Raw genomic sequence first — 72,089 nt, 5'->3', positions numbered from 1 at the left:
CGCGTATTCTTTTTTTGCCATAGACAACAACCTTCTTTCTCCAGTGCTCTCTATCACTATTGACAACACATGACGATGAAATCGATCTCAGTCTTGATTTCTTCTTTTTCGTTTTTTGGTCTAAATCTCAGTGTCGATTTTTAGACGAAGAGTTTCTTCTCAATTCATTTGTCAGTCTCGATCAATTCAATCCTAAAGAACCCTTCACCTTTATACTAAAAATCGATTAAAATTGAAGAAGAAACTCATTGGTCAAATCGAAGAAAAGGAACAGGTGCTAACACACGTGACTTTGTAGGACAAGAGCTCAACTACCGGAGAAGAGAATTGGGTTGAAGTCGGCGTGGTCTTAGGCAGAGAGGATAGTTGAAGACAGAGGATGCTAGACGGAGAGAGATCGACAATCCATAGATAATAGACAATTGTGGAAGTTACAAAAATATAGGGGGGCAATGAAGAGGGAAAAATATATGGGGGTGAATTGTAAATTGCCAAACAAAAAGAGAAAACCTAAAATTTTTAAATGACATTTTTCTCCCTAATAGTAATAGCTAAATTTAACCGACTGATAAATATTTAAGTTTTCGAAAGTTAGCAGATGAGAGTTTGGCTTTGGACCAAATATTGAGTGGGAATAAGTCTTTTGGCCCTTTTTAATTGACAATCTGAGCATTTTATCCTATAAATTTTGTATATTTAGCAGTGCATTTTATTTTACTAAAGCAAAAACTATTTGTTTGACTCTATTTTAATATAAATGAAATAATCCTTTTTTCAGAGAAAAAAACAAACAGTGGCACTTTAAATAAAAATAATTTGAGGAAAAATTGAAATTTCTCAATAGACAGAGTCTCAATTTGCACAAATAGAGTTTAATGATTTTACTAAAATATATATACTTAATTTTAAATATTTAATTAAATGATAATATATTACTATATATAATTAAATGTTCAAAATTATCACACATAAAATTGTTAAATAAATTATTAAAATGTCAAATCGTGTGAGATTAATTTTATTACACCCCACTAATGCATTGTAATTCGTAAGTTTCTAATTGCCCAAATTTATTCATATATATATATATATATATATATATATATATATATATATATATATATATATATATATATATATATATATTTCATATTATATTCTTCTAAAAATTAAAAAAAAAAGGTAATATTTTACATGTCAATCTTAAATCAATAACTTTTTTTTCCAATACATGAAAAAAATACTGTTAATGTGATTAAGTGGGAAAGATATGAGTAATATGTCCAAAAAAATCATATAAAAGGTCTTGCTTATTAAATCATTAAATTTTGTTTTTTAAGGGAAATTATAAAAAAGAGGCGAAAGTAAAGGGATTTAAGCAAAATTGCCCAAAAAATTCAGATTAAAGTAAAAATGTCCAACTTTTGTGAAATGTCGAAACTGCCCATATATAAGCACAGCAAATTTCCCTTGCTCCCACTGTAAGTTTACTGTTCAAAAACAGGGAAAAATTTATTAAAGTAAAAATGTTCAACTTTTGTGAAATGTCGAAACTGCCCATATATAAACACCACAAATTTTCCCTGTTCCCACTGTAAGTTTACTGTTCAAAAACAGGGGAAAATTTGAAATTTTCCCCTGTCCCACGGTCATCCCACTGTCAGCCAGATTTTCGTGGTTTTCATCCACCGAAAATGGCACAAAACATTAGCATATCTTCTATCATCTTGTTTGAATCAAGTTATTGTTCATATTATTGAGATTTGAGTGAGATTTTACGGTTTGAAACTTTAGAGTTTCGATTTTGAACAATGCTTAAATGTTTTAATTCTTGGTTGATTTCGGTGAATTGGTTGAGGGGTTTTATATTATAGCCTATGTAGATTTGATTTGTGTTGAAATTGGAAGCTGAAACGACGAATTTTTTGTTGGAAATCCCTTCTGAAACGTTCGGCAGTCCGATAGTGGGAACAATGTTTCCCACTGTCGAACGATTTCTCCCATTGTCGACAGTGGGTTAGGGGGCTTAATTAGTGTTTTCAAAATATTAGGGAGCTGTGTGGGAATCCTCAGTCCACTGTGGGCTTTTTGGAAATTTGCCATGTGACAGTGGGCTGTTGTCGACGCTACTGTGGGATGGGGGGGAAATTTAACGTTTTCAAAATTTTAAGGGGAGGGGGAACAGGGGGAGATCTACGGGGGTCCATGTGAAATTTTACACTAAATAGTGGGCAGGCCGTGAAAATCGTGGGTTGGGTGAAAATTAACTTTTTTAAAACTATAAGATTTATATGAGACAAACTTTGAACGACCATAATTTTTAATCTGAGAAGAGTTACGAAGCTTGTAATATATCAACAACATAAATAAAGAAAATTTTTTCTTTGTAAAGTAATAGTGCTCCTCATACTTCTGCTAAAAGTATTAATGAGAAAATGTATTACATAGAGAAAAGATGACAAACTAATATTAAAAAAAACATAAATAAAGAAAAATTAATTAAACCAAGTTTTAAGAGGGTTATACAAAAACCCTCTTTTTTACCTATACCCATACAACAAGTACTCTCCATTTTAACAAAATTGTCTTCATATATGAACTGAATCTTCATTCATTTTTTACTATTTTCAAATAAGTAATATTATATATATTTATTTTTAGAACATTAATAAATATATATTTATATATATTATTAAATAATTAAATATTATTTTATTTTTAATTTAAAATTATTTAATTATATAATGATATATATAAATATATACATATTTATATACTCAAAATAAGTATATATAATTTTATTATTTTTGAATATCAATCTCTTATTGTCGGATTTGAATTCTAACCAAAATTTAATCATATCAAATTTCCAATTTAGGCTTTAAATAATTAGATAACATTTCCTTTTTTATTTGTTATTCTTCATCATAGTTTGCCTTAAAACTGTTTTGAATGCAACTCTTTTAGGCTATGAAGTTTTTTTTTAAAATGGGGTGGTGGGTTTACTGGTTGATTTTGATGGATTTTGTAGTGTTTTGAAGGTGTTGACATTGAATAAAAAAGAAGAGTTTTTGGTTGTGACCGCTTTACTTTTTAAGCAAACAAGGCGGTTTACATAAAGCAATTACGCAAAACTCTTGTTCTCTTTTTCTGTTACACTATTATAGTATTTTTTTTGAGCCAATAAAATTCACAATTGGTGCTTTTTTTAATGGCCAAAGGACTTATTCCCACCCTACGTTTGCTGCATTTCAATCTCTCACTCTCAACTTTTTAAAAATCTAAATACTCATCTATCAATAGTTAAAATTAATTGAGTACATTAATTTAATTATAAATTACTAATTTACCCTTATTAATATCTATTATTCGTACGTTTGGAAAACTAAAATTTCTGAAAGAGTGCATTTTTTAGAAAAATGACATTTTCTCCCATACCTAGATTTCCCAGACTCAACTTTCAATCTTCTTAAAATTTTCATCTTAGCCACCCCCTAAGTTTAGATATATCACACTTGCATCCCCCATCTTCCACCATTTTCTCCTTTTATCTCCGACAGTTTTCCTTTTATCTCCAACTGACGAAGAAGTCTAAGGCACAATTGGTATTGTTAACTAAGAAATCCAATGAAGAAAGTCAGTGTTGTCGGCGAAAATCCAAGAAATCGAGGTGAGGACAAACCCAGCTCTCTTTCACACATTCCTATGGATGAATCGAAAAAGGAGATGGGAGAGGAACCAACCCTCTCCTTCCTCCTTCGATACGATGTCATCGACCATCGAAAGAAGGTTGATGATGTTGGAAAAATGAGCAAGACATCCATATCTCTCGTTCATTTTTTTATCAAAAAATCTTGATAGGAGTGCTAAAAATACCACTAGGGAGGGAGAGAAAGTGCCAACAAAAGTTTAGGGTGAGAAAAGAGAGTCGTTGGAGATAGAGACGGTGGTCAGAGAAGATAAAAAAGAAAACCACAGGGATTTGAGGGGAAAAAGTTATTTTTTAAAATTGAAAAAGTTAAGTCTAGAATGAAATTATTAGTGTTCAAAACCTAGGAGAAATAAGATAAAATAATTATTTTTTTAATATTACTAATAAAATGATATTTTTGTCCTTATAATTAACTTATAAATGTAATAGAAGATGGATGATGGGTATGTATTTAGGTTTTTGAAAAGTTAAGGGTGGGAGTCTGAGAATGCATCAAACCTTAGGTAGGAACAAGTGCTTTGGCCTTTTTAAACACAAACTCAAGTATAGACTTGAGATATATGCCAATAACGTGTTTTTTCTTTTTACACAAACTCATTAACAATTTTTTTCGATCTTTTTGTTTATAGAACATAACATTGGGCAACAAATGAAAACTAAAATGCTCAACGAGACAACCTTTCAAGTTATTGAGAAGCTCTCGCTTTATCAAGGGGAAAATGTGAGGGCAAGATTTAGAGAATGGTGAACCACAAGAAAAGAGGTAATTCAAATAAATCTGTTTAAGCCCTTCCTTGAGTTAGACTCATCAAAATTAAAAGATATACTGACACATTTAGTACTACTACGATAGAACAATATGAGCAACCTTATTAATGTGCTTCAGTTATGTTTACACAGTATGGATGTGTAGTTTAGCCATTACAAATTCATCTTAGAGACCAGTTTGAGACTTAATCATTTCGTTGACCTCTCAAATATGCTCCCTCAACAATACAATAAAGAATACACGAGACATAATTTTCAAATAAGAGCTTGGTAACAAATAGTAATATGATCTTAGTTTTTTACAAGAACACATAGGAGGATAATGAGGGAGAGACAATAAGCTTGTAGTGTTATATTTTTTGTACATTGAATTACTAAGTGCAAACTTATGGAAGGTGATCAAGGCAAAGATATTGCAACTTATGGATGATATGTCTATATTTAATAAATACCCATGATGTATATGGGTTTGGAATCTTATGGGAAATGCATGAGAAAGGTGATTCTTCAATTGTATGAGGACTTAGAGGCCAACAGAAATAAGAAGAGAAAGTAGCCTATGATGAAGTCTTACAATTTTATGTGTTTCCCACAAACATTCCAATATAATCTTTTTGTTTTGATTCTTGTTTTGTATTTAACTTTTATGTTCAACCTCATATGATGGAAATAACACCTATGATGTGCATTTGAGAAAATCGTTCATACCTTAATTATAATACTAAGATGCCAACATTGATATGAAATAATTTCCAATTGTTTGACATCTCTAATGCAATCCCTTATGTTTCTCATTAATCAAGTTTAAAAATCAGTGTTTTCCTTGGCTCCTACAGCAAAAACCAATGGATAAATTGAATTATTACTGTTTTTGGCTATAGTTACAAAGAGTGTTTTGAGGTACCTCTATTTAAAGAATGTACTATTTATACAAATCATAGGATGAATATAAGCCTTGAAGGCCTTTATAGAATACCTTGACATCATTAAAATATCAATTAATTGCATGTATGCATCTATCTAAATTTGTGTAATAATCCCTCGATTATGAAAATCTAAATTATAGCAAAATGTGGGAAATATCATGAAAGAATACTGAAGTAAACTTCTTCATGCATTTAGTGCCCAATTTTTAACCTACCACTTTTGTGTATAAGAAATATCCATCTCTTACTTTTGCATTGATTATGATTCGTTTGCCTTGTAAATCCGATTCGTCATGGCAAACATCATTTTCTAGATTTGTCTCAATAGAAATGTACAAACATGTCTATGATAGGACATAACTTGATCTCTATGATAGTCTAGCAATAAAGTTGAAAATACTTACAACTTGCCAACCTTGTTGTCCTAGTACAACCCTATCAATAATAGACATCATTGGTCAATTATAGAATGGAGTTAGATGGTGCATTGCCTTTTGTTTGTGTTATCAGTTGGTGGTACTTCATTCACACACAAGCTTAAGATGTCATATGTAATGTAATCAAACTTGGCTATTGAAAGTATTTGCTACTATCTACATGTTGATTAACATTTATTGTCTCTTTAAACTTAAATGCTCATGCAAAATATTATCTATTTCATCACCACAATTGAAGCGATTCCATTTTAGTGCATTTTTCTTTCGGTCATTAGCACAATCCTTTCTAGTTTCTAATAAGTCTAAACTCCAAACTAGATACATCTTTGAGATTCAAATAGTAAGCATATATTAGAATTACCTTCTTCTTGCTTAAGGATTCATTACCATCATATGCATTACTTTAACGAGTTCAACTTCAACATTGTTCCTTAAGGAAAATTGATATTGTCTCCAATACCTTGGACTAAAAGGTTCATCGGTCATATGTATTGAGTCATTAGATAAGTACATAGATGATCACTTCACAAGTTAACCAATCTACCTTACATCATATCATGATGTATTTTAACAAATTTTTAAACATAATTTATTATTACATTATCCTTCACGTTGTTTACTATCCTTTATACCTAAGCAAGATTATCATATATGTCATTTTGATTAATCTTATTATAGTAATGAATAAAAATATAAGAACATTTAAATATTATGTAAAAACTGTGAAATCCCTCGGTTTGACATAACTTTTCATGCAAATTAGATTACCCATATAAAAAATATGCTAATAGCTTAAAAATGCAAGTAAATAAAGGAGTTCACTTAAAAACAAAATATATGAACATAAAAGTTCATATAATTTTTTACATGAATTAAGGTTTTGCATAAGAAAATATGTGAAATAAGGTTAGCCTAAAAATTTACGCAAACCTCATGTTTGCATAATTTTTGTTTTCGTGAACCACCTTTTTAACTTATTTTCATCAATTAACATTTAAAATCGCATGAAATTAAATTAAAATTTTCACATCAATTTTATATTTAAGTTGTGAAACATTACAAATAAAAGTAAAAAATGAATAGAGTTTAAGGTTTTGTTATACGGTGAAGGACAAGCTGCACATACCCACGGGGATTGTGTGGGTTCAATAAATCCTTTTTGTTGGGGCTAAGATAATTCTTCTTTTGCTTGTTTTAATAGGTCGAGATTAAGACCTTGATGGTAGGCCTTGGTAGGATTGATGTCTTTATTTTGCTTAAATGATAAAATTACATAAAATTTAGGTTTAGTCTATAGTGGGGATTTGCATTTGTGAAGGAACTCTATGTGGGATTGGGTGCATGATTCATCGATAATTTGTTATTAGAGTGCCTAGAGAGGTAAAATTACAAAATAACTTGGGATGTGGCTCTATGGAAGAAAATGTTGTAAGAACTATAATCCATCAACTTTTAGATATACTTTTTTCTCTCAAAACTTTTGGATGAGATCGAAGCTGATAATAGCATCTTTTCTAAGAAGAGTGGAGGCTAAGAACTTGTGTCTTACAAAAACAGTTGGAAACATCTAGAGCTAGACCAATTTATTGATAGTATCAGTAGAGAATACTTCATTATTTGCAACCCAAAAAATCTTTCCATGGGGTTTCCAGTATGTATTTGGTAAAACATCTAGTTTTAGAATGGAAGAGATGGTACCAATATCAAATGAGGGTAATTATCTTAATTGGGCAATCATACTTATTGGTGAACAACTTCAATTCAACCATTGGCTAAACTGGTTGTGTACTCTAAATTAGAGAACTGAAACTTTATAAACATCAGAAACGTCATATTCTGATTTAGAATCTTAAAGGATGAAATTTATGTTAGGGTGTTTAGATTCTGTTTTAGAATAAACTGACTATAAATTAAAATGCTTCAGATTTCCAATTTGGGAGATTTGGTTTGTGACCTTTCTCCTTTTTCGTTATGAGTAATCTTTGGAGAAATGGCCATTTTTGTTACATATGAAACAACAGTCATACTTTCATGATGACATTTTCCTTCTAAAAAGTTGTCTCTGAGTTGAGTAGGATTTTTAAAGTCTGAAGTTTCTTTTGCCATGATATCGGTGATTGTATCTTGTGTGACATTTCTTTTTACATGTTGGACAATCACAATGAGAATCTAGATGAGAACATTTGATTCAAAGATTAGGATAATCATATGTTTTTCCTAGGGTTTTTCCTAATTTGACAACATTGGATAAAACCTTTGACTTGTTCCATAGTAGCTGTAACTGACCGAGAACTGTCTAGTACAAGTTACCAAAGAAAGTTTATGCTAAAGTTCTCCTCTAGTACTCAAGATATTTAAAAATCTCATATCCTAATGGCTTAGGAAGTTGATTCAAATATGCTTGCTTGAGATTTGGGTCATCTATCCTTTTAAATAGGTAAAACCGAGCACAAACCTTCTTGAAATGCTTTCCCAAAGATTCAATATAATTATGGTACATAAATTGATCAACATTTGGGAGTTGGAGCATCTGTAATTGATGATACTGATAAAGAGAAAGCTACAATTCTTTCAAATCTCTAGTGAAATGAGTAACAAAATTTTGTAGGACTCGAAATAATGTTGTATTTGGTTTGAGCATTTCTACATTTAGTCATCCCATCATTTTATGAATTTGATTCCTGTGTTGAGACATATGGGCATCATTAAAGGTAAAATATTGGAACTTGTTGTTAGTTCCAACAAGAGTGGATCTAGTATATTATTGATTATATTAGGGATCTTGATCCATGGTGCATTCAAGATCTTCTTCAAAGGGCTTATGATAAGGATCTTGAGGAATTTGATTAGATCTTTTGCCAATCTGGAAATCGCCAATAAAGAATTGGGGAGGAACATCTTCTGAGTCATTAGAGAAATAATCAATAGAGGTGTGTTGTTGACTACTTGAGTCTGATACTCTTTCTTCAAATTCTTGGTCTGTATCAATGTCTGATGATTGATTATCTTAGATTTGGGAGACAAGATAATCACTGATAGGATTAATAGCATGTTGGGAGGTGAATTACTTTATTAGTGGACTTTGGACTGGTGTCATAACAAGAGTTATGGAGACAATTACAACTTTTCCTTTATCCATTTATGAAGGAATTAGGTTTTGTGGCTTTGGTGGAACAGGTTGGGGTTGAAAAAGAAAAAGAAGAGTTTCTAACAAGCTATTTGTAGGCTTCAAATCCTAGTAAGGGGAATTATTGTGGTTCTTTAGGCAAGAGTGATAGAGTTGTGGATGAATACGAGCTAAATGGAATGTTTGGTATTGGAACTAGGGAATGAGTGTTTTGGACCATGTATTCCAAATGGGTTAATTGCACTTGAGAGATTTCATTTCTTGTTGCAATGAGGAAAAATGGGTGTTTATAGCAAGACAAGACATTATTTCATGATGGACTTGTTGGATTCAAATTTATAATGCATTAATAGGCTAGACATAAGACTGAGTCTGGGCCTCAAGCTTTTACTCGATGTATTTCGTAATTTGTCTTATGTTCAAAAGGACTTGATTCTACGTAACAACATTTTGAGATTACCAATTTAGGACTAATTCTGTAGTGCTGATAGTCTTTGGAAAGTCAAAAGGTTGAAACATAGCAATACTTGGGATTCTCATAAGCACTGGTTTTGGTTTCCAGCACTTCTTACATCTTTTAGGTTACCTAATAAGGATTTTCTTCTTGAAAAGGAGAAAGTAAAAGATCATCATCCAAACTAGAACAATCATTAAGCTATTCTGATGGTCATAAGGATGGTAGGTCCTTGAGTTGATCTTATTTGCCATAATAGACAACAAAATCATATTTGTCATAGGGGTTTTCAAAGAGATCCTATCTAGGTATACGTACTTTATACCTTTCATAGAAAAGGTCTCAGTGTTGGATTTCTTCTTTTCAGGTTTATGATTTATCTAACCCTATTCTAGGAATTACTAAGATGGAAAAGATCAGATTGTTTAGAGTAAGAAACACATATATAGAGATACTTGTTTAGATCATATAGTTGCAGAAGATAAATAGTCTAGCCTTTAGGGGTAAACCTATAGATTTTTTTCTTAAAGGAGATTATCAGCTGGAGCAATGGTATATTGAGTAGGAAAACATAGGAAAATAGATGCATCACTAGTGGAAGAAGGATATGAGATTAACAGTTGACCATTGGATATCCTCAAAAATTAAGGATTTATAGATTGGATTAATTAAGTAGAAGAAAAGGAGGAAGCCTTCTGATGTAGTTACTCATAAGTAATGTACCATTTTTATGAAATCGATTCTTGCAATTTTTCTTTGGGCATTTTTTTGGGGACCAAAGTGTAGTTTGGAGTTTGGTTTGTTTCACCATTTACGAAGATAGCATTATGAGTGCTTTTTAGGGTAACTATGCCCAATAAGTGATTATGAACTTGATATGCAAGCTAATAATGGATTATTGTCATAAGAGTTTGTCTTTAAGGGACTACTCCAAAAACTTGGACTTGAAACTTTAAGGCAATGCACAATTAGGGATCTTGTAAAGACATGCAAAAGTTTGGGAATAAAGTTACCACAATGGTTCTTGCATTTAACGTGGTTTGGATAGTGCCAAGGTTTGCATGCTCAAAGTTAGGAAATTTGGTATCCAAAAGAGTAATTTGTGAAGTTGTGGGCAACACTCTTTGTCCATAGAAAGTTAGAGCAAATCTGATTGCTCTAAAGTGGAGATGAGTGTAGCCTTTTACGATTTGTTCTTATGTAAAATGAGTGGGGTAAACCAAAGTGACATATTATTCTGTAGTGGGGATTGGAAGCTAATATCTACTAAAAGAAGTGTTTTGGATGTACTCTTTGATTTTCAAAGAATATGGTTGGATAATAGTGTTAATAATTTTCCTAAAAGAGGTCAAGGTTCTAAGGTAATTATTAGAGGGGTTAAGGAAAGTAAGCTTGGTTTGAGGTAGCCAAGAGTTATCATCTAAGTATTTAACTTCATAAAAACTATTTATTTTGTAAGAAAAATGACGTTTAAGTGAATAAGTAAGGATTATGGAAGTTTTAGATTATGGTTGAGAAGTTTGACAAGATATAACAAGAAAATAGTTTTAGTTGTATAACCCATTATTCTAACTTCTAAAAAGATTTAACATATCTCTGTTTGGTATTTTAGAAAGAGATAAACAGTAATATGGCTCTAATACCAATTCGGGTCGATCTTCAAATATTTCAGGGATAGACTAGTTAACAAGGTATGTTTGAGAGTAAGGATAGACTAAACAAACCAAGGTATGACCAAAAATGCCTTTTTTTTCTTTTCTTTCAATGAGGTGAGGAGGTCTTGTTATGGATAGGTTTAAATCCTTCAACTATGGCTCAGCCTAACCTTTTATGGCTAGCTAGGTTAACCCTGAATGGTTTTTGATATGTAGGATCTTGTTTAAGCAAGTACAAAGCATACTTTTATTTATAAAGTTGGGCATAAATGGTTAGTTACTAGGAATGAGTTATATTGCCAAAAACTATAAATTTACTCTAGGAATGAAAACATTTTAAGATAAGAGATTTTTAGGTTTTTCTGATGATATGGTGCTTTCTAAAAGAAGGGGAATACTAATTTATAGATACCAAAAGTAACATTATAACACAACATAGTATAGTTACAGCTAGAGCACATGGCTCTGTTTTTTAAAAGAGTGAAGCTTGAAGGCTCGTACATCACACTTCACACTACACATATTACAACATGACTTTTTGTATAATAATATAGTTTCCTTTGAGTTATGTTATAGACTTGCACAAGATTCCCTTAGGTGTAATGGACATTTGTTCTATGGTGTGGATAAAGGAGATGGGCTTCCATTCAAGTAGGTCTAGTTCATTTGGGTATTGGGAATCCTAAAAGAAATTGTATAGATGTGGAGTTTGTGGTGACTCATGTATACAAAAGGTAGGGAAATTAGAATCTTCAATAGGAGGATTTTCCTGCTAGCTAGTTGATGCTTGAGATATCTTTATGGAAAAACTTATCTTGTTTTGAGGCATGACATCCTTATCTTCATTGGTTTGAAATACTTTTCCTTTAGGTATGTTTTGCGAATTGAATTTTTCAAAAAAGTTGTTTTTGGCAACACTGATGCTTTGACTATAGTCAGGTGGACAAGTTTCCCATAAGGTGTCATCTTCTAGGGAAAGTCAAATTTGAGGAAGAATAATAACATTGGTGTAATACCCTCAGGTACATTTCAAGGGCATTTATGTCTTTTAACCCTATTTTGAGATACTTCTCATTTTTTTAAATATATATATATATATATATATATATATATATATATGTTATGCATGGGTGTGTTTATATAAATATATATATGTATATAAATACAAAAAGAAAAAGAAAAAAGATAAAGAGATAAAGAGCTAAAGATCACATATATATGGAGAGAAAGTCAAAAAAGGCAACTCATACCCTTTTTTCCATCATTCTCCTGTCTCTTCCATAAGGAGGTAGTTTTCCTCTTGCTTTTGCTAGAAATTTGAAAAAAAGTTGGTGATTTGGAAGGCTTTTGTAAGATAAATAAGGAAGGAAAATAAGAGGAAGCACTTTGGGAGCTTTGGTAACCAAAATATCTCTTCCTTTTCTCTTTACCTATGTATATATATATATTGGATGCATGTTATATGAATATGTTAGTATGTTTTGGTGTTGATTTAAAGGTGATTTTGGTGTTAAAGGAAACAAAACAAAGAAAAGGAAGCCAACTTGCAAAGATTTGGGTTGAAACAAGGTAAGGGGTATTATCCTTGATATGTTGCATATTTTAGGCTTTTGGTTCATTGGATCTATGTTATAAATGATGATTTTGAAGTTGAGAAATGTTGTTTTGCCATTTGAGATGTCTATGCGTGGGATTTTGTTCATGGCAGAAAGTTGCATAAAATTTATAGTTTTGCCACTGATTTTGTCCCTCGTTTTGGCTGCCTTACCTGATGAATTATGAGTTCTATTATATCTTGTTGGAAAGCTCTCTGAATCCTCTTTCCAATGATATATAGCTTGTATGAATTAGAGATCATTTGGACTGTTAAATATTGTATGAACCACAAGGACTATTTTACCAAATAAACAGAGGAGTCCGTTTTTTGTCATTGATTTCATCTCATGTTTTGACTATCTTATCTAATGAATTATGAGTGCTATTATAGCTTGTTGGAAAGCTCTTTGAATCCTCTTTTCAATGATATATAGCTTGTATGAATTAGAAACCGTCTGGACTATGAAATTGTATGAAACAGAAGGCTGCCCTGTCAAATGAACAAGGCTGTGAACAATATTTCACAGTTTTGGAAAGGAAAAGAAAGAAAAGAAAGGAAAGGAAAGGAAAGAAAGGAGAGAAAAAAAAAAGAAAGAAAAACAAGAAAAGAAATTTGGACATCAAGATTCAAGGGTCATCCCAAGAATATGATTTGGTGAAATTTAGATGGAAGCAAGATTAGTAAGATATAAGACACGCATGCATGCTATGAACTATAAGGGGGCACTTTACACTACACCGCCCACAGTAGGGCACGTCCGTAGTAGGACATAGACCCCCAGTAGGGTTCGCTCGCAGTAGTGCATGTTAGCAGTAGAGCTCAATTTAGATTCATAAATGGTGTAGTGAAAGAAAAAAATAGAGCTCAAGCTTAGAAAAGTGTCAAATCCCTATAGTTAGTTTTCAGAAAGTATCAAATAGACACTAGATGGGACAAAGTATGACCCAAATAGTAAAGAATAAACTAGATTACCCCCTCAATCTCTTATAGAGGTTAGGATGTGAGGTTGAGTCTTGAGAGTGAGTTAGAACAAGAAAAGAGATAGTTTACTTGATTCTTTCCCCTTACTGAGTGTTCTTATCACTCACTTCCTTTTCTTTCCTGATTGCAAGTACAAGTGATCAAGGTAGCTGTGAGGCAAGGGTCAGGTCAGTGTGAGTAGATCCGACTGGAGCAGGTTATCTCTGGTTTATATTACATGCATATAGTGGCATGTTCGTATTGATTTTTGACTTTTTAAGATGATGGTACAGTTGTATGTGATTACTCCACGTTTTCAGATGCTTTTAAATAAGTTTTCACATGAATATATACATCTTTTGTTCGCTTCCAAATTTTCAGTTTTCTTCGAATGCTTTCTAAACACTTTTAGTGATGCGTTTATTTTAAAATATTTTAAAAGAAAAAAAATAGACACTCCGTATATTAATTCGTAACATTTCTCCTTAGGTGGATAGTAATTCTAGGAAGGGATGTTACAATTGGCTTCTAAGATTTTTCTTTCAAAATTTTGATATTCTTGGGAATAAGTTGCTCTGGCCTTTTGGATACTATAAGGGAGATAGGCATACCTTTACATATTGGTTTCAAACAAGATTTTTTCATGAGATAGAAGAACTTATGCTTTCTTAGTAAAGAACATAATTGAGTATTGTTCTCTATGAGACTTTTAAAGGTATTGATGCTCTATCTAGCACTGGTAAAGTGTACAAATCCACTAGGGAAGTGGATAGGACCATTTCATAAATATCTAAAGCAAAAGTGACTATAGGGAGTATGGTCTTGCTTTTATCTGTTTGAGCCATTTAATCATGTTTGGGATTGGAAATTCTATGGCAATGGTAAATTTCATCAGTACATACCATAAAAACCATAAGATATTCCATGTAAATTCCTTGTGGATATTAGTGATGGAGAATAGGGTCAGATATGAGAAATTAGGATGAATTCCTAATTCTCCTAAAGTGCAAGGTCCTGTTTTTTCAATAGCTTTTTCTCGGTATTGAAGCATTAGATGATAGAAGATGGCCACAGATGAAATTCAAATTTTCAAATGCCACGTTCTACTACAAGAATTTCCTTGAAAGTAGAATGGTAATTTTGCTCAAATGGTTTAAATTAGCCACTCTTATAACCACATATTTTTTTGTTGCCTAGAATTTCTTTAAGAAGGACAACAGAGTAGAATTCATTATTGGTGTTACTCTACAGAATTCACCTTCCTTTAGAAGGGATTTGTAATAGGGCCAGATTTGGAATTATTGCCTTAAGCTGTTGAACGGCTCGGGTTTGGATGTCGAAACAAATCGAAGGTTTTTTCTTTAGTATCTGGTAAAAGGGCTTTATAATCTCATTGAGATTTGGGACAAATTCAGAAACATAATTAATGATTCCCAAAAACTGTTGGATTTTCTTGTAAGATAAGTTCTGGAAACTCATGGAGGTAGATTGCCATGTGTGGTAGAGGAACATAGGTGCCTTTAGAGATTTTCATCCCTAGAAAATCAATTTCACTTGTTCCAAGTATCATTTTTTTTTTTTCCAGAAAGCATGATACCATGGTCTTTGACAATTTGATGAAACTATTGAAGAAGCTTCACATGCTTTGCTTCAGTTTCTAAAAAGATAAGGATATCATCAATATACACCAAAGCATTGTTGAAGAGTGGTTGAAAAACTCTTGTAATGGCTTTTTGAAATAAAGACGGAGCCGTTTTGAGACCGAATGACATTACTATCCATTGGTAGTGATGTCTAGGGATGCTAAAGGCTATTTTGTATCAGTCTTTTGGATGTACTCTGAGTTGCCAAAAACTTACCTTTAGATCAAATTTAGACAATATCTTAGCATTAGCAAGATTGGCAAAAAACAACTATTTATTAGATAGGGGAAACTTATCATCTTGGAGGAAAAAAAATCAATGGCTTATAATTTATGACCAATTGCATTTTTTCTTGGACTTGCTCTGGTCTCTTATTAACATTAAAAGCTGCACATGTCTACAAGGACTGTGTGGATTCAAACCATCAAAAGGATTCGATTACTTTCCAAAGTTTAGATAGAAAAAAATTATTAATTTTTAAATTTAGAGAGAGACATAATAAATTTTTAATTTTTAAAATTTTTTTCAAATAAAAATATTACTTTTGATTTTAATAATAAATTTTAATATATAAATAAATATTAAATTTTTTAAAATTTATAAGTGAGAATTTATCAATTTATTATACTATGGGTAGGATATAGTCCTTCGGCCGCAATTTTATTCATTAAAATTATTTATAATGATTTTGATCTTGGGAAATAATTACATAATGGAAAGTATTTTCTAAGATTCTTGTTAAAAAATATTATTAAATAATTATTTTATTTATATTATATACATATAATGTGATTAACATTTTAAATAATTACATCTGTTGAATTCTTACTATAATTTTCATAGTCATTTAATTCATCTTAAATAAATATTGAATGACGGCGTGAAAGACCGCATCCGCATGCCAGTTATGCCTAATTCAAAACACGCTATTTGACAGCGCGTGGAATATGACAGCCTACTAGCACATATACAACGCGAAGGTAACCAGAAACACAAGGCAAAGGAAAGAAACAGCCAGCTGACAACATCCTTAACAACAACAGCTCTTTAATTTAAACAAATACGCAACCCTATTTGACTCTTTCCATATTATCACAGCACACAACTCCACCACATTGCCTCTTTCTTTCACAGCCCGACTCCTTCAGCCACCTTTAACATTTCCCACATTTACATACATATGTAGACTCTTAGTTTTTATGCCAAACTTCGTGCTCTCTCTTCCTCGATAACTTAGCCGAACCCCTCTCTCTTTCTCTCGTCTTCTGCGTTTCTAAGCTGTCCCAACAAAAGCTGCTCTTTATTATTGTTTTTTTATTGGTAAAAAAGCTCAGAAGAAAGGTGGGATTTTTATTTTAAATTTTTTTGGAAAAAGTAATATGGGAAAGTACCAGCGGTATCCTAAGTTAAAGAAAGCTGAAGATGTACAAGTAGTTAAGCACTATGTGCCTGTTGAAGATGACGATGACGATGAAGAGTCTCGTGAGCTTGATTTCGTTTTTACACAAAGCAGTGGTTACTTCAACAAGAGAACCAGGCCTAAGCTTTTGTCTCTTCTCTTTATTTCTCTTCTTTCTTGCTGCTTTATTTTGGCTCCTCATCTCTTTAGCTCTTCCTCTCTCCTCTGTAAGTTGTTCCCTTTCTTCCACTTGAGTTTTCTTTTATTTTTGCTCTGTATTTTGTTTTATAATAAAAATTATTTATTTTCATAGAAACTTGTTTCTGCAGATTCATTTGTTGGGGATAACGAAAACCTTGTTCCTAATGTAAATGCTCCTTTTTGTGCTTCTACCTCCGATGGTTAGTTCTTTGTTCTCTATCTATCTTGTTTCTTCATCTCTATTTTTTCCTTCGTACTTTTTAATGGTTTAATGGACCACCATTTATTTACGGGAAAAAAGGATTGCTATAAGGCCATGTAAAATTTTGAGGTTCCATCTGGCTGCTGAGAACAAAGTTCTGAATGAGAATATGTCGAAAATGTTGGATTTTCATCTTACTATATTGTGGGAGGCCAAAAGCAACACAATATCTTAAACTAAAAAGTCCTTTTTGGTGTTATATTTAAATATATATTGGGCATTTAATCCCACAATAAAATTAATTGTGAAGGCCTTAACGTTTGATTATAGATAATCTTTTTTTTTTTTTTAATATATCCATTGTCTGATTGTTATTTTTTGGGATTGATTGCAGGAAATATTTGCTGTGACAGAAGTGGTTTTCGTTCTGATGTATGTATCATGAAAGGGGATGTGAGAACAGGCTCTGCTTCCTCTTCAGTCTTTCTCTACAAGTCAGGAAACTCCAATGGCTTAATCAATTATGTTTCAAGCATAGTTGAAGTGGAAGAGGAAATCCAACACGAAAAGATTAAGCCTTATACCCGGAAATGGGAAACAAATGTAATGGACACCATTGATGAATTAGACCTTATTTCCAAGAGAGAAAGTGCTGCAATTAACCATCATTGTGATGTTCAACATGATGTCCCAGCTGTGTTTTTCTCTACTGGAGGATATACCGGGAATGTGTATCATGAATTCAATGATGGGATTTTGCCATTGTATATCACTTCTCAACATTTGAAGAAGAAGGTCGTGTTTGTCATCCTTGAATACCATGAGTGGTGGATTTTGAAGTATGGTGATATTCTTTCACATCTTTCGGATTATCCTGCAATAGATTTTACTGGAGACAAGAGGACTCATTGCTTCCCTGAGGCAATTGTTGGTCTCAGAATACATGATGAGCTTACTGTGGATCCTTCGTTGATGCAAGGAAACAAGACCATAGTTGATTTTAGAAATATTTTAGGCAGAGCTTACTGGCCGAGAATCAAAGGATTGATTCAGGATGAGAAACGAAAAGCTGAAGAAAAACTAAGGGAGAAACTTGCTTTGTCTCCGTCATTAAAAGCCTCATCAGAGATTATAAGAAATGTGAGAAAAAATCTATTGAAGAAACCAAACTTGGTTGTTTTATCTAGAAATGGGTCTCGAGCAATAACTAATGAGAATTTGATGGTCAAAACGGCTGAGGAAATTGGCTTTCGTGTTGAAGTTGTGAGGCCTGGTCGGACTACAGAATTGGCAAAAATTTATCGGGCACTTAACTCAAGTGATGTGATGGTTGGAGTCCATGGTGCAGCCATGACACATTTTCTATTCATGAGGCCTGGCTCTGTGTTTATTCAGGTCATTCCCCTTGGAACTGATTGGGCAGCCGAGGCATATTATGGTGAACCAGCAAGGAAACTTGGTTTGAAGTATATCGGCTACCCCATTCTTCCCATAGAAAGCTCATTGTATGACAAATATGATAAAAATGATCCTGTTCTTCGAGAGCCAATGAGTGTAAACAGTAAGGGCTGGCAATACACCAAGGCAATCTATCTTGACGGCCAAAATGTGAGACTAAACCTCAACAGATTCCGGAAGCGGTTGGTTCGTGCTTATGATTATTCCATCAAAAGAATCAACCGAGACGTTCATCGTCAGTCCCAGTAAACCCGAATGTTCTTGCTAGCATTTCTTTGTTAATTTAATTGATAACAATATATATATATATATATATTTTTTGTGAAAAATTAGTGAATTCATTCTGTGTTTTGTACATTGAGCAGGAAAAAGAAAGGTTTTCATTTTGGTAAATACTAGGAATGTTCGGAGCAGCCACAGTCTGTAACTTGTAAAAATTTCACATGTAATGAATAAAGAAACCTTTTTCAAGTGTCCACAATAGATGCTTCATGCAATTTTGTATGTGTATTTGTTAAACTAGAGATTAATATCTTTGTCTGTGACATAATGAGGTATCATTGATAAGTATGTTAATGAAAATTCAGAAATGGGGTTGATAGTCCTCTAGTTTTCCTTGTTTTCTCTTCATTGATTCAGCATTTTCTCAATTTAATTCAAGAATAGGTTGCTGAAGTTCTATGTTTACAATGTTAGCGTTTATAGAAGTAAAACTTGTCATTCATTCTTCTGAATTGTGGAATTATATGTTGAAATCATTTCATTGTTTGAATTGTTTTGCCTTCTATAGGTAAATCCTTCTTCCACTCTGGAGAAGATTTTAAAATACAATTCTCTGACCTCTGCTAGTTTTAGTAGCCATAGCGGATAAATCTCTGTGGTCCCACAATGGTTATCATTGGATGGAAGAGATGGTCATTTTCCATGTGACATTGTTTGTTACGTTGTTGCCAGATGCCTAGTTAAAGTCCATGTCAGCTTGCTAGAGATTTAGTTTATGTAATCTTCACGTCAGCTTGCAAGAGACTCAATCTAGTCTTGTTTGTTATTTTGCCGTTAGGCCAAAGGACTAATTCCCACCCAAAGTTTGTAGATTTTTTAAGTTTTTATATTTTAATTATGAAATTTTTATTTATTCACCCATAGATAGTTAAAATTAATGAAACTCTAACCCCTTAAAATTTTATCTCCTTTTCTTTTATTAAACATTAAAAACTAACAATTTTTTCTTAGATTAAGTTTTAAAAAACAATATTTTCTCATCTAAGGTTTAATTTTCAATTTTCGATGACATCTCTGATAGCCTCTCCTTGACACGTCCTTTTCCTCTTGCGGTGTGTCTCATGTCATCTCTCCTTTCTTTGGTTGACTATTCAAGCCAGAAAGAAGAAGAACTTTGTTAGAAAGATGAAGAACTTTGTCGAGAAAGATGAAGCTTTTTTGTCTTTCCTAATGAAGACAAGGAATCTCGTCTTCATCTAGGAAGATAGTAGTCTTCCTAGAAGCAAATGTCTTCATCTGAGAAGACAATCGTCTTCCTAGATGAAGACAAGATTAATGACAATCTCGTCTTCATTTAGGAAGATGATTTCTCTTCCTAGATGAGCGATGCACGATTGTTGGAGGGAGAAGAGATGCTAAAGCAAACCACCTGAGAAAGAGAAACCATCAAGAGGGAGAAATCGTTGGAGATAACGTTAGAGGAAGTGGCTAGATATTGAAGTTAGACCCTAAGGGGGAAAGTGATTTTTTAAAACTTGGTTTAGGGAAAAAATTGTTACTTTTTAGGGTTTAAGGGGCAGGAAAAGAGATAAAATTTTAGTTTATTTTTAATATTATAGATAAAGTAATAATTTTGCCGTTAAAACTAACAGACTTAATAGTTCATGTGTGAGTAAATGAGATTTTCAAAGTCAAAGGATGAAAATTTCGGAAAACAACATTATTTAGGTGGGAATTTGTCCTTTGGCCTTGTTGTTAACATATTTCATGAGAATTCCTTTTGTAAATCATCTTCCTAGGAGAATAGCATAGCTATCTCTTGAATGGAAAATTGTTCTTTAATCTTTGTCTTTGTAAGCCTATTTATAGAACGAAATTCTTTGAATAAAGGCATTGAATATTTCCCCTTGTTTAACATTGCTCTTGCAATTGTAAGCCCTCCATATCCTTTCACTACAACTCGCCAGCTTGTGGTCATGGTTAGACCAACATTTTTTACTGTAACATTTTGGTATTAGAGCATGATATGGTTAATGATCTACAACTTCTTTGCTTGAACAATAAGTTGAAAGTGTAAGTGATGGACATGAAAGAATGTTATGACAAAATGCAAAGACAATTCAGAGATAGACACAATTAACATGCTACAACATCAAACAATAATTATTCTTCAATTACGATGAGCACGAAACATGACTTCACTTAGTTGATAGTGTTAGAATAGTGTCCTAGAGTCAATAATCGTCGATATACTTTTATGTATTTGTAATCAATATTTATAATTAATGATATATGACATTTCATTATCATATATTGTTTATGCAATTAGATAATTATCTTTAAAATGGCTAAATTGTGACAAGAGCTTTAGTGCATGGCAATTGATCGTAAGCACCTTATGTTCACATTAGTGGATTATTTTGAAAACATTTGTAGCTATGATATTACCATGACTAAGGATACAAGTAATAGCGATAGAACTATCATAATGTTAAATGATCTTATCGAAAGATAATAATTGATCTCACTTATTAAAGTTTTTCATTGACGACTTGGTGTTACTTATGGATACATGTTATAGACGTGTCCACCAAACATACTCATAAAAAAGATTCCATATGGATGGTTATTTTAGTATCTATAGAATAAATCCTCTTAGTGAATAAAGGTACATGTGATCTTTAGACTTGAAGTCACTAAACTATCTTGTACAAGGAATAGTATGGTTTGACACTAGTTTGACATAATCCTTATAGAAGGTTTCCAGAAAGGTGGTGATTGGCCATATCAAGATATATATAAAGGCTATGATAGATCAACAAAGGATTTATCACTCCTGAGCAAAGAAGTTGATATTCAGATAGGTATACTAATGGATGGCAACAACCACTTGAATCTGTAGTCATAGTAAGACTAAGTTGGTGCTCAATCCAATATTGTCTAGTTATTGATAGAAGTCAATCCATATGTATTGAAGGTTCCTTAAAAAAGACACTTAATTTATACCACAACCTTAAAGAAATATTATATGACAAAAAGATCATATTTGTAACACCTAGAAGTATGCACAAGGCTATTTAAGTCTTTACATTTAATTTTAGTTTGATTATGCATTATTGAAGAGTAGAATGGTTATTTCATGTGAAATTGCTTATGTGTAAGGATGAATGACCATGCATGATTAAGAGGATTCCTATTCATTTATTCGTCGAATTCAAGATTAGATAAATATCAATTTTTCCATGATTTCAGGACATGCCTTAGTTGGGTAACGGAAGGGATGATCGTTCATGAGGAATGAACAATTGTTCATATGGTTATATTTGTAAAATTAAAGGAGGCATTTGTGCGTTTGGTTGATTTTACTTACTTTTGCAAACTAAAGCCAAACAATGAATTAGAAGGACTTTGAGCACAATCAAAAAGTGGCAAAGGAGGGTTGGATCACCAGGAATCACCACACCACACAAAGATTTAGCATTCTTTGAAAGACAAGTAAATATGATGTCTTTTTTTTGGTTAAAGTCCAATTGTTAGCTATTGAACATGGCCTGTTATTGCATGATTTTGATATTTACCTATTGAATATGATGAATAGAGCATGAAATTATGTTATGTGAAATGGATTAAGTGGTTAGAACAATCCATATATTGAGTAAAGTATATAAAGATATTCACTTTATGATGATTTGATTCTTTGAGAACTTTGTGGTAGATTTGATTGCTAAAAATATGTTTCTAATGCTTAAGAATTTGCTATTACATGATTTGGTCTTAATAAATTGTTGTTATATGGTCAAAATTGGTACAAACAAATAGGTTGTGTTATTCTAGAAGTTGATGAATAGTTGGTTATGTGTGTATGGACATTTTTTCATCTTTTAGGAGGAAGAACATCTCTCATTCATGAGATGCACATTTGTTTTAGGGTTTAACCTTGAAAGGTCATTCGGTATAGTACGAATACCTATTCATGGTGTCTAAGGATGAACGATGAGGTTTAAAAAAGAACCAATATTAGTTAAAGATAAGAAGACGACGTTAGTCAAAAGGATGATGAACGCCCATTCTTCACAAAAACAAATGCTTGTGCATAGGCATAGGAGATGCAAGGTAAGCCAGGGCTATTAACGCCTGTTCATATAGAGCAAAAAGGCTATTTTATCCCTATACTATATGATGAAGTCGGGATAGAGTTAAAAAGGCCCATAAAAGACTAAATTAAGATAACTAGCTAATCAAATATATTTGACTATGTGAAAGACGACACAGAACCTGATCAGAGCAAATTTAGGTCAAAAATAAAGAAAGTTGAGGAAAGTCATGTACATCAAGATAGCTACTAACTGTGTGTAAAAGTGGTGTTATATGTGAAAGCAATAAGACTGTATAAAAGATATACATGAGATGTCAAGATGTATTACCACTTATTTTAGTTCAGTTCGGGTATGTATGTTAAGGGATAGTGGCATCAGTTAGTTTCCTCTTGTGGTCAGTAGGATGCATCATATACGTGCTCGTGGTAAGAGCCATCTCAAAATGGTAATCTAGTTAGCAATCTCATAACTATGCATATATGGTAAGGGATAAATTATGATCAATTTTCCCATGTGACTAAGGTATCATAATTTGTTAGTTTAAAGTTTGGCAATTATTGTGTGCAAGGCACATTGATGATAGACATATGAGATATCAATTACTTCTATAAAGGTATCAAATATGTCGATGATTAGCTTAGACGTTAATCTTCTAAGATGACACTGTCCATGTAGTTAGGGCACGAGAGACAGATAGACATAAAAGGATGTTGGAAAACATCTGATAGTATCACATAGTGAGATAATAATAAAACACTAGACTATGAGATATTATGTGTAAAGTCCCATGTGGTCACCTACTTACTAAATGTTTTTCAATCATGTGTTTCATTTCGTGGTTTTGTAAATAGAGGTGAGTTGTAAAACATATGAGGGAGCAAACAGTCTAACTTAAGCATTTGCATAAAGCTAAAGGGCATTTCAGTCATTTTTAAATCTTTATGAGTTTTATATTTATGATATATTTTGAGTTTGTATTTTCAGTTATGCATATTTCATTATTTGGATGAAATAATAAAATGTGCATAACCGTTTATATGTTGACTAATACATAATTTCATATGTTGACTAGTGTGTGCATTGTTCGTTTTTATATATACTAGTGATGTACTTTTATTGATGAAATAAAGTAATAATGTCTACTACTCCATAGACATTGCTTTTAATAGGTGGTTAAGAAATAATGCTAATTATACACCCTAAAAAGTGTGTTAAATCTATATATACAAACACTTTTAATTATATAATTAGATATATAAATAATGTATTATTATATAATTGAATTATTTTTAATTAATAATAAAATCATTTTCTCATCCTCATTCTAATGAGAGTAAGATTAATGAAATCAGAAACCACAAGGAGTCTTTTGGATGGAATTAGTTGCCACTCATTTGTGTGTATCTATGGATTTATGGTAAAATAGATCCAAGTGAAGAAAGTTTCATCAATTATATGACAAAAATAATCCAATCAAGTTTAAAATCTGTTGAGATGAATAAACGAATTTCCAAGACTAAGTATGGCCTGTATTAGTTATTTTTCCAATAGAAGATGCCCATTAACTACATACTTGTATTCTTTGTTTTATCTTCTACAAGATGTTATAATCTATTTTCAAATATACAATTATGGTTGCTTTAAAAGCTGTAAAAGGAAAAAAAAAAACTATTACATTGTAAAATACACTATAGTTTTGAAAAAACTTCATAAAAAAATAAAGGAGAAATTTTTTAAAAGTAGGTTTTTGATAGGATCCAAAATCTGCCAATACACTATAAAGTTGATTTTGGTATAAGTCAAGTTAAATCGATTCAACTTAGATTTCAATTCTTATTTTTAAGAATTATCACCTTTTTTTTTTTATGATGTTCCTAAAACCACATAACCCTAATGCCTTCAGAGCAAGGCTGAAGGACTTATTCCCAACCAAAGTATGATATTTTCCTAATTCTCATCCTTTAACTTCAAAAATCCTAATTACCCATCCATAAACGGTTAAAGTTAATGAAACCTTACCCCCAAAATTCTATGTCATTTTCCCCCATAAACCTTAAAAAATAATCATTTCAACCTTAGGCTAAATTTTAAAAAATAATATTTTCCCCTTAAGGTTTAGTTTTCAACTTCTGATGCATCTCCAACCCCATCGCCAATGACCTCTCCCTCCCAACTCTTCCTCTTCCTCTGAAGATCTCTTTCCTCTCACCTAGACTTCTGGCCAATGTCGATTAAAGCCAGAAAGATGAATGGGTTTATTGGGAAGACTGATGAGTGAGTATTTTCATATATGCATTTCTCTTGCATTTGATCTTTTTAGAGTAATTTATACCCTATTGTGTTAGTTTATGTTTATTTTTATGGTGAAGGCATGGATGGATAGGTTAGAATGAATTGAGCTTTTAATTAGAAAATTCCAATATTTTAGTGATTTCAATCTTTTGTGCTTCTTGTAGGTATTTAACCAACTTAGAGTTCCAGAATAAGGAAAAGGCCCTTAGAGTTCCAGAATAAGGAAAAGACCCTTAGAGTTCCAAAATAAGGAAAAGACCCTTAGAGTTTTTGTAGAGGACATCTTGAGCTTTCCTAAATGGTATTATAGGCTAAAATCTAAGTTCGTTTGGGTTACTAAATGTTGTTTCAAAGGCAAATATGAAAAGTTGGTTTGTATCCTAATCAGAGTAGGATTTCTATCTAAACATTATATCTTTAAAAGGGTGTATTCGAGGCTTCTGATGTCTAATTGAGGTTATTCAAAAGCCCAATTTCATCTACACATTCTAAGCTAGAATTCGTATGAAGGTCAAAGTCCAAAAAGATCATTTTCCTATTCAAAACTGGACTAGGAGTTATTGTTGGAATCTAAGAGCCCTAATCCTTAGCCAAATTGGATTATTTTTATATGACCCACATAAAAACTTGGTCCAACTTCAAGAGGGAGTCGAATATAGGTCTAAAAGGTTAGAAATACGTGTGCCTTAGTTGGAATTTTATATGCCCTAATTTTAGAAGTTGATTGGGCAACTCTTGTACGTTTCTTTTGACTTATAAATATAACTTTTAGGCTGCTAGGTTAAAGGGAAGGGAAAGAACATAGTTTTTATTTTCTTTTGTGCTTTTCATTCCATAATGTCTGGCTAAGTTCTTTAGCTTGATTCAAGGGAACTTCATTCTAATTATCAAAATTTTGAGACTCTATTCGTAATCTTATTTACTTTTCTATTTAAATATCTATGTTTCTTTATTTTACATGTTAATGATTGCATGATTTACTTAATTAAGAAGCCTATTAATTGATTGAAATTTGTGGTTTATAGCTAAACTGAATTCATAATTGTTACAATGTTCAGTTGGACTAGCAATTAAACAAAAATAATTATGATCCGAGTTTTTGGTGCTCGTTTAAAAGAGACATAGAGTGAATTAAATAATCTAATGCTTATTCAGTTTTTATTCATCTTTAACTCCTTCCTGGTTCGTAATGTTATCAATAAGTTCATAAGGATTGCTTCATACCAATTGGTTTATTGATCAAAATTAATTTGTGTGTTGCGCTCAAATTAACAAAATTAAGGAAGGTACAAACTATTTGACTTTTGGTAATCTAGGGTTAAATATTTGAATAAAGAATAAAATTTATATATTAAAGGTCAATGATCAGTTTGCAACCGTGGTAATTTTCCTCAAATCGAGATTGTCGTTGATTGAATTTTTATTACTCAATTCATTTTTTTAGAAATTTTTTTCTTATCTATCAATTTACAGAAGTAAACCCCTCTTCCTTTTTCATTAGTTATTTGTGATATTAATTAGATAATTTGATTAATTAGTCCATGTGGATCGACCTTTACTTGTTGTTACTACTAATTGTAAGTAGAAAATTTTAATTTTTGGTTGCTCTCAATATGTATCAAAATTTTAGAACCGATGTTGGGGACTAGTTATAATCAGATTTGGTGTTTTCATTATTTTTATTGCTTCATTTAGTGATTGATAATATTACTGTCATGTTTGCCTATATGAGTGAAGTTTTAAGTATGTAGGTTATAGTTCCAGTGGACTACAAAATTTATGGTGGAATTAGAAGTACTGCGAATACTTGTTTTGAAGGAAACAACATTATACATAAGATTAGTTAATGCATCAAGGATTCACCAACCCAACCCTTACGAGGCCAAAAAATGACATTTGATAGGGGTTTTAGCCACTTTTATGTTTCTAGTCGTAGATTTTTAATTTTTTTTTGTTTAGTTGGTTTTCATTCTTTATTAATTATTTATGTGAGATTTAGTTTATGACTAGATCCTCTCATCATGGTGACTTAAATTTTGATCTGAAGATTAAACGAACTGTGTGTAAGTTAAGGAGAAAGGCTAATTAGAATCAAGAGCAAATGTTGCTTGGTATCCAATAACTCAACTAGTGATTCTAAAGTAGAAGATATGGCTGCAAATAACAAGACTTTTGGTTACTTCTAATTTAAATCAACAGTCTTTGTGTATTGAGTACCCTAATTTAGATGTTGCTTTTGAATTAAAATCTAGACTGATTCATCTTTTAAGCGAATGTCATGGTTTTGTAGGAGAAGATCCTCATAAACACCTTAAGGAGTTCCATGTTATATGTTTTATTATGAAACCAACCGGTGTGATGGAAGAATAGATAAAGCTACGGGCTTTTCCTTTTTTCCTTAAATGAATTTGCAAAGGATTGGCACTATCAATACGTGGAATGAATTGAATAAGTAGTTTCTGGAGAAATACTTTCTTGCTTCAAGAGTTGCAAACATCAAAACAGAGATATATAGCATTCGACAAAATAATGGTAAGACTTTATATGAATATTAAGAGCACTTTAAGATGTTATGCATGAACTGCCCACATCATCAAATTCCTTATCAACTCCTAATCCAATATTTTTATGAGGGTTTGTTACCAATGGATAGGAGTATGATTGATGTTATTAGTGAAAGAACATTAGTGAATAAAACTTTGGAGGCTACGAAGAATTTGATTTCCAATAAAGCAGCCAATTTGTAACAATTTCGGATAAGGATGGATCATACATTAAAGAAAGTTAATGAGGTAAATACATCGAACCTTGAATGGAAAATTTCTAATTTAACCTCTTTGGCGAGACCAATGGTTGTAGAAAATATGCAAACAGTTAAAATGTGTGATATTTGTTCGGTTATTGATCATGTTATAGACATATGTCTAACTTTACAAGAAGAATAGCTAGTCCAACAAGCCAACGCCATTGGAGGATTTCCAAGGTAGCCCCAATGAAAATATAATCCGTATTCCAATTCCTACAACCTAAGTTAGTGAGATCACCTTAATTTGAGCTATGAGAATCCAATTGCTCAAAATCAATACCAACCCCCATACCAATTGAGGTAGCAATCAACCCAGTCTTCAAATATGTCACTTGAGGATATTGTTAAGGTGCTAACTAACAATACACAATAGTTTCAGCATGAGACAAGAAACAGTATTCAGAATATGGAGAAACAAATTGGTCAGCTAGCAACATCAATGAGTAAGCTTGAGGCTCAATAGTCTAGGAAATTGCTTTCTCAAATAGTAATGAACCCAATACAGGAATCGAAAGCCATAACATTGAGAAGTGGAAAAGAAATCAAAAATTCCAATCAAAACACTCTAGTTTCGACCGAGAAAAGACAAATGGAAAAGGAGGTAAAAATTACTTCTAAAAATTCTCCCAAGGTAAGTTATTAACTAGTTGTGCAAAATTCTACTAATTTTGTTCCTCTTTCTTTTCCTAGTACACTATCTAAATCTAAAAAGGAAGAACAAGAAAAGAATATCCTTCAGACTTTTCAGAAGGTAGAAGTGAACATTCCTTTATTGGATGTCATTAAGCAAGTCTCAAAGTATACCAAATTTCTTAAGGAGTTGTGTACTACAAAAAGGAGGTTGAAAGGTGATGAGAAGATCAGTGTAGAGGAGAATGTGTCAACAATAATTCATCATAAATTACCCCCAAAATGCAAAGATCTAGGTACGTTTACAATTCCATGTGTGATTGGTAATTCTAGGTTTGAGCGTGCCATGTTACATTTAGAAGCATCTATCAATGCCATGTCATATTCAATTTATACATCCTTGAGTTAAGGTCCTTTAAAAGAAACTGTTGTAATTATTTAATTAGTTGATCATTTTAATGCATACCTTGAGAGTGTGGTTAAGGATGTTTTAGTGCAGGACAATGACCAGATTTGTCCTGTTGATTTTTACATTTTGAATATGAAGGATGATACTTCTCTGAATCCAACCCTAATTTTGCTAGAAAGGCTTTTTCTCAAAACAACAAGGATAAAGATTGATGTTCATGATAATACCTTTACCATGGAGTTTAATGGGGAGATTGTGAAATTTAATATATTTGAGACCATAAGGTAACCTAATGATATTCAATTCGCACTTTCAATTGATGTGATTGATGTTTTGGTACATGATGTGTTTAAGGTAAGTAACATGGATGAGTTAAAAGTAGTGATCAGTAGGGGCATAAAGGAAACAAAGGCAACCTTGGAGCTAAGTGCAGAAATCTTGGAGATGATAATGGCTTTACAGTTTTTACCGTCGATGCCAAAAAGTTATTAAGTTAAAAATTTGTGTTTACCACTTATACAAAATTGCTTCCTTCTGTTGTACACGTACCAATTTTGGAGTTAAAACCTTTTCTTGATCACTTAAAGTATGTTTATTTGAGAGATGGTGACATATTACTAGTTATTATTGCAAAGGATTTGACCTCAACACAAGAAAAAAAGCTTGTAAAGGTGTTACGGGATCATAAAACAATAATTGGTTGGACTATTACTGACATTAAAGGTATAAGTCTGTCAACATGCATGCACCAAACTTATAAAAAAAATGGATCCAGCCCAAGTCGAGAAACTTAATAGAGAATGATTCTTATGATGATGAAGGTGGTGAAAAATGAGATTCTCAAGCTATTGGATGAGGGAGTGATTTAAGCAATTTTATATAGCATATGGGTGAGTTTTGTCCAAGTGGTGCCAAAGAAGTCTGGAGTTAAACTGGTTAGGAATCAAGATAATGAGTTAGTTCCAATAAGGATTCAGAGTGGATGGTACATGTGCATAGATTATTGCAGGCTAAAATGGTGACAAGGATCATTTTCCTTTGTCTTTCATTGATCAAATGCTAGAGCGATCAGCAGCTAAGTCTCATTATTATTTTCTCGATAAGTTTTTAGGTTATAATCAAATTGCTATTGCACTTAAAGATCAAGAGAAAACCACATTTACATGCCCATTCAGGACATTTGCATTTAGAAGAATATCATTTGGACTTTGTAATGCACCAACAACATTTCAGAGATGGATGATTAGTATTTTTTATGATTTAATAGAAAATTACATTGAAGTATTCATGGATGATTTCATAGTGTTTGGTGATTCTTTTTATGCTTGTTTGGATAATTTATCTCGTGTGTTGGAATATTGCATTAATACAAACCTTGTTATAATTTTGAGAAGTTTCATTTTATGGTAGAATAAGGGACTGTTTTGGGCGATGTAGTTTCATGTAGGCGTATTGAGGTAGATAAGGCAAAAGTTTATTTAGTTGTAAACTTACCATACCCTACGAGATTGCAGAAAGTGCATTCTTTTCTTGGTCATGTAGGTTTTTATCACATATTCATTAAAGACTTCTTGCAGATTGTTTTCCCATTGTCTAGGCTTTTATAAAATGAGGTGCCATTTGAGTTCGGGCAAGAGTGCAAGGAAGTTTTTGACAAATTGAAATATGCATTAACTATAGCTCATATAATACAACCCCCTAACTAGACCTTACCATTCAAGGTAATGTGTGATGCCAATAATTATGCGTTGGGAGCAGTTTTAGGGAAACACGTTAACAAGCAATTTCATGTGATTCATTATGCATCAAGAACACTTAACCTAATGTAGTGCAATTATTCTATGATTGAAAAAGAACTTTTAGCTATTGTGGTTGCATTAGATAAATTTTGGCCATATTTACTTAGTTCTAAAGTGATTTTGTTTTCAGATCATATAACTTTGAAGCATTTATTAACGACAAAGGAATAGAAGCTAAGGCTGATTACATGGATTCTTCTTTTACAAGAGTTTGATCTTACAATCAAAGATAAGAAAGAAGCTGAGAACCTTGTTGCAAATCATTTGAGCAGATTAGTGGGAGAAGAAAATCTTAAGCCATTGCAAAAGTTTTTCCTCTATGAGCAATTGTTTTCTCTAAAAGGTATGGTTCCTTGGTATGTTGATTTGGTAAATTATTTAGTTGTTGGAACCTTACCTAATGATATGGCTAGAGCTAAGAGAGAAAATTAAGAGTGAGGCAAAATATTATATGTGGGATGATATGTATTTATGGAAATATTGTTTGAATCATATTATTAGGATATGTGTGTCTAATTTTAAGTTTCAGTCTATCCTTGCTTTTTGTCATAATTATGCTTGTAAAGGCCATTTTAGACCTAAGAGATCTGTTAGGAAAGTGTTAGTTAGTGTTTTTTATTGGTCTACACTATTTTATGATTCTTACATTTTCTGCAAGAATTGTAAATAGTGTAAACAAACTGGTAATTTGACTTGTAGGAATGAATTGGTACAAACCCTTATAATTGTAGTTGAAATTTTTTATGTGTAGGGTATTGATTTTATGGGTCTATTTCCTTTGTCTTCTGGTTTGGTTTATATATTGTTTGCAGTCAATTATGTTTCTAAATGGGCGAAAGTAAAGGCCACTAGAATTGACGATTCTAAAGCTATTATAGGTTTTGTCAAGTCTAACATCTTTAACAGGTTTGGAATACCACAAACGATGATTAATGATCAAGGACTCATTTTTGCAATCGAGCAATAGATGCTTTGTTGAAGAAGTATGGTGTTTTCCATAAAACATCTACATTTTATCACTCCTAAACAAACTGACAAGCTGAGGTATCTAATAAGGAAGTCAAATTCATTTTAGAGAATATTGTTAAGCTGAATAGAAAAAATTGGAGCCTTTGACTTGATGATGCATTATAGGCCTATAGGACAACATATAAAACGCCTATTGGGATGTCTTTTTATAGGTTAGTTTTTGGTAAGTCATATCACCTTCCTGTAAAGTTGAAGCACAAGGCTTATTAGGCAATGAAGAGTTGTAACATGGATCTTGAAAAAGCTGGTGAACAAAAATGATTGCAGTTGTAAGAATTGGAAGAGATACAACTTAAAGCCTATGAGAATTCAAGAATCTACAAGGACAAGACCAAGGCATTTCATGATAAGATGATTGCTAAGAAGCAATTTGTGGTTGGACAGAAAGTCTTGCTCTATAACTCGAGACTTAAATTGATGTCAGGTAAGTTACGTTCTCCTTAGATTGGACCCTTTGAAGTTATAAATGTGTTTCCTTATAGTGTAGTTTGAAGTTAAAAGCTTTGAAACTAATAAGGTGTTTAAGGTGAATGGCCATAGGCTCAAACCATTTTATGAAGGTTTTTAGGAGCAAACTGTGGACGAAGTGCGAATAAGAGATCCAATTTATTTAAATTAGGAAAAGCTACACCGTTGGGGCTAACAACATTAAACAAATGCACTATTTGGGAAGCAGTGCAAGATTATCAAATTTGCTTTCTCTATTCCTTTTCTTTTTATTTTTGTTTGCGTTGTGTTTTGCATTTAGCCTTACATTTGAGATAATGCAACTTTTAAGTATGGGGAAGACGATTAGGATTGTGTACTTTTCATTTTGTTTTTTTTTTAATATTTTAGTAATTTTGAGGTGTGTTTTAGGTTTTTCGATGACTTTATGGAATTTATGTGTTATAAGTAAAGATTGAGTTTGAAAATTCATAACATGATTAAATAGGTGAACTTTCAAACTTGAACTTCATTTGATTTGAGTTTTGGTTTTTAAGAGAAAGTAAGCTAGTTTTGGTAGACTTTGAACCATTAAAGTGAGCTTTTGAGCCAATGCTTATGCACTCTTACATAATCTTTGATTTCTTTTGTTAAGTGTGTGCATTCATGATTTGTTCCTCTAGAACTTGCTTTTAATATTGATTAAGGTAGCATTGAATCTCATACATTCATGAACATGATGATAACTTTAGAATTTTAGCCTCTTTGACTTAAATAGCCAACTTTGTGAATGTTAACTTTAGGGAGCCCCTTTGAGCTCAATTTTACTATTTTTCTTTGTTTTAACCCTACATTATGAGCCTTCAACTTTTTATCCTTGTGTTTTACCTAACCTTAGGGCTAGTAGAGCATTTGGAATTATTAAGAATAGGTATTAAAAAGGTGTTTGATAGATAAGTGTGGGGGTATTGTGTTTTGAAATATATGGTTGGCATTCTTGATTGAAAAAAAAAAAAAGTGGAAAAGTAATGGTGTTTATACATATTTCTTTCGTTCATCAATGTTAAATGTGTATGTGCAAAAAAAAAAAAAGAGAGAAAAGGAAATTTAATGCACATGAAAAAAGTAAAAAATCAAGACATAAGTAGTTTTGAATTTGAAAAGTCAAAAAAAAAAAAAAAGTAAAAAGAACAATGAGTATGTAATGGTACTTGAGAGGTTTTGGGTTCTAATTTTTTTTTAAAATTTACCCAAGGTCAAGTTTCATATGCTCTATTAGCTTCTTTGGTTCAAACTGTCATTATCCATATTACTCCTATCTTTCACCTTAACCCCATTACAACCGTGATAAGACCATCGGATTTGTGTTTTATTTGTGTTCTAAGTGATGGAGATTGGATGAACAAGCAAGATTATAGTAGTTACCTTTCATGAATTGAACTTGAGTGCAATGTTTTTACCCTTCTAAACACTTGAGTGACATAGAGTGTTTATCATGCTAGTTAACTTCTTTTTTATTGAAATTCTTTTGTTACTTCGAGATTTGAGCTTTTACCTTGTTTATGAAGTGTTATGACTACATTAATTGAATTTCCTATTGTCACTGGGAAGAGTAGTTAATAAATGTTAAAATCTACTTTGCTCGAAGACGTGTAAAGGCTAAGTGTGGTGGAATTTGATGAGTGCATATTTTCATATATGTATTTATGTGCATTTGATCTTTTGGGAGTGTTTTATGTCTTATTGTGTTAGTTTATTTTTATTTGTATGGTTAAGGCATGATTGGATAGGTTATAATGAACTAAGCTTTCAATTAGAAAACTCCAATATTTTGGTGATTTCAACTTTCTGTGCTTCTTATAGGTATTTAACCAACTTAGAGTTTCAAAATAAGGAAGAGACCTTCAGAGTTTTTGTAGAGGACAACCTGAGCTTTTTGGAATGGTATTATGGGCCGAAATGTAAGTTTGTTTGTGCTATTATACAAATCTCGAAACCTGGTTCGTATCCTAATCAAAGTAAGATTTCTATCCAAACACTGAATTTTTAAAATGGCATATTTGAGGCTTTCGATGTCCAATTGAGGTGATTCAAAAATCCAAATTCATCTACACATCCTAAGCTACAATTCTTATGAAGGGGTCAAAGTCTAGAAAGATCGTTTTCCAATCCAAAACCGGATTGGAATTTATTATTGAAATCTAGGAGCCCTAATCCTTAGCAAAATTGGATTATTTATGCATGGCCCATATAAAGACTTGGTTCAACTTCAAGAGCGAGTCTAATATAGGTATGGAAGGCTGGAAATACATGTGCCTTAGCTAGAATTTTATTTGTCCTAATTTTAGGAGTAGATTAGGCAACTCTTCTATGTTTTTTTAAACTTATAAATATAACTTTTAGACTATTAGGTTAAAGGGAGGGGAGAGAACATAATTTTTATTTTCTTTCGTGCTTTTCATTCCATAATGTTTGGCTAAATTCTTTAGTTTGATTCAAGGGAACTTCATTTCAGTTATCAAAATTGTGGGACTTTATTCGTAATCTTTTTCACTTAACTATTCAAATATCTATGTTTTTTTTATTTTACATATTAATGATTACATGATTTACTTAATTAAGAGGCCTATTAATTGATTGAATTTTGTAGTCTATAGCTAAACTAAATCCATAATCCGTAATTGTTATGATGTTCAGTTGAAGTAGCAATTAAGCAAGAACAATTGTGATCTCAGTTTTTAGTGATTGTTTAAAAGAGACATAGAGTGAATTAAACAATCTGACGCTTGTTCAATTTTTATTCTTCTTTAACTCCTTCTTGGTTCATAATGTTATCAGTAAATTCATAAGAATTGTTTAATACCAATTGGTTTATTGATAGAATTAATTTGTGTGCTAAGCTCAAATTAGCGAAATTAGGGAAGGTACAAATTCTCTGACTTTTAATAATCCAGGGTTAAATATTTGAATAAAAAATAAAATTTATATAATAGAAGTCAATTATCAGTTTGCAACCATGGTAATTTTCCTTAAATTGATATTCTCTTTAATTGAATTTTTATTAATCAATTTAGTTTTTGGAAATTTTTCTTCTTATCTATCAATTTACAAAAGTAAAAGCTCCTTCCTTTTTCATTAGTTATTCGTGATATTAATTAAATAATTGATTAGTTAGTCCCTGTGAATCAATCTTCACTTGTCATTACTACTAATTGCAAATAGAGAAATTTAATTTTTGGTTCACTCGACACGTATTAAAGACTAAGCTCTACGTTTTGCAAGATGAAGATGAAGATCTTGTCTTTGTCGTCTTCCTAGACAAAGATGAGATTTTTGTCTTCGTCTTCCTAGTTTCAATTAATATTGGTTGGATGTCTCAGTGAGAGGAGAGAGATTGTCAGAGGGAGAGGAAATGTTGGAAAGGAGAGACCATCGACAATGGGGTTAGAGTTTGAAAACCAAATCTTAAAGGGAGAATGTTATTTTTTAAAACTTGACCTAAAGATGAAATGGTTAGTTTTTAGGGTTTAGTAGAAAAAATGAAATAAAACTGAAGTTTATTTTTAATAGTACATATCAAATTATAATTTTACCTTTAAAACTAATAGATTTAACTATTTATAGGTAGATAAATAAGATTTTCAAAATTAAACAATGAAAAATTGAGAAAACAATATACTTTGGATGGGGATAAGTTCTTTGGCCTTAGAGCAATGTTGAAGACATGGTAGAAAATTTTGCTAGTTTTACGTGTTTGTGTTTGTGGTTTATACATGTGCATTTTACAAAGTTTTAAGGTCATAAATTTTGCGATTATGTATTAACACAAAGTTTCTCATTTTGCCCAGAAGAAGTACTATTTGGAATCTTCTGTTTTTCATGTTTCTCTTTAGATAGGTATATAACATTTGAATCAACAGACAACCTTTACTTCGCTTAGTATATGAATTGTATTATTCTATTCGAATTCCTCCTTTTAAGGAAACATACCGAATTGGTTTTATTAGTGTGAGCAGTTAAATGCACTCCTCTAATGGCTACGGTAAACCATTTTGCTGAGGCGACGTCTTAAAATATACAGTGTTATTTGGACTTGCAAAACTCTCCATTAAATTCAATTAGACTTTTTGTTTCAGCTTGAAATGTTATCGTTTTCTCTAGTGCCAATCAAAATATTAAATCGTAGTAAATGTATCTCATTACCCAGCTTGACTACGTCCAATTTGAAGTTGTTTTACCTTTCAATAAGCAGTTCAGTGATCAGCAATACTGCCATGACACTAGAAAAAGATTATAGCCCGAGTCCATATATTGCAAGATCCAACTGGCTTATTACTGAGTTAAGCAGAAAAGGCAGTATCCATGAAGCACGAAAAGTGTTCGATGGAATGGCTGAGAAAGATGTGGTTACCTGGACTACAGTAATTACCGGGTACATTAAATGTGGGTTGATTGAAGAAGCAAGAAAGTTGTTTGATTCGGTTGATGCCCAGAAGAATGTGGTTACGTGGACTGCAATGATGAGTGGATATGTAAGGCAAAATCGAATTTTTGAAGCAGAACAGTTATTCAAGGAAATGCCCATAAAAAACGTGGTTTCTTGGAATACCATGATTGAAGCGTACACGAAAAAGGGGATGATCGACAAGGCTTTGAAGGTGTTTGATCAAATGTCTGAAAGAAATACAGTTTCCTGGAATACTATGATAACGGCGCTGGCGAATTGTGGGAGGATAGAAAAAGCAAAAGGGTTGTTTGATGTGATGCCTAAAAGAGATGTGATTTCGTGGACAACAATGGTTACTGGGTTGGCAAGGAATGGCATGATTGATGAAGCTAGATTGGTCTTTGATAGGATGCCAGAGAGGAATGTGGTTTCCTGGAATGCATTGATTACTGGTTATGCACAGAACCTGAGATTAGTTGAGGCTTTTGAGCTATTTGAGATGATGCCGTCTAGGGATTTACCCTCATGGAATACTATGATCACTGGGTTTATTCAGAATGGCGAGTTGGGAAGGGCAAGAGATTTGTTTGATACCATGCCTCAAAAGAATGTTGTTTCTTGGACTGCAATGATCACAGGATATGTAAAAGATGGACAAGGTGAAGAAGCATTGAAATTTTTTTTAAAAATGTTAGAAGATGAAGGGATAAGACCCAATGAAGGAACTTTTGTTAGTGTTTTGAGTGCTTGTAGTGAGTTAGCTGGTCTTGGTGAGGGGCGGCAAATTCATCAGATGATAAGTAAGACAGTTTATCAAGGTAGCACATTGGCTGTATCTGCGCTCATAAACATGTATTCTAAATGTGGGGAGTTACATACAGCGAGGAAAATGTTTGATGATGGGTTGATGAGTTGCAGGGATTTAGTATCTTGGAATGGTATGATTGCAGCCTATGGACACCATGGATGTGCTAGGGAGGCAATCAACTTATTTAATCAAATGAAGTATCTCGGCTTTAAACCTGATGACGTAACTTATGTGGGGTTACTCTCGGCATGCAGCCATGCTGGGTTGGTGGAAGAAGGCCTAAAATTCTTTGAGGAACTAACGAGGGATAAAACCATACGAGTGCGAGAAGAACATTATACATGTTTGGTTGATCTATGTGGTCGAGCAGGCAGAGTAAAGGAGGCTTTTGATTTGATCAAGTGTCTTGGAATCAAGCCATCATCATCAGTTTGGGGAGCTCTTCTTTCCGGATGCAATGCACAAGTGGATTTGAATATAGGGATGCATGCTGAAAAGAAGCTGCTAGAGATGGAGCCAAATAATGCTGGCAGCTACTCGTTGTTGTCTAATATATATGCTTCAAGTGGGAAATGGAGAGATGCTGCCAGAGTGAGGCTGAAAATGAAAGAAATGGGACTAAAGAAGCAGCCTGGCTGTAGCTGGATAGAAGTTGAGAACAGAGTTCATGTGTTTGTTGTTGGTGATAAATCTCATAGTCAGTCTAAGTTAATTTATTCTTCACTGGCCAATCTTCATACTACACTGAAGAAGGTTGGGCATATAACAAGTGATGAACTTTTGGTGGACGATCAATTCTGTTGACTTTTGGTGGACGAGCAATTCTCATAGTCACTCCTTGTTACAGCTGACTTTGTTTTGTCCGGACAATAGAATTTTGCTGGCTTGGGTTAATCAAATCCAGCGCTTTTTTTTTATTATTAAGAAAGTAATATGAAAAAGCATTCTTTCAGCAAATGAAATATCAATCAGTCAAATCTGCATTCTACTTATATTCATGAACATGTTGCTCACTCAGTCGGGAAAGTCTTCTCTCTTCCTTTCTTTTGCTATTGCTCCGTCACTTGACAAGTCTTCTCTCTTCCATTCTCGTACTGTTGGACTGTGTTCTAAAACTCACTGTCAATAAGTCAGTGTGCTTCGAGTCAAAGCTCTACTGCAGTTATTCTAAGCTTAGTGTTCTATGATCTACACCCAACGGTTCACTGTCTTCCTTGATGGGTGGACTGGAGGTGGTGTCTTTGCCTTCCTCGTGTCATTTGCAACTGCAGAAAAAAAGAAATTCAAATTTTGGACTTTATAGATGCAATGCATAAAAATTTGACGTTCTTCAGTGCTGTACTTACCAGAATGTTCAATTGGTTTCCCTCCCAGAGAAGATCTCCGGGATCCAGGTGTTTGAATGCCAGTAAGTGATTGCCTCTTGTTTGACCTTGAATTTGCTGTCAGTGGTGACTTGCCATCGCCGGTTTGGCTATCAATCAAGTTGCCAAGTGATTTTGCTTCTGTCAAGTTCTGCTGGTTCCTGAAAGTGAGATAGCCAAGCAATAATGCCAAAATTTTATAAACTGTTAGAAGCTGGCTACTAAAATTTTATAATATGAATTCCAATATAAACTTGGAACAGAATAACTGAGTTAGTATGACTCGTGTGTTTCACCTACCTCTTTTCGCTGCCATTAATGAATTTTCCGATTGTTCGAAGGGATTTCCTTATTTGAGATCCTTTCCCATTTTTGGTCCGAGATTCTGTTGAAAGATTGATTTCACTCTGCATTGAAATTTGAACCTCATTTCTAGAAAATAATTGCGGCTCAGGTGTCTTTGGTTGCTGAAGAGAAGGAATATGTGTCCTATCAGCTTTTACTTGTTTTTGACAGGACAAACTAGTAGGGCTCCTCGGTGCCCTAGTAGGACACATATCCATTGCAGAACTACCATTGCTGCTGAAATGTCCATACGATTTTGAAACTGCTTCAGCATCTTGAAACTGACCATAATTTCGTATTGACACAGCCTCGCAGGGTATGTGGTCATTCACACCATCAGATAACTTTATCTGAATGTTATCCTTCGAAACATATCTCGGACCTTCTAAACTTAATCTCCTTGCACGAGTTGCGACAGGAGGGGTTTTTGTTCTCTTTTTGTGTTCAGAATTCATCACTTTCTTGGTCTTCACAGTGCTACCACTCTCAATGCTGAGTCTCCGGGTGCTTGGAGGAGTAAGTTCAGTCTTTGCTATTGGTTTCTGAGCTTCCTTGTTTGCCAATGCTTTCTTAAGATTTTCAACCTACAATATTTGAAATTATTAAAAGTTGTTAAAATAATCTTATTACTGTGACTAATGGACAGTGATTCTCTTTACGCAGACAAATAAAATAAAAAATTATGAAGAAAACTATCATCCATTCATAGCAACCATACGGTTATTATTATTTTCTACTCTAAAACAAGGTTTTAGACAAAAATATCTGTTAATGTCAATAAGGTTAAAGTTTTCAGAATATTTCCAAGTTATGCTCGTATTGTTGGTGTGTCGAACAATGTAACCTTATATCCTGACTAGAACCGTGAAATCCAGCATAAACAAAGACCAAGGAATATCGAAAAGTAAACATACGAGTAGTAGATTTTAAATGGACGTATTTACCTGTTCTTTGAGTTGCATAACCTCATTGCTCTCTTTGTTTGCTCGTGCAGTACCAAGTTCAACAGTCGAAACCCTCTGAGCAAACTTCAAAGTACTGACTGTTTCCCCGAAAGAATCCCCTTCCGGACTTACATGAGCAAACATTAAAGTTTTAGCATGTCCACCTAAAGTGAATATTCCCAGAGTGTCAGAAAATGTAACCATATATTGCATTCTTTTTAAATTATCAAAAGTTGAGCTCTTCAACTCTATCCTATCAGTATCCAATCACCACTGCATTAAAATTTGAGAAGAATCTTTCATTATTATTCTTTTTTTTTTTTTAAATAATAAAACAAATGAGTATTCAATCACTTTTTACCAAGTTGATTTTCCACCCCATTTCAAAGAGAATGATGGATCTTAGGGAAAAAGAGGGCATTTATTTGCATGTTATTACCCAAGGAATCTTGCAGGAGAAGAGTGAGCTTGCTGTTACGGTAAGGAATGTGGGAGTTCTTCTGAGCCAAGGCCATGATTACATCTCCCAGACAAGAAAGAGACTTGTTGATATACTGTGCCTCCTTGAGCCTGTCACCAGTAACATCTGATTTGTCCACCCTTTCACTTCCTGCAAGATCTACCAAATGGAGGCAGCTACGAAGAATGCTTCCGGATTTATCTTTGCCATGGATGTGTACAGTCAATATACTGCAGATACATGTAAAACCAACCTTTTGATCTTTAGAACATATTTTTACTACTACATTTATTGTCATTAGTACACAGGCTTCCTATATTTTGATTTTCCATGAATGCACGAGAAGCTAAACCAGTAGGTAACTTGGGTCTTAGAGCACTGACCTATGAGAACGACTGCTTCTGTTATTGATTGCAGTTGAATTAACAGCACGATTCACCTCTCCAAGTTTCATTAGATGAAGAACATCAGCTGTGGACTTCACATAATGCATTGTGGCATCTGGAAGACTCAGCCCATTTTCAGTAGCACAACTTCGTATCTCTAATGTGTGCATAGTTAAGAATACAGAAGGTTTGCATGAGCATTTTAAACACCAGTGTGACGCAGAGTTTACTAAGAATCACAAATATGATTATCTTAAAAGAGTATAAATTTCTATAAGGTAACATAGAAAGCACGAAAGGATATTTGGTGGTTGATGAATCTTCAGCAAGAAGGTCCCGTATTTGTTCATTATAAATCTCTACCATTTGAACACGAATGTCATAATTTATCGTATCCTTCCTTTCATTTGATATCTGAAAGAGATCATCCAAAGCCAGATAATTGATCCCCATGTCCTTCTTTGATCCTTTTGATGGACCACTCTGTCATTATAGTCATATATTAGATGAAATAATCCTTTATTTTGTGCACACAGTAAACAAGCAAATCAGAGAGTAAAAAATTAAGTTTGCTCACAATGCATCATTACTCAATCATTAGATGTCCAAAGTAAAAAAGAGAAATCGATTAAGATATATATAAATCCAAAAAATTTGATTTGCAAAAGCTAAGTCTGATAAATGTCATACCATAGTATGTGTTTTGCCAGATCCAGTTTGACCATATGCAAAAATGCATACATTATAACCATCCATCACTGATCTAACTAAGGGTTGGGTGTCTTTAAATACGTCATCTGAAAGCCAAGAATTAATGCAAAAATAATCAGATTTAATTGCAAAAATGTATAATATTATAATGTTTGAAGTTTTACCTTGCGTAGCTGTGGGACTGAAAACACGATTAAACTGAAAAACTTTCCTTCCATCCTTCTGGGGCTTTGATGGGTCTAAAATAACCAGCGAACCATCCTTCCCAATATATTCTATTGTACTTTTAGCATCATCTCTGAAGACAGGTCTAATTCTGCAGTAAACTCTAATATTCCCTAAAGGAAAATATCAATATAGGTTAATAGATTTACCACTTATGCACAGGAAAAAAACTGATTGCAATGCGGGTAGCTCTTGTTACCTTTCAAATCCTGAACCATGTTGTACAACTTCCTGTTCTCATTCAACACCCTGTGATAGCCAAGAGCAGCAGTAGACATCTCCTGTACCTGACTTCCTGATCCCATGGGAAAGATGACCATCTTGTAACTTCCAAGAAAACTTTTTTTTTCATAAAACATGGAATTAATATTGACATGCTTATAAAGGATAATCCATTTTGAATTCTAAATTGTCAACATCCAGTCATTCTATTAAGCATTGTTACAATATGGAGCTCTAGGAAAAATAGAGCTAAATGAATACCACTAATATTTTCTAAATAGATACAGATCAATGGCATCTGTTTTCAAAATTGAAGCTGTTTTCACAATAACATACCGAGCTTTGTCAAATCATTCAGCAGCTGTGACTGTAAGTCTTTAAACTCACTCTTAGTTCTTGACAGCAAGACCTTGAGATCCTAGATGAACACAAAGAAATCAATCAGATATTCTCAATGAAAGCAGAGAAGTCTTCATTTGTTTTTCAGTAATTAAGGAAGTCATTCAATGTTTCTACCTCATCATTTGTAATCACAATGATTAAAGCATACAATAGTTTTAATTTTCCAGTCGTCATAGGAAATTGTGCATCCAGATTATCATTATCTTCTTTCATTATTGATAGTAGCTAGTTGCCAGTAGATTTTCTATTTTAAAAAAAAAAAAGAAAGAAAAATGGAGCGGAAAGGAAAAATAATGAACATATAAGAAGAAAATATGCAACATAATTAAAAAGAAAACATTAGTTGACGATAATTTGATGTGGCATTGCAACACATCTAAATACAAGTATTTAGCATGGAAATTTTGTAACAAAATAAAGTAGGCTTTATTATAGTAAGTTCTTGCTCTAAACCGTTTACAAACTTAAAATGAAAACAAGAACAGGGTAAGATGACAAAGGTGCTTTAATAGAAGTAAATCAAATATCACAACACAGTCATTATAAAAGCAATTGGATAACTTTACAATAATATAAACTAGCAAGAAATGCAGAATGAGAAGCATTCCCAGCAAAGAATTTGCAGTATATGTGAGCTTCATTATCTCTGGGCTAAAATTTTGTATGGAAGTGGAATTGCGCGAAGATTGTGCTTGATTGCAACAGTTCAAAACAATTATTATAGTCCACATACAATTAGTATATGGACTATTGCATATAAAACTACTTACCAGAAGTTCTTTTTCTTGCATTTTCAGTAACTGCCTGTGGTTGCAGTTGCCTGTTCTCATGCATGCTCTGTGACTCTGTAAAATATTTTCAAGTCATGTCTTCAAGAAAAGAAAGAAATAAATGGAAAAATGGATATGTAGATCATCTGTAGTGTGATAATGTGTTTAGTAAACAGATGCTACTAACATTGAAGAACCAAACAAAAGTCATATGAAGAAAATAAAAGAAAAAGTACGATGAAAAGATCAAGGTATCTCTGCATGTTAAGAAAGGAAGGGTTTCAAATTCATCTTGGACGAGTTTTATCTTGTGAGCTCATATAGTCAAGATAAGACATCAAGTATCAATAATGATGTTGTCAAATTCATTAAAAGTTTGAGAAAATAATTTCATGAATACAGAAAAGCATTAACAATAATGGAGATGTGATATTCTCCGGATGTAAATCCATCTAAGTAACAGAAAATGTAAAGAACTTATAGTATAAATGCATAGTAACAAGAAAGACATTTTGATTTGAAATAAAGCTAGTAAACCATCTTTTTGCTTTGTGGAAATTTTAACAGGCACACATTCGTAAAGCCTTGTCTGTTGCAATTTATAAAAATTACCTGAGAATTCTCTAATACAGACAAAACCTTTGGGGATGAAGATGTTAAGGGAAACTGTGAGATACTTCTACTTTCTTTCAAAGCCCCTTCAAAAACTGGTTTCAGCTGTTTTTGTACAAAAATAAAAACTGTTACAAAGAGCTTTACGAAGCTAAAGCATCAGCATGAAAGAAAAAAGGCTTGTCAAATAAGGCAAGTAATCCAATATTTCAGGTTAACTGACTAAAACAAAATTCTTTTCACAATCACGGCATAGAACACCAATAGTTGTGGGATGGATGAGTAATAGAGAACTCTTAGATCACTCCAACTAAGAAGAAAGCAAAGCTCCTTAAGAGTATGAAAGTATGCAATTAGAAAATAGAGTTATTGTTGAGAGAAACCGCACTCACCTCAGTTTTAAATTCTTCTGAACAACTTGAAAGGATCATGCTAAATAACTTAAATGAATCCTATATGACAAAAGAAAGAAATGAAATAATGAAAAGAAAATTAGCTTATACAAATCTAGCCCTCCGATCCTATATTCATCTATAACAAACTTGATATCATACAAGATAAAAGAAAATTGAATCATACCTGACTTCCTTTACAAAAGGAAGATAAAAGATTTTTGCCAATGTTTTCCTTTGCGCCAACCATATATTCAGCAAGCACCTTGACAACTAAATCTGCAAGATAAATATATAAAAGAGTAAGCTAGATGTTAATATCAAAACAAAGTAAATATCATCGTTGGTTAATTTACGAAAATAAGTGTTATGTACAAGGTAAAATCTCTTTAAAAAATGTTATTGCTACTAAAATGAGTATAAAAATATTAAATAAATTTGTTTCTATTAATTAACACAGAGAAGTAGTAGATATACCATAGTTTCAAAAGTGACCATGGTATATTTGGTAGCTAATACACACACAAGGACTTTTAACAATCGTTAATCAATATTTATTGAGACTACACAAATCTATTAAATTACCCAATCTTCCTTTCAAGCTTATAAAAATTTTTGTGGCAATCAAATTCAAGTAGAAGCTAATTCTTGTGACATATTAATACCCATACAACATGTACTTTTGGTTATGTAGCAGTGGAAGAGAGAGCAACCTTCAAGTTTCTGATTTTCGTCATTTGTAGGTAGCTGTTTCTCACAAGCTGCAGACATGTCCAAGCGCCTGCAAGAGTCTGATGTGATTGTTGCTGAGGCTTGTGAAGAGCCACCAGCAGAATGCGTAACCATTGGAGACCTAGCTTGCTTATAAGGACCGTTTCCACAGTTCATTTGCTTCCATTCATGATATGATTTCAGGGCTAATATGCAATCTACAACCTTCACTGCTGAACCCACCTCCAAATTGTCCTTAAAATGACAAAACCAATCAATTCACTTCTTTGTATATTAATACTCACATGCCAAATATATGTTCATCTCCACATACATATATACATTTCAAATTGATTTACCCTTTCAAGATCAGAAGCTTCAAAAGCTGGCAGCTTCAACTCTTCGACTGCCACCAAAAAGTTCCGTACATTCTCAAAGTACTGATAGGCAGGTGGAGGTTGAGGTTCCCGGCTGAATGATTGTATATATGAAATGTTCTTCACAACCTTGTAATGTTTTCCATAAGCAAGTCAATTAACACTAATAGCAGTAAAAAACGAATATCTGTATACTGCATTTGCTCAAAAAGGGGCAAGAAAATGGAAATTCTTTCAACACTTCCATTTGCTTGCCAAAACCCTTCATTAATCTTAGCCTAATAAAAAAACAAAATTCAGCTGCCCTAGTATACATGAACGTTATTATTTTGTGTCCTAATTCTACAAATAACATAGAACTCAAAATTTTCACAATTTTGAGTAATTGTAACAACTAGTACGGAAATTAAGACACAAACATAATTTATCATAGTTAGGGTTTTAATCATATCAACATAGAAAAACAAACAAAAGTAACACTTTCTTAGCCTACTTCCTCTTTCCTCAAAATTCCTAAAAAAAACTAGAAATAATACATAAACAAAAAACAGTGAATAATGCACCTTGGCTACAGCGCCTGGATTGATTTTGTTAATAGCATTGCAGAGAATGAGACCATTTCTCAAGCAAGAAATGAACTCTCTTTCTGACGGCTTCCTTGATATACCAAGAGGCCCAACTAAGCTTTCAAGCCACGCAACTGCTTGAAACCGCCTCGAAGCTGCAAAATCAACGGAAAATAAATTTACATTTTCTCCTTCACTGCTGAAAATCTAGATACAAACACCCAAATAGAAAATAAAACTGAAGTGTTTAATACTTTTCTTGTACAGTATGAACGACCTAATAAACAGACTTCAACATAAAATTCAAGATTATTAAAAAAAAGAAGAAGAAGAAAGATAGAGCAACCTGCTTCTTCAGCTTTTCTTGACGCCAAATTAAAGTCATGTAACCCAGTTCTGGCACTATTCTCCATATAAATCCAATCTTCTTGTTCCTTACAAAAAAAAAATTAAAATAGACTCATTCGCAAATCATTCAAATGCAATGTATTTGAACATCAAGAAAGAAACAGAGCAAAATGTCAAGAAAAGTACAGGTTCTCTTTCTGGGTGTCTTTCTTTTTAGCAGAGTAAGTGAAACCCTAAACCCTCCCAGAGAGCTTAAAGGAATCAAGAAAGGAAAGCGAAGTATTTTTCTTGTTTTTGAATCTTTCGTTTTCAGCTGAAATGAGACAAGGGAGACTGAACTGAAGAGGTGGTTTATTCTTATTCTTTGTTGTTTCTTGGTTCCGTCTGAGGTTCGGCTCCGAAGCTGAGGCTACGGAATCCTAACGTTACCTTTTTGTTTTAGGGCTTCAACATTTTGAATTCAAATATGTAGGGACACACGTGCTTTTGGGTAAGTGAACCGTTTGATTTGCCACGTCTGTGATATAATCAACGGATGAAATTCATTACACAACTTAGTGTTCTCTGTATTGATAAAAACATTTAATTGGCAAATTAGGGATATGATAATTAATTATATTTTTATTTATTGCTTTATTAGTTTTTAATTTTATTATGTTGCTGTAAAATATCCTATATATAGTACTGAAAAAAATTTATAAAGGAAAAACTTTAATAGACAAGAAGAAAAATGCCTTTTCAGAGTTTTAAAGAACAACAATTAACATTTAATTAGAAAGCAACTTTATTTCCAAAAGGAAATTTACAAGTATAAAGATTTGCTTTTATAGAATCCAGTATAAATATGTATGAGAAATTATATTAATTGATCCAATTTTAAGGTGAGAATTAAGAATTAAGGATATCTCATAGAAAAGAATTGTTATATATACATACTTTAAATATACAAAATAAATATATAAATTATGTATTATCATATGATTTAATGTTACTTTACTTTTAATTTAAATTAACTTAAGATATATAAACCAACTTAATTTAAATCTAACTCTAGCCTTACATGCTAGTGAATGTCAACGACTTTTGAAATTTCCTTAGGCTTAGGCTTACATATTTGTGAACGCCGACGTGTCATGGGCTTACGCGTTAAAGATGCCATAGTGCCTTGTGACTACATGTTATTGAATGCGGCCAAAGGACTATTTCTCACCCAAGGTATGTTTTTTTTTCAAATTCCCCCCGTTAACTTTAAAAATCTAATTTATCCATCAATGGACCATTAAAATTAACTAAGTCCGTTAGTCATATCATTTTTCCCTCACCCCATGTTTTCAAAAATTGCATTTTCCTCCTAGGGTTTTCAAACCTTCAGATCCCATTTTTTCGATGACGACCAGCGATCTCCAAACACCTACTCTCCCTCTCCAACGATCCCTCCTTCCGGCAATACATCTCCCGACGTTGTGTGGCATTGTCATCGATGATGACGATGCTTAGGAGGGGAAGACACAACATGGTCGGAAAGAGGAGACGCCGAAGAGGAAGAAACGTTGTCTGGAGATCGTCAATCGTTGCCGAAAAATTCAATCCGAAAGTTTGGAAACCCTAGGGGGGAAAAATTATTTTTGAAAACTTGGGTTAAGGGAAAATTATTAGTTTTTAGGGTTTAGGAGAAAAAATAAAATAAAATTTAAGTTTATTTTTAATATTATAAATAAAATGATAATTTTACCTTTGAAACTGTTTTTTTAACTGTCTATGGATAGGTAAATTGGATTTTCAAAGTTAACGGGGGGGGGGGGGATGAAATTTGAAAAAAGCAGGGTGGGAAATAGTATCTTGGCCTATTGAATGCCAACGGCTTGCCTTGTTGATGACACCATGAGCCTATACTTTGAATTTTTCCATGGCTTTATTGTTAATCCAACGAATGGTCATTGGGGCCCACAATGTGACTTTGAAGCTTAAATTGTAGCTTTATACTTTGATTGGACCTATCAATCCAACTTACTGAATCAAATCTGACTTGCTTAACTCTAGGTCCAAATTTTTTTTTAGGCTTAGGTTTCAAGTTTTCTCATTCAATCTTCACTTCTTGTGTTCAAGCCTGATTCATTAAGAATTTTTGGGTTTTGGACTCTGTTTCAAACCTAAATTAGGCCCAAAATAATTGTTTATAATTTATTAACGAAGTTTTATTTGAAAAACGATGTAATTACTCTCCAACAATTGATCGACCATCCATTGTAACAACTATCATTAATCAATCATCTATAACCCATCAAACTCATTCAATGTGGAATCTAAATAGCCCACCATTTGTTGAACCAGTTTGAAAACAAATCCAAAAAATCATTGTTAATCCCTAATGCAAACAATAAACAAAACTTATCCAACTTTGACAAAAGTAAGCATCAATCTCCTCCTCTATTGCAATCCACATTTTTCAACATTGCCTCTATACATTTGCACATCACCAATCTTTGTATTTTGAAGGAAATTTTTCTAAAACTGATTAATTATAATACATCTTTGTAACTTCTCAAAACCAAAGTTAGAGTTTTGTTAAATGAGTTGAATAATAGCAAAACATTGTGCAAATTGAGGATGCAAAAATTAGGGTTTTGTTGGATCTCGATTAAGATTTGAATGAGTGATTCTTCAAAAAAAAAGAAGGAAACTAACACAAGAAGGTTTAATGATAGGAGCAAAAGTTGAGGATGAGACAAGGACAAAGATTACATAGATGGTGACAAATATAATGAGTGAAAATTAATTAAAAAATCAATAGATGGTGAATGGTGATTTTTCAAGCTCATTTAAGCTTCGAGTTTGAACAACTTATATTCACGTCTAAGCTTGAAATTGATTTTGACTATTTTTTTTGTTCAAGTCTATTTGAGACTCAAATTTTGTTCATTCCCTAATATTTTTTTGTTGGATTGAACTTTTGGGTTTTAGACATATCCAATTTAATGGACAACCCTAGCTTTAAATGACGTCTCAATCGTGTAATTGGACTTTTCTTGACAAGATTCACCATCAAATATTGTTAAGTTTGTTGTTTACTTTCAAAGTACTTATCAAACATGGTAATCACCCATGTTCTTATTTCCAAGTAAGCTCAGATTTTTACTATTGTATGTATACATACTACTTCTGGGTCAAAGCTAAGTCAAAAAGTTAGATCATTTCTTCTAAATGCTAATCACTTAAGTTTGAAAAAATAAAAAAAAAAATTGTTTGAAAGGATTCCATTACAAGTAAGGATTTAAAATCCTTAAATGATTGCATTATAAATATAATTTGTATATTAATATTTATCAAATAAAGCAATTCATTATTTCATTGATCCTAAGATAAAAGAAATATCTTTTTTTCTTTTCTTCCCTACCGAAAATTAATTCCTAATCCTCGTATAACAAGACAACTATAACTTACATACATTAAGCTCACTATTTTAATTTGCTTAATTGATCTTTTAATAGATCATTGTCTAATTATTTTTGGGTAATTAATTAAGTTAGTTAAATGTACAATTTTAGCCAATATTTTAGGAATTATGTGGATATAACCATTATATAAAAGACAATTTTCAACAAATACAATTATATTCAACCCATGAATCCGGTGAAGGTAGATATATTTCAACAAAAAATAATAAATTTTCAAACTAAAACTTATTGTAAATGGATTTACAGCTTGTTATAGAGTGCTAAATTGATGTATATTATAGTTTGATGTTGACTTTTAAATGTTTATTGTTTAAAACAATGTTTTATGTTTGAGGTATAGATTTAAGAATTTTAATGGATAAATGTTATGTGTTTTTTTAAAGGAAAATCCCTTTAATGTTGACGGAGTAAATGTAGATTTGATATAAAATTATAGAAAAAAAACCATTAATAGGTGTGATTTTGCCCGATAAATGTAACCATACCTATTATAATTGAAACTATTCAAGATGGGGAGTTGGGGGGGTGGGATTTAATTTTTGGTAAACCTTTTTGGGGGATTATATGATATTTTACCAGATGTACCTATAGTGAAGGGCTTACAATTTAGAGTTTTTTATTTTTTGTTTTTATTATAAAATAAGGTTTAGGGTTTTTTTAGTAAGTTATTAGGCGTTTAAATTAATTATAGTTTCAAAATTTTTATAAAGATAAACTTATTGATTTAAAAAGAAGAGGCCAACTTTTTATGTTGTTACCCTTAAATTATTTAAATTTTCATTCAGTGGTAGAGCCCCAAACCACTGTAAGAGATTGCCTACCCTTAATCCCTACGCACTAATCAAACTATGGGACCCTTGTATTTTGTCCTTGCAAGACGGTTATGCCCCTAACCTAATAATAACTTTCAATCATTTCACAAAAATGTTTTTTAAACATGATAAGACTCCAAATTTCACACTAAAAAAAAATGATAACTGTCTTTCGTATTCAAAAAGGAAAGATGTCATTCATACTTAACGTATTTCTCATGTGGATGAACACTCATCAACTAGAAAAAAAAAATACAATGAATAAGGTTGCATAACATTGTTTATATATTTGCAGGTGTATATTCCAATTAAATTTTGTTACAACAGTGCCTTAAAGCTAATCGTCACATTCATTATTTATGTAATTTTTGATATTTTAATTAATAAATATGACATTTTCATTATTTCTTATAATTTCTACAAATTAGATAATTGTGCTAAGAATGGTTGAACCATGACGAGGGGATTAGTGTATAACACCTGATCATGAGAATCTTATATGCACATTAGGTGGCTGTTCTAAAAATTTGTGTAACTCTGATATTACCATGACCAAGAGTATGAGTAAAAATGATAGAGCTATCATAAAGTTTAACAACTTCATTGAAAGATGATGATAGTTCTTATGTGTCAAAGTTGTTTGTTGACAACTTGATGCAACACATGGGTGTATGTATAATGTAAACGTGCTCACTGCATAGACCACCAAGAGTATTCCATATGGATAGTTGTTTTATGTTTATGGAATATATTCTCTTTGTGAATAGAATTATATGTTATCCTTAGACTTAAGGTCATTGAATTGTCTTATGCAAGAATTGGTATATTTTGACACCCACCTAATATAGTTTGATCAGAGGATTGTCAAAAATGTGGTGAATGGCCTATGGAGATCTGTACAAAGGTTATAGTAGATCAATAGAAGATTCATCACTCTTAAGCAAGAGAACTGATATCTCAGTTAGTATTTTCTAATGGATGACAATGACTACTTAAACTTGTTGTTATAGTGGGATTGAGTTGATGCTCAATCTGATATTATTTGATCGTTGACATAAATTAGTTTATATAAATCAAGAATCTCTAAAGGAGGCATTCCATCTATATCTTATCTTAGAAAAGATATCGTATAAAGAAAAGATCAAATTATATGAGTAATTGTATCATAGACAATTTAAAAAGTCAAATGCTAACATTCCACTAATCGGGTCATCACAATGTCTTGTTAGAGGTTAAATTTGGTTTATGTCTAGATGAATATTGGGTTGAAGCTTAGCACAAATTTGATCACTATTGAGTCAGTGAAAAGCCTGTGAGTCACACACAAAAGTAATTGATCAAGGTCTATGGGTGTTGGATATTCAAGGTGGATTTGATCCAGATTTTGAATAGAGAATTCAAAGGCTTGGAAATAGACTTTGGACCCAAAAGTATATGTTATATTACTTACAGACTTAAGTGAAATAATCCTAGTAGTTAGAATTATATATGAGAAAATGTGGGATTTGTTTTACCCAATTGGATAAACCTAAGCCAAGTCAACTTGATTGCATGTGATAAGATAAAGATTTCATTGATCTTTATCTAGAGTGTGATTTTGGTTAATGCCTAAAATCACAGGATATAGAATCATGGAAGACCACCTGGTCCAAGCACCATGAACTAAGCAAGACAAGCTTTTTTGACCATGACTAAAATCATGCCCTGAAAGTGGACATGAAAGATAAAGAGAGGTCCACCTGGTCTTGGTGCAAAGACCAGGTGCACAAGGCAAGTACACTCGATCCTTGTAGTTAGACTGGGTGTACAAGCAAAAGTACACTCAGTCTTTGCACATGGACTGAGTGTACAAGCAAAAGACTACCTAGTCTTTACATTAAGATGAGGCAAGCTTGTGGAATGTGTATAAATACACATATTTTCTCTTGCTTTCTTGCATATTATTCTATAGACTTTAAGGGATTATATAATATTTTACTAGATGTTATCTATAGTGAAGGGTTACAATTTAAAGTTTTTTATTTTTTGCTTTTATTATAAAATAAGGTTTAGGTTTTTTTATTTTAAGTTTTTGGCATTAGACTAATTGAAGTTTCAAAATTTTTATAAAGATAAACTTCTTGATTTAAAAAAAAGAGGTCAACTTTTTATGTTGTTACCTTTAAATTATTTAAATTTTCATTCGATGGCTGAGCCTTAGAGCACTGTAAAAGGTTGCGCACCCTTGATCCCTACACGTTGATCAAGAGACTTTATCTTTTTGTCCTTGTAAGATAGTTATGCCCTTAACCCAGTAATAACTTTCAATCAATTCACAAAATATCCTTTAAACATGATAAGACTTCAAATTCCAAACTTCAAAAAGATGTTGATTGTCTTTCATACTCAAAAAAGAAAGATATCATTCATACTTAACGTATTTCTCATGTGGTTGTACACTCATCAATTAGAAAATATACAATGAATAAGGTTACGTAACATTGTCTATATGTTTGCAAGTGTACATTCCAATTAACTTTTGTTAAGGTAATGCCTTAGACCTAATCATCACATTTATTATTTATGTAATTTTTAATATTTTAATTAATAAATATGACATTTTCATTATTTCTTATTATTTCTACAAGTTAGATCATTGTGTTGAGAATGGTTGAATTGTGATAAGGGGATTCGTGCATAACACATAATCATGAAAACCTTATATACACATTAGATGGTTGTTCTTAAAATGTTCATAACTCTAATATTACTGTGACCAAGAGCATTAGTAATAATGATAGAGCTATCATAGTGTTTAACAACCTCATTGAAAGATGATGATAGTTTTTATGTGTCAAAGTTATTTATTAACAACTTGATACAACATATGGGTGTGTGATGTAAACATGTTAACTGAATAGACTACCATAAGTATTTCATATGATGGTTGTTTATGTCTATAGAATATATCCTCTTAGTGAATGAAGGTATATGTTATCTTTAGACTTGAGGTCACCAAATTGTCTTATGCAAGGATCAGTATAGTTTGACACTCACCCAATATAGTTTGATCAAAAAATTGTTAGAACGGTGGTGATTGACCATATTGAGATTTGTACAAAGATTATGGTAGATTAACAAAGGATTCATCACTCCCAAGCATGGGAACTAATATCTTTGTTAAGACCTTCTAATGAATGAGAATGACTACTCAAACTTGTTATTATAGTGGGATTGAGTTGATGCTCAATTCAATATTATTTGACCATTGACAAAAATTAGTTTATGTAAATCAAGGATTCATAAGAGAGACACTTCATCTATATCTCATCTTCGAAAAGATATCATATAATAAAGGGATCAAATTGTACAAATAATTATATCACTGATAGGTTAAAAAGTCAAATGCTAACACTTCACTAATCGGGTCGCCATAATATATTTGTAAAGGTTAATCTTGGTTTATGTCTAGACAAATATTAGGTTGAAGCTCAATACAAATTTGATCACTACCAATTTAGTGGAGAGTTTATGGGTAACACATAAAAGAAATTGATCAAGGTCTAGGGGTGTAGGATTATTCGAGTTAGATTTGGTCCAGATTTTGGATAAAAAATTCAAAGGCTTGGAAATAGACTTTGGACTCGAAGGTATAGTTTATGGTACTTAGAGACTTAAGTGAAATAATCCTGACAGTTAGAATTGTATGTGGGAAAATATGAGATTTGATTTATCTAATTGGATAAAGTCAAGCCAAGTTAGCTTGATTGCATGTGATAAGGTAAAGTTTCGTTGATCTTTATCCAAAGTGTGATTTTGGTTAATGCCTAAAATCATACGATATGGAATCATGGAAGACCGTTTAGTCCAAGCACCATGAACTAGGCGAGACAAGCTTGTTTGAGCATGACTAAAATCATGCCCTAAACGTGGCTATGAAAGATAAAGAGAGGTCCACCCAATCTTGGTGCAAGGACTGAGTGTACAAGGCAAATACACCTGATCCTTGTAGTTGAACTAAGTGTATAAGCAAAAGTACACTCGGTCCTTGCACCTAGACTAAGTGTACAAGCAGAAAACTACCTAGTCTTTATATTAAGACGGGGCGAGCTTACTTGGATGGGTATAGATATGCATATTTTCTCTTTCTTTCTTACATATTATTCTATAAACTTAACCCTAGTCGTATATAGAGAAAAATTCCCACCTTTCTCACACATATACTTATTGTCATTAGGTTTTAGCAAATCTTGAGCACAATTCTAGCCTTCAAGTTCTTGTTTCATCTGAATATTAAAAAGTAGACTTATTCTTGGTTTTGAGAGCAATTTAACAACCTCTCACCATTAACAAAAGACAAAGAAGTCATCTATACAGGTACATTGAAAAACGCCCTTTGTGTGTATTAGTATCATGTTGTGAATTAACCATCCTATGAGGGTAATCTGTAGTTTGATTTACAGAAATTGATTGAAAATTTTTGTTGTTAATTCCACTGTCGAATGCCACAAAACTTTACAATGGTATTAGAGCTACCTTCGAGAGATTAATTCACAAATTATGTCTGTGAATTGTTATTTAATTTGTTTTCTTTATTATTATAGATATTGGATTATTTTTATTAAAAATTGTAATTGGTTGTTAAAAATTGTTATAACAATTTTTAATTGATGTCATTTTGTTGAGTTCTAATTCTTTAATTGTTATCAATAAATTAGTATGCGTTGTTGTGCAAAACCAACCTTATTATGTGTTGTTGCGCATAATAGGGTTATTGCTAAAAGAGAATGGGTTTTCATGCATTTCTTCTTGTTTCATAGACGGTTGCCAGAATTTAAGAAAATTTTCCAAATTTTTGTTTCACGACAGGATTCTTGGAAATATGTCATGAATGAGTGTATAATCAAAACGTATGATTATAAGTGATGAAATTCCCGATTTGATTGCACTTGTGGAATTTTCCCACTAGCACGTGTATGACCATATGTTTTGCAATGTATGCTCGTACACGTTTATTTAACACATGTACAACTGTATGTTGCAAGGTGTACACATACATCATAATTTCACACCAATAGATTTTGATTATTTTCAATCATACAAGTGTGGTTTTCCTTGGGCATATAAACATGTATTTTGAGGCTGTGTATATCCATAGGTGTTGAATACTGTAACACCCTTTTTTAGATACATATCTCTACTGGAAATATGCACTCGAAGAGACATTTTAGCTCAAAACTCCCCACACAAAAAATACAACAATTATAAAATATACATGGTAATCTATTCAAATCTCACAATCCAAAAACGTGCATTACATAAAATCTAGTAACACATTCAAATACCAAATAGATCCAAACATTTAAAAACCAAATCATAAAATCGAAGTGCAAAAGTAAATAAGAATAAGTCCAAAATACATCGATAGAGTTCCAAAGAACAAATGACTAAAATACCCTACCTCATTCATTGCTCCAAGCTGATCTATTAGGTCCCCTGCCACCCGATTGGTCCATAGTCCTTCCTACAAAACCACAACAAGAATACAATGTGTGAAACACACTTAGTAAATAGGTGACTTAAGACCTTGCACATAACAATATTATAAGTCATAATCGTGTTCCATACCAAAGTCCATTGTAGTCTCTTGGATGTTTCCTTATCATCTAGAATGTCCATCTGAATATTTTGGCATCCCGTGCTCAATCTTTAATGACAATGTCATCTTGGATGACTAATATCAAACAGTGTATGTCGACATCTCGGACATCTAATGCAAGTATAAGACATCCCAGATATCAAATATAAAGTATACCCAATACACTTGTCGATGAATTTCGGGCAAAGGATACCCTAGAAATGAGTAAGACCTCAAGCCTTTTTCAATATTGTACAAGCATCATAGACGCTAATACACCCAATTGATGCATGAACAAGCATCCTAGATGTGAAGACGCCTTATGTTTGTGCATAATAGTAAAACGAGTATCAAGATCATATAAACTAGTCCTAGATGCTTTCACAACCACACTACACACAAATAAAATAAGATAATACATAGTTTTTAGTTTTCGACTCAGAATCACTTCAATCAGGGTCCATGTCGTCATCCACATAATTGAGCACACCTAAATTACCTTTTTTGTTATCTTTCACACAATTCAACACACCTATCAAATTTTCATTTCACATTAGCTTCCTTAAGGCCATATTGAATTTATTTCCCCATATTCATCCCTCACAGGGGTAAATTAGTCATTTTATATTTATGTATAAACATTGTAACCCATTGCACTTCTTTTCTCATTTTCCCTTAATTATACATGAAGGTATACTTTGTTTCTCATACAAAACCATGCAACCCACCTACACAAGATCGCAATTTGGGGCATAATACACAACCATGTGTCTCATACCACATAGACGTGTGTCTAGTCTCAAATTAAGACACCTGTGAACTAATCTAACATGAGAACTATTCATTCCTAATTATATATGGCCATGTATGCTACCATATACGAGCATATAACGTCTTTTTTCCAAAATTATGAATTGATGTTCATGCATTTTCTGACCATCCCAAAACACAAGAAACAAATCCAAAATCCTTCCTCAACATTCCTAAACATTCATACTTGATCTTTCACATTACACTTCATTAATAATCTCAATAATGTTATCTGATAAATACAACAGTATGCCATCTAGTTTCTTATAAACAACAATAATCACAAAACTATTATTCACCATATTTAAACATCACAAATGCAGCCATACAATATCCAATTCTTAATCATTGCAATTTCTATAAATTTTACAATATCAAAATAATACAAGATAAATGATAGATCTTATACTAGAGAGTAGTTAAATTGGAATAAAAATAATATGAGAAAAAAGAAGCATTTATTCCTTCTTGAAGATTTATATTATATTCACCTATGAATGCTTACATGATCCAATAGTGTTGAAAGACTTTCTGATTAATAATATAAATATATCTTTCTTTTAGATTTACTATATTGTCATCATGAGCGTGAAATTGATGAAGAGTTTATGTTTAGCCAGTTAAGAGAAAGATTTCAATTATAATTATTTTTTACTTCCTTAGTGATTAATTTGTCTTAGTTTTTGAATTTCAAAATATTTTATTTAATGATCCCATTTCTCTCTCACTTAATGAGTTACATGATCTCAATATTATCAATCATTTTTTACAACAAAGACTTCCTCTACCTTTTTGTTGATCTAGTATAACTAATAAACTGACTGAAACAACACAACCAAATCTATTTGATATCAAACAAGTTGGATTTGAAAATTAACCACTAATAAAGATTCACTAATATAGATCTTTATCTTTTATTGAAAAATCAATACTCTAACATTAACTCCAACTAATCACAAATCCTTAATTGCACTGATTACAATTGAGATTAGGGTTACATCATGTGAAATTCACACCGAAATGATGTGATTCCATTGAAATTACACCATAACAATGCAATTCTGATTAAATTGACACAATTATAGTGCAACTCCAACTTTAATCAATTGGTATGACCAATGCGGTCCCCATGTGATTTTAATGGAAATTGCACTAAAATAGTGCAATTTCAATTGAATCACATTATTTTAATACAATTTCAATTAGAATTGTATTATTTTAATGTAATGTCTATTGAAATCGCACTAATTTGATGAGATTTTAATAGTCATTGCTGACATTAAGTTTTTTAATTTAATTTTTATAGTGCACGGACAAAAATTATATTTAATAAAGTTTTTAGAGAATAAAATATTATTTATCTTTGATAAATATTAAAGGCAAATGACTAATTTTAGATTGTAAAATAACCGGAGTAAGAAATATATTAAACAAAACTTTTACTGTATTTATCCTTAAAATTAGTTAATTTTGTTAATATTGTTTGATATAGAAGATGAGAAAGTATTGTACTTCAGATTTCAAATATGAAAACTTACCATTTTGACATATTTCGTGGGAGAGATAAACATTCTACCTTAGTTATACTTAATTTGTATGGCATAAAAGTTAAGCCAAACACGTCTCTGCATAACTGTACACGATGAGGGGGCGTGTATTATATTATTATGGCAAAGGTCTGTTTCCCACTCAAAGTTTAGTGAAAAGACAAATTTTTATGTGTTAACTTTTAAAAACTTAAATACACACTCATCAATTAAAATTTACTATTAAAATTAAAGGTAAAATGGTCATTTAGCTAAAAATATTTAAAAACTAAAAAATTATCATATTTCACCCCCTAAGTTTTAAAACTAACATTTTTCTCTATCCAAGGTTTGAAAATTCATCATTCGTCCCTAGGGTTTGGAATTTTTTTCCAATTTCTTCCGACAAGCTTTTATGTCGTCGTCTCCATCTTTGTCAATCTCTTCCTCCCAACACTCTCTCCCTCTCCCTCTAAACATCATCAATTTCCACTGTTGATGACTGACAACTTTAAAGCCATGAATGGTTTTCAACCCTAACGATGATCAATGAGGGACGACGCTAGGGAGACCAAATGTTGACAAAAGAGACATTGGAGAGATAAATTGCACGATGACAACGTTGGGGAGACGAATCACACAACAAAAAAGATGTCAGGGAGACAAATCGTGTGATGAAAGAGATACCGGGGAGACGAATCGCTCAACGTCTCTAGGTAGACGAATAGTGCAATGACGACGCCGAGGAGATGTTTCTACTCGTGGTTGAGATCCATCAACCTTCTTCTTTGGCAGCCAAAAGAAGATTAATGGGGAAGGTTGGCTTTGCTTGCTAGAAGAAATTGAAGAAAAATTTGAAACCCTTGGGGGGAATGGCAAATTTTCAAATCTTGTGTGGAGGGAAATTAGTTTTTAAACCTAGGGGGGCGAACTGTGATCATTTTTTAGTTTTTAAATGTTTTAGTTAAATAATCATTTTACCCTTAATTTTAATAGTAAATTTTAACTAATTGTGGGTATTTAGGTTTTTAAAAATTAACGAGTAAAAATCTATCCTTTCACTAAACCTTGGGTGGAAAATAGTCTTTTGGCTTATTATTATTTCTGAATCTGTTGGCCAAGACAGGTCTACAAATGCTGATATTTTATTATGAGCGAAATAATTAATATAATTAAACATGTAAAAAATCATCTTTTGGAACACAATATTCCGCATGAGTTGTGCAGGTTCTATGTTTATTATACATCCACATTCACCCCTTGATACATTGTAATTGTAATTAAGTCAGATGCTATTAGCCATGAATTTTTTTATAAATATTTCTTTTTATGATAAGTTTCATATGGATTCTTAATTTTTCTCTATCTTATACGGAGTCATACAATTAAGTGTACAACCATTTTCAACCATGCATTAGATTTGAAATTTAAAATTTGTATCGAGAATAAATTTTTCTTTTTAAATTGTAAAATAGATCAGATGCACCTTTGTAGGTACAATTTTCGATGAGTTATGCAAACTCCCTAAATGATAACTAGTTTAAATTATGTTGAAATGAAGTTAATCGGGTAGAATTTTATTATTATACGACAAAGATTAGCACCATCGATGCCACTGTGTTAGGTGACGGGTTGCAATACTGATGCCATTGTCGGATACTTTGAGCTTTCCTATTAATTATTCATTTATAATTTCGTAAGTTTACCCTATATATCAAAGCCAAAAGGTATCTTCACCAAACTATATGAAATCAAAGAAAAAAACAAACATATAAGATGAACTCTCCCTGCCATTGTTGACGAAGAAATTTGTGCATAAACGGCAATTTAAATAAATATCTGAAATTTTCAAAATAAAAAAGTAATATGACTGGCCTAGGCTTTCTCACCATTTGACATGTATACATTCCTTCAGTATAATAATAACAGGAATAACTCTTAAAAATAATAGCTACTCTTCCAAATCTTTCAATTTAATATGAAGTAGATGTGCTGTAACATTTCAGGCATGCTCCTCACTGCATGTTGTAACTTGTAATACTACTACTCATGAAGAATACATCAATCTAAATATTTCTTAATTAACAAGATAATGTTACTCTTTTTGTCTTCCCGAAGACGATTATATAGTTTGAATTTTTTTTTTATATTAATTACGGTAGATAGGTCACTTAGATGAGCTTTAGTTTAATTTATTACTATTTTAACACAAATCCCATAGTAAAGATAACCTCATTAATCTCCTCACCAAATTTTATATATATATATATATATTGTTAATATTAAAAATTACACGGATGAAAAGTATATCAAATAAATGAGATTTGAGTACAAGTAAATGAATAGTTAGAATTGAGCAAGATGAAACAAGTTATTTTTTTGTGGTTCGGTCAAAATATTGCATGAGTCTATATCCATATCGTTGTTATTGATATTTAGAAAGAACAATGAGAAAAGTATTGAAAAGAAAATTATCAAAGTATTCTCCCCCTCCCCCGTTTATACATAATTATTATCCATTCATAAATGGATATACTTCTATTTTTTTTGGTTCCTTTCCTCTTATTTGCTTTGGATCGGAAAATATAGAAAATATAAAAGTTGGGTGAATCAAAACCCGAAAGGAGGTTCATGGCCAAGGGTAAAGATGTCCAAGTAAGGGTGCTTTTGGAATGTACTAGTTGTGTTCAAAACTGTGTTAATAAGAAATTGGCGGGTATTTCCAGATATGGGAAGTGAATATGTCTCTTAATTAATAAAACAATTAATAATAATCATAAGATAGTAATTTTTGAAGCGCAATTAAATGAAAATGCACTTTTGTTAGTTTGTTACTAAATTTCATAAAAGTAGGTCTGTAATTCTTTAAAATTGGTATGTTTATGGAGGTCATATTTTCAATTGATTTGATTTGACTTTCGAGATCTTTTTCTTTGAAATTGGTATGTTTATAAAGGTCATGTTTTCAATTGATTTGATTTGACTTTTGAGATCTTTTAATGCTCCAAACTCGAAGTTGCTTCTTGCAAGTGGTTGAATATTGTTGTTCACGAGAGTTTTATCGCTAAAATGACTTTCAAGAATTGATTTAAAATAGAAATTTTTTACCAAATAACAGGTGCCCTCAATTTTAGGAGTATGAATGGGGGAGCTGATTATAACTTTTATTTTGTTACATTAGATTCTACATGGATGGTCGAGATTGTAGCTTACCAAACATCCATAGGTGGCTAGCATATAATGTGTTGTGTACATAAGTCATATGTTAATCAAGTCACTTAAGAAGTTGTGATGTCTTGTATAGGTCATGTTTCTCAACTTTAAATTAGGAGCAAATTTGAATGTTAAAAGATCTCTTACCACTTTTCTTTGATTACTAGAAAAGAAGTTAGTAGAACTTTATGTAAGTTGTAAAGTTTTCTTTAAGTATTCCTATGCTATTCAAAGAAACTCTAATTATTTGAATCTTAGCATTTTCTACTTTGTTTTCTCGTCAATCTTTCTTTGAAGTAACATTCTTTTTCCTAAAATCTCTTATATCTATTCTTTGAAAATGTCACATTCATGCTTTCCAAATATCTTATGAATATTTAAGTAACGATGAGGTTCATTGCTATGACAGACTAAATGGTTTGTATTTTGAGGTCTCTCTATTAAAGATTCAAAAGAGAAAGAGGTCATCTAGAAGGAAAGGTTGGCAACTTCTTGAGTCTAACCAAGTATTTTTGTTTGAGTGGTAGGACTGATTGAGGAATGTGTGTTACCAGTGCGTTAGATTAAGGCTAGCAGGATTATTGTTGTTTCTTTTCGTAAGGCAATAGAATTGAATCTTATTAAGGAGAGACTTGGTCTCTCCATAAAGCTTCGTAAACTAGGGGAATGTCTGCATAATGACCTGAAAGATGAGTTGTCTTATCGAATGTTGTTTAAAAGCATGGGATGTTGTTAGTGATATGTAGAAAGAACAATTACAAGAGAACCATTACAAAATTCTTCCTCTCCCTGCTCGTTACAAAGTTTGTCATCTATTCATATGGAGGGAATATTCTTTTTAATTAATACAATGGTTAAGAATAATGATAATATAACAACTTCTAAAATGTGAGGAAGAGTAATTGCACTTTTGTTGGTTTGATGTTGATTTCCAAGAAAATGTGTTTGTAATAATAGAAAACTAATAAATTTGTGAAAGTCGTGCTTTAGGTTTTTTTTATAAGACTTTTGAGATCTTTTAATCCTCCGAATTGAAAGTTACTTCTCATATGTCGTTGGTCATTTGATATTGCTAGTTACGAGATTCCTATCCACTTAATAGATTTTTTGACCACATAACACACACAGATACAAAGAGACAAAACCGCACACACACAAATGCATGCATGTGTACACAAATATGGATGTACGTGCACACACAGAAACTTGTATTTGGTGAGGAGTAAAGAGTTGTGTGCACGCATGGTGTGGTGTTTGGTTATCTTATCTTATATTATCGTATAATAAGTATGTTATCATTAATATTATTTTTTTTAATAAAACTGTGTATATACTTTTGAATACATAACTATAGAATTGTATTTGAAGCAAACTTGTTCAAACTCAAAACAAGCTTTGCTTGAACAAGCCTGAATACGAATATAAGATAAATGAACACAAACCCAAATATGAACTAAAGAATAATAGAGAAAACAAATCCAAACTCGAACTTGAGCCCAAACAAAGGTCATGCTCCGCTCACAAGTTGAGCACAACTTGCATTATAAAAAAAAAAATGATAATAAAAGAAACGACGTCGTTTAGGGGAGCCAAGCTGAATATCTCATGTTAACCTGAGCCGAGTTTTGTTTGTCCACATGAACCCAAGTCGAACATGAATTCTTAATTAAAACATAAAGCAAGTCAAATACAAACTAATATTTCTCTACGCTTAGTGAGCCCGAGTCAAAAATGAGCTAAACCCATTTGAAAACAAGCCAAAAAGGGGTTTCACCTTGTTCAGGCTCAATTTGGTTTGAATTCAACCCTATATAACTGGGTATACAAATGATATATTATTATGGGTTAAGTGAATTTGAATTAAGAATAAAATAATACATAATTATATTATAATATATTATCTATATATATAATTGTATATTCAAATATATATAATATTACTCTTATTTTTTATCATTTGAACACACACACACACACACACACACATATATATATATATATATATATATATATATATATATATATATATATATATATATATATATATATATTATGAATAATAATAATTAGAAAAAGGATAATAATCTAAGTTGTAATAGAGTAACTTTTACTTGGGTGAGTGTTAGTGTTTGATTTAATTGATTAGTGTTGGGAGTTGTAGTTTAATTGTAAAGAGAAGGCCAAAGGACTATTTCCCACCCAAAGTATGCAATTATCTCAAGTTTTTTTTCGTTAACTTTAAAAATCTCATTTACCTATCTATAGACAGTTAAAATTAATAGCTTTTAGGACAAAATCATTATTTTATTTGTAATATTAAAAATAAATTAAAATTAAATCTAGTTTTCCCCCAAACTCTAAAAACTAACCATTTCCCCCCTAGGCTAGATTTTAAAAATAGCATTTTTCCCCCTAAGATTTAGTTTTCAATCTCCGATGTCATATCCGATGTCATCACCAATGATGAAGCTTCCTTGACGTATCACCATGCTCTAGTGGTCTCTCTTCCCTTTTCTATAATGTCAGTCGACGTAGTCTTTCTAGGCCAGATTTACATCGGTCGTTGTTTTAGAGGAGAGAAGAAAGACCGTTGGAGCATGGTGATGCATCGAAAAAAATTCGTCGTCGACGATAGCATTGGATTTAATGTCAAGGATTAAAAACTAAACCTTAAGAGAAAGAATGTTATTTTTTAAAACCTGGTCTAAGGGAGAAATAGTTAGTTTTTAGGGGTTAGAGGGAAAAAGAGATAAAATTTTAAGGGGTTAGGATTCCACTAATTTTAACCGTTTATGGGTAAGTAAATAAGATTTTTAAAGTTAAAGGGGAGAACCTTGAAATGATAGTATACTTTGGGTGGGAATATTCCTTTGGCCTAAAGAGAAATTAGCTCTTATTTGTCTGTTTATGTGTGAGAGGAAGGTAATATAAGGACAAGTTATTTAACAATATATATACACACACACACACACAAATATTTGTCTGTTTACGGTTAATTTCATGTACATGCATTACGCTTATTTTGCATTGTTGTTCCAATTCCATACAAATAGGTTCCTATTTGGAGAGTACAGATGGCAATAAACAGGAGGCCAAAGGACGATGTCACCCCTAAGTTTAAGTGTTATCCCAAGTCATACTAGTGAGGTTTGAAAAACCCAAAATCTCATCTATTCGTTAAAAATCTCAGTTATGATTAAGGGTAAAATAATCATTTAATAGAAAAATTTAAAATTATAAAGTTTTATTAGTTTACCCCCTCAGCTTGAAAACTCACAATTCCCCCCACCTAAAATTTGAAAAATCAAAATTCTCCCCTAGAGTTTGCAAACGTTGCTAGAGATGGTCGTCGTCGATGGCATTGACTCTCCCTCCCAGCTTAACTCTCTCTGTCGATCACTTTCCAACCACCGACGAAGGCTAATTCATCCAATAAGGACGAGATCATCCTTGTCCAAGATGAAGACGATTGTTAGAGGTCTCAGACAAAGACGATGTGGCCATCTGAGACCTCTGACAGTCATCTTCATCTTGAACGAAGAAGATTTTATCATCATCGGAGGAATTAGCCTTCGTCGGTGGTTGGGAAGTGATCGGTAGGGAAAGCTAAGCCGGGAGGGAGAGCCGATGCCATCAGAGACAACGAAGTTCACCATGTCTGACGATGATTTGCAAACCCTATGGGAGAAATTTTGATTTTTTAAATTTTAGGTGGGGGAATTTGTGAGATTTTTAAGCTGAAAGGGGGGCAAACGTAATAAAACTTTAGTTTTTTTGTTAAAAAATTTTAACTTTAACTCTAACTGAGATTTTTAACGGATGGATAGAATTTTGAGTATTTCAAACCTCACGGGTATGGTTTTGGGATAACACTTAAACTTGGGTGGGAAATAGTCCTTTGGCCTAAACAGGAGGACAAATGGTATAAAAAATATGGCCGAATGACTATTTTCCACTTAGGTTTTACTCTAATATCAAAAATACACCTGTAATAGTTTAAAATTTCAAATACTCATCTATCTATAAACTTTCGTTAAAATTACCATTAAATATTAAATATAAAAGTAAAATCACCATTTTAATAATATCATTTAAAAATATATAATTTTATCTCATTCTTCTCTAAAATTTAAAAATTAACTTTCACCCTAGATCTTGATTTTGAAAAGTGACTTCCCCACCCCCCTGCCCCCCAAATCACTAGGTTTTTTCTTCATTTCTCTAACCACTAATGACTGCTAGTTTCTAACCTAAGCCTGACCACTGAAAACTTCACCCCAAACCTAGGGACAACAAAACATCATCCTTCGAAGGATGACGCTTATCGTCCAGATTTGGAAGACGAAGCATTGTCCTTCGTTGGGCTTCAAAGTGTCATCCTTCATCATCCAAACAAAGGTTTTCACTAGATTTTAGGAGAGGGTGCTATTTGCTAGAGGAAGTGACCAGATTTTAGGATATCAAACCCTAGGGGGAAAATGAATTTTTCAAATTTTAATTCTGAAGAAAAATTGTTAGTTTTTCAAACTAAAGAGGAAAAATGAGATATAATTTTAATTATTTTAATATTATTGATAAAATGACTATTTTATCCTTAACCCTAATAGAAAATTCTTGGTTGTGTGGCAATTGACTAAACTTTGAATGGTTATTTGGATATTTTAACTACTGTAAGTATATATTTATCTTTTCACTAAAATTTAGATAGGAAATAGCCCTTTGGCCTAAAAGATAAATTAATCTAGTGATATTTTCCCACATAATCTGAAAAAATAATTAGCATAATATTTATATTTATGATCACATTGTGCAAATGTTCCAATTCACTTAAAACTTAAACTCCCTCAGCCTCGGCAGATGCTAACAAGTAGATATGTAGTCTCATAAAATCTCCATAAAGTGTTGTGTTGGCTGCTTCCATTCTTTTCGAAATCTGCTTATCTGTAGTTAGTAATCACACTCATCAAATGTTTCTACAATATGGTTTTAATTTTATACTAAATTGCTTTTTCTTTATTATTATTAATTGCTTTTAGTACCAATATTAAAGCAGTTATTTGACAGGCAAATTCTTGATTAAAAAAACATTATGCAATTTAAATATAGTATAATGGCCATGACTGACAGTGCAACGGAGTTAAACTATCATTAAAACTTTGGTTCTACCGACGAAATCCATGCCATGCCTTTTTCTTTTAGAAGAGGGCATAGGCGTGCTCATTACTTTGCTATCTTATGTACACGCCACGCTTCCAATCTATCATCATTCTTTCTTTGTCATTTTCAAATTAAGACTGTTTAGCACCATCCTTTAATTGTGTAAATCACATTTTCTCATCCAAAATTAAATTTTGCAAATGAAAAACCCTTTTTTACGTGGGTTCATATTATCCACTTGTGAATGCATGTGACTTTTGTATTGTGTTGCGTTCGAAATGGATTCAAGATATATAATAGGGAAGAATCGCTGAGTAGATCTACAATACCAGTTTCAAATTCATTGAAAAAGGAGGATATTGTGATTCACAAAAAGCAAAGACTAAAAATTTCAATACCTTGCTTAAATCTACAAGGTCTCTTTGGCCTTGTACATGGAACTCCACAATGCCTCCTCCTCATATGAATTCCTTAAATCTTATATCGATAAAGCCTCCAGAAGCTTAAATCGATGAACACTTAGATCCCACCATTTGATTTGCAAAATTAATCTCTCACATTTCCCTAAAATTCTAATTATAGAGTCGAAGTTTCTATTTGATGAATATACCCCTAAAGGTTGGGAAGATGGAGGTGAAATGGTGAATGCTGATCAGACTATCAGATTTTTCTCATTTTTGGGAAAAGTAAATTGACTTCTTTGTCTTTTTACTGTTTAATTTCGATTAACAGACTTTATTTTGAGTAGATTAGTGTTATTTGTGTCACCAATAGGTGCGAAACTGTTTTTGGGTCAAACCTTGGGTGGGACTATTTGATTCACTCTCAAATTAAATTATAACCATGTCTCTCTCTGTCTGTCTCTGCCGTTTTGTATGTATACTCATCTCCACGCAAATATTATATCTTGTAACACATTATTCTACATTTCCATTTTGATGGCACTGTTCTTCCCACTTTCCTGAAATCATCCATAGCTATTTCAATTTTTACATACAAAATTAATCACCTCCTCATACATTCATTCATTTTATTTCAAACTATTTCATATTTATACGAACAAGTACAACAATCAAAATCTCTTACATCCCAACTCCCATCTTCAAATAATCTAATAATTTAAAACTAATTAAACATCTAAAACAGTAATTAACCCTCATAGATAATTCTTCAAATTCTAAGCAGAAAAATACTGAGTTCAGGTCCTCCATTGTTATCTGGATTCAACATGTAGAATGCTTCTGAATCGCGGCTACCAACAACTCGCTCAAACTTCGCCCTCATGTATAATAACTCACCCTCGGAAACTCCGGTTTTCCGTGCATCCTCCACCACTGGAATAACCCCTGCACCAATGGAAACGCTTTGCACAGTACTCAGCAAGTGCCAATCTGACTCCCCGCACGGCCGGGACTGCGCATACCCACACTTCCTCCCATTACAATACATAGTCCACATGGGCTCATGAAACAGCTTCGCCGCCCGCCCACGGCCGCTCTGAACCGGAGCTTTCTCACACTCAAGTGCTATCCGAACCAAACCAGAGGCCATTTCTTTGACCAAAGTCGACGTTGACATTGCAAGTTCTAGCAACAAAACCGGTTCAGACCGGGGATCATCTTGAACGGCAAAACTAACATGGCCACGACGGTTACCAAATAGGGTTCCGGTGACTTTCCGGCCTAGAGAAGGAGTTATAGAGAGATGGGTCGGTATCGATAACCACTTGCACGTGGGAAGAATTATAGTGGGGAAAGTAAATATATTGAGAAGTGAACGAATGAGAGAAGTGAACCTTGAATGAAGTTTGTTTAATTTTTGTAAAGCGATGGGTGAATCTCTTCTAACGAGAAGCTTACCTGAAAATTCTTCATTTTCAGGTATTGACGACACGGACGTTGACCTGATGTAGCTTGAAGGAATGATTTTTTTTGAGCTTCTGCAACTAGTGCTTCTTTGCAGGCTGAGTTCCTGGTATTGTCTCATCTTTATTCGTTTGAACTGATGAGTTCAAGAAAGAGAGGAGAAGAGAGTGAAGATTTAGTGTTGTGTGTTGTTGTATTGAAAGTTTTTGGCAAGAAACACGAGAGGGAGAGAGAAAATGATGGAGGTTGAAGAGAAGAAAGAGGCCGACAATGGTGATGATAGTGTTTGGAGGTGGCCAATATAAAGGGAAACTATGGAGGTTTGTGATGATAATGATCCCCTTCTGAGCTTTTATATATATATACATGGTGCATTGACGCTTTGCAAATTGTTCACACGGTTCATCATAATGTTTGTTTGCTCACTGTTATGATATGCCCACCATAATCATTCATCTCTACCGTTCATCATGTGCAACAGCGAATATTGGTTCGATTGGAAAAAGAGAATCGATCTTTAGCATAGTGATCTGAGTTGACATAATCATGGGAAAATATCTCAAGAACCCTTAAGGTTTTCAAAGTTCGAGCTAGGAAGCGTATCCATGAAAAGTTGTCCTCTAATGGCAATCTCTCAGGTAATAAAAAATTTGGATAAATTATCAGACAGACTTATTATTAATTTTACTTAAATTATTAAAATAATTTTTATTTTGTTATAATTTTATATTAAAATTAAAAAGTCAAAATAACGAATAACATAATAAATTTAAAAAATATTATATTAATAATAAAATCACAATTTAAAAAATATAATTTAATTAATTAATTTCATAATTTGATGACATGGAATAAATTCTAAAATATTATAATTATAAAAAATATTTTTAAAAAATGCACAAAACACGTTTAATATAATCAAACATAATATTAATTTAAAATCAATAAATTTTTAAGATATTTAAGTAAAATAATATTTTATTATAGCTAATTAAACATAATATTTATTTATACATATCAAATTTATCAAACATAAGTAATAATTTATATTCATTAATCTTTGATGTAATTCATCTTTGTGGAAATATTTCACTTTTGGTAATAAAAATTTTCTGAACTACATACACCCTGAAAGTATGTTTGGTTGACTGTTATGAGATGTTTGGTTTGGGTAATGTTTTATTACCAAAATAGAAAGATTATCTTGAAGATAGATTACTTAGAAGATTACTAGATATAAATGATTATTGTGTTTGATAAAATTTGGTAGGTATAAATAATTATTGTGTTTAGTTAAAGGTAATAAAAGATTACTAGTAAATTATTTTACTTAAATGTCCTTGAATATAATTATTCTTAAATATTTTTTATATTATTTGTCATATTAATTAAAAATAAATTTATTTTTATCTCAAAAAATTAAAAATAATAATATAATTATAATAAACTAAAGATTACCTCAGTAATTTTTAAGTACCTAAGATGAAGGTGGTAATCAGATTACTACATATATTACTTGTCACGCCAATATTGGTAATAGAAGATTACTGTAATATTTTATTATTGACAAACCAAACAAGAAAATAAAATATAGATTACTAAGGTAATATTAAAAACCCCCAACCAAACACCCCCTTAAAGTTATTCAAATATTACTCTGATAATCTATATTTTATTACTAATATTATTTTATTTAATTTGTTAATTAATAAAATATGTTAGTAATTTTTTCTACTAATGATATAACAGTTAATATAAGAGATAATTTAATTATTACATTTACCTTAAATATTAAAAAATTTTCAAAGTAATATTGATTTTGTTACAATCCTATCATTACTTGTTAATTTTTTAAGACAAAAATGTCCTCATTTTTAATAATATAACAAAAACATAAAAAATATTCTAAAATATTTATATTAGTAATCTTTTATGACATTCAACTAAACACAATAATTATTTATATTAATCAGTTTTTATCAAATATAATTTTAATTTATATTTAATAATTTTTTAGATAATATATTTTTTATAATAATTTTTTATCTTTGATAATAAAAAATTAACCAAAGCAAACAAGTTTCAAAAATTAAGCCATATAATAGTGTAAGATGATGAGTTAATATTGAGCGTTGGATTAGAGAAGTGGTTGACCGGTGGGAGGGTGACATGGACGTAAACAGTGTACAAAATTAAATAAGCAAGTGTGATTGTATTTGTCCCAATCTCTTGTTGAAGTAGTCTAATTCACCAACCGCTCTACAGCCAGCTGCCCAAACTGGCCATCCATACACATTTAACAATTAATCTTATTGTGAGCTTGACCTGTCGTTCTTAAATTTGTCTTGTAAAAATATCTTTGATTAATTGGTTTAAAGTCTCAGAGAAACCATCTTTTGAGAACAGATCAGCTTAATTATCATATGATGTACAAGCCTTAATTTTAGGACTGAGGCTCAGCCATAATCAAGATTGATGAACAGCAACGGAGCCGGCCACTCCCCAAACATATATAGATTCATTCCATGAATTAACTATGTAATATAGGATAAAATAAAAGAAAGGTGACAAGAGGGTGACGAGCATGATGATGGGGGTCAATGCAACATTATGTTTGTGAGAGGCCAATTTGTCCCCATTCATTTGGAATCCCAACCCCCAACTAACTTCTTCATCTGTATTTATAATATCATTTTATATATACAATTGATTAACCAATCTTGATCATACGTAAGGATAATAACAGGATAGAAAAAAGTCAAATATTTAATTTTTATCTTTGTTTTTATAAGAAAAATATTTTTTTGTGTCTAATCTGTTTTTAATAAAGGGATTACAAAAATTTCTCATTTCTTTCTATAGGGAAAATTTCTCTCTTCTCCCATCCCCTTAATTTGTCTTGTGAGAACAAAAAAAATCCTTTTCCTACCCTACTCTCGCCTCCTCTCTAATCGTAATCCCAACTAGAAAGATAATTGAATATATTCATTATGAGATAGTATATATTTGTAATAATTTAAAATATTTAATGATATTTAAATATTTAAAGGATATATAAAAGAAGAAATAAATAAAAAAAAAGACAAGCCAGAAATATTTATATATTCATTCTTATTCTATTTTTATTATAAAGATTTTAATCATATTTATTTCCATTTGAGAAGAGGTGGGTATGAGATCTTAATTTGATAGAGTGAATTGTTATCTCTATTCCCACAAATTTTCATTTATTTATATTTAAATTAATATAAAATTTATACATAATTCAATCGTGAGTCTCTTGAATTTTATATAA

The 72,089-nt window shown here is 32.1% G+C and overlaps 4 protein-coding genes and 1 non-coding gene across 5 annotated transcripts; 2 read left to right on the top strand and 3 right to left on the bottom strand.

Moving 5' to 3' along the window:
- The first annotated feature begins 16,337 nt into the window (after positions 1–16,337).
- On the top strand, positions 16,338–19,022 carry LOC123197468 (xylan glycosyltransferase MUCI21-like). Its single transcript, XM_044611787.1, has 3 exons — positions 16,338–16,905; positions 17,008–17,079; positions 17,476–19,022. The coding sequence occupies exons 1-3, from the start codon at positions 16,659–16,661 to the stop codon at positions 18,786–18,788; spliced, it is 1,632 nt and encodes a 543-aa protein (XP_044467722.1). The 5' UTR covers positions 16,338–16,658; the 3' UTR covers positions 18,789–19,022.
- An 8,620-nt stretch (positions 19,023–27,642) lies between these two features.
- Positions 27,643–27,749, bottom strand: LOC123198442. The gene has a single exon (XR_006498024.1). It is a non-coding gene; the product is annotated as a small nucleolar RNA R71 (small nucleolar RNA).
- Positions 27,750–36,079: 8,330 nt separating this feature from the next.
- Positions 36,080–39,167, top strand: LOC123198300 (pentatricopeptide repeat-containing protein At2g35030, mitochondrial). The gene has a single exon (XM_044612988.1). It carries the CDS (start codon positions 36,392–36,394, stop codon positions 38,306–38,308), a length of 1,917 nt encoding a protein of 638 aa, XP_044468923.1. The 5' UTR covers positions 36,080–36,391; the 3' UTR covers positions 38,309–39,167.
- On the bottom strand, positions 38,395–46,658 carry LOC123198299 (kinesin-like protein KIN-14L). The gene is made up of 20 exons (XM_044612986.1): positions 46,526–46,658; positions 46,338–46,425; positions 45,989–46,146; positions 45,408–45,554; positions 45,051–45,303; positions 44,525–44,616; positions 44,338–44,397; positions 43,946–44,050; positions 43,334–43,408; positions 42,498–42,579; positions 42,139–42,234; positions 41,879–42,052; positions 41,694–41,800; positions 41,308–41,486; positions 41,001–41,165; positions 40,597–40,847; positions 40,158–40,321; positions 39,169–39,797; positions 38,851–39,029; positions 38,395–38,769 (listed from the first exon to the last, which is right to left on the bottom strand). The coding sequence occupies exons 2-20, from the start codon at positions 46,402–46,404 to the stop codon at positions 38,693–38,695; spliced, it is 3,060 nt and encodes a 1,019-aa protein (XP_044468921.1). The 5' UTR covers positions 46,405–46,425; positions 46,526–46,658; the 3' UTR covers positions 38,395–38,692.
- Positions 46,659–67,915: 21,257 nt separating this feature from the next.
- LOC123197683 (protein MIZU-KUSSEI 1) lies at positions 67,916–69,120 on the bottom strand. Its single transcript, XM_044612021.1, has one exon. The coding sequence runs from the start codon at positions 68,913–68,915 to the stop codon at positions 68,100–68,102; it is 816 nt and encodes a 271-aa protein (XP_044467956.1). The 5' UTR covers positions 68,916–69,120; the 3' UTR covers positions 67,916–68,099.
- Between the last annotated feature and the right edge of the window lie 2,969 nt (positions 69,121–72,089).

The sequence above is a fragment of the Mangifera indica genome, chromosome 15 (genome assembly GCF_011075055.1).
Source record: "Mangifera indica cultivar Alphonso chromosome 15, CATAS_Mindica_2.1, whole genome shotgun sequence".
Taxonomy (NCBI): Eukaryota; Viridiplantae; Streptophyta; class Magnoliopsida; order Sapindales; family Anacardiaceae; genus Mangifera; species Mangifera indica.
This window is presented reverse-complemented; position numbering and strand designations above follow the sequence as displayed.

What these genes read in the sequence shown, in the direction of transcription:
- LOC123198299 (XM_044612986.1), bottom strand. Translation starts at nt 46,404, where the DNA reads ATGGAGAATAGTGCCAGAACTGGGTTACATGACTTTAATTTGGCGTCA. An exon ending in ATCCAGGCGCTGTAGCCAAG is followed by an intron (nt 45,555 to 45,988) that starts GTGCATTATTCA and finishes AAACATTACAAG; the next exon opens with GTTGTGAAGAACATTTCATA. An exon ending in GAAACCAATTGAACATTCTG is followed by an intron (nt 38,770 to 38,850) that starts GTAAGTACAGCA and finishes TTTTTTCTGCAG; the next exon opens with TTGCAAATGACACGAGGAAG.
- LOC123197468 (XM_044611787.1), top strand. Translation starts at nt 16,659, where the DNA reads ATGGGAAAGTACCAGCGGTATCCTAAGTTAAAGAAAGCTGAAGATGTA. An exon ending in TAGCTCTTCCTCTCTCCTCT is followed by an intron (nt 16,906 to 17,007) that starts GTAAGTTGTTCC and finishes TTGTTTCTGCAG; the next exon opens with ATTCATTTGTTGGGGATAAC. An exon ending in TTGTGCTTCTACCTCCGATG is followed by an intron (nt 17,080 to 17,475) that starts GTTAGTTCTTTG and finishes GATTGATTGCAG; the next exon opens with GAAATATTTGCTGTGACAGA.
- LOC123198300 (XM_044612988.1), top strand. Translation starts at nt 36,392, where the DNA reads ATGTTATCGTTTTCTCTAGTGCCAATCAAAATATTAAATCGTAGTAAA.
- LOC123197683 (XM_044612021.1), bottom strand. Translation starts at nt 68,915, where the DNA reads ATGAGACAATACCAGGAACTCAGCCTGCAAAGAAGCACTAGTTGCAGA.